The sequence below is a fragment of the Pyrus communis genome, chromosome 10, assembly GCF_963583255.1.
Source record: "Pyrus communis chromosome 10, drPyrComm1.1, whole genome shotgun sequence".
Classification (NCBI taxonomy): Eukaryota; Viridiplantae; Streptophyta; class Magnoliopsida; order Rosales; family Rosaceae; genus Pyrus; species Pyrus communis.
Window position 1 is genome coordinate 12,043,339 of NC_084812.1, and position 60,948 is coordinate 12,104,286.

The 60,948-nt window shown below is 36.7% G+C and overlaps 6 protein-coding genes across 8 annotated transcripts; 4 read left to right on the forward strand and 2 right to left on the reverse strand.

Annotated features, from left to right (window-relative positions):
• Window positions 1–5,104: 5,104 nt before the first annotated feature.
• Window positions 5,105–8,107, forward strand: LOC137748303 (uncharacterized). 3 transcript variants are annotated; one of them, XM_068488437.1, is made up of 7 exons: window positions 5,105–5,207; window positions 5,604–5,784; window positions 5,870–6,014; window positions 6,550–6,709; window positions 6,964–7,036; window positions 7,150–7,215; window positions 7,670–8,107. In XM_068488437.1, exons 4-7 carry the CDS (start codon window positions 6,678–6,680, stop codon window positions 7,742–7,744), a joined length of 246 nt encoding a protein of 81 aa, XP_068344538.1. In that variant the 5' UTR covers window positions 5,105–5,207; window positions 5,604–5,784; window positions 5,870–6,014; window positions 6,550–6,677; the 3' UTR covers window positions 7,745–8,107. The 3 variants fall into 3 exon arrangements, with proteins under 3 accessions (XP_068344538.1, XP_068344539.1, XP_068344540.1); XM_068488438.1 differs by lacking the exon at window positions 5,870–6,014; XM_068488439.1 differs by lacking the exons at window positions 5,604–5,784; window positions 5,870–6,014 and having other exon boundaries at window positions 5,134–5,207.
• Window positions 8,108–8,237: 130 nt separating this feature from the next.
• On the reverse strand, window positions 8,238–9,925 carry LOC137748302 (glucan endo-1,3-beta-glucosidase 12-like). Its single transcript, XM_068488435.1, has 3 exons — window positions 9,813–9,925; window positions 8,566–9,699; window positions 8,238–8,470 (listed from the first exon to the last, which is right to left on the reverse strand). Exons 1-3 carry the CDS (start codon window positions 9,874–9,876, stop codon window positions 8,439–8,441), a joined length of 1,230 nt encoding a protein of 409 aa, XP_068344536.1. The 5' UTR covers window positions 9,877–9,925; the 3' UTR covers window positions 8,238–8,438.
• A 12,877-nt stretch (window positions 9,926–22,802) lies between these two features.
• Window positions 22,803–27,084, forward strand: LOC137747011 (formin-like protein 6). The gene is made up of 4 exons (XM_068487008.1): window positions 22,803–24,448; window positions 24,531–24,730; window positions 25,504–25,745; window positions 25,841–27,084. Exons 1-4 carry the CDS (start codon window positions 23,037–23,039, stop codon window positions 26,630–26,632), a joined length of 2,646 nt encoding a protein of 881 aa, XP_068343109.1. The 5' UTR covers window positions 22,803–23,036; the 3' UTR covers window positions 26,633–27,084.
• Window positions 27,085–27,816: 732 nt separating this feature from the next.
• Window positions 27,817–31,742, reverse strand: LOC137747013 (BTB/POZ and TAZ domain-containing protein 4). The gene is made up of 6 exons (XM_068487009.1): window positions 31,588–31,742; window positions 30,440–30,719; window positions 29,976–30,106; window positions 29,308–29,614; window positions 28,885–29,198; window positions 27,817–28,207 (listed from the first exon to the last, which is right to left on the reverse strand). Exons 2-6 carry the CDS (start codon window positions 30,698–30,700, stop codon window positions 28,066–28,068), a joined length of 1,155 nt encoding a protein of 384 aa, XP_068343110.1. The 5' UTR covers window positions 30,701–30,719; window positions 31,588–31,742; the 3' UTR covers window positions 27,817–28,065.
• Window positions 31,743–48,083: 16,341 nt separating this feature from the next.
• On the forward strand, window positions 48,084–49,428 carry LOC137747857 (cyclin-D5-1-like). The gene is made up of 5 exons (XM_068487998.1): window positions 48,084–48,350; window positions 48,432–48,518; window positions 48,622–48,916; window positions 48,999–49,132; window positions 49,219–49,428. Exons 1-5 carry the CDS (start codon window positions 48,084–48,086, stop codon window positions 49,426–49,428), a joined length of 993 nt encoding a protein of 330 aa, XP_068344099.1.
• A 5,368-nt stretch (window positions 49,429–54,796) lies between these two features.
• On the forward strand, window positions 54,797–60,643 carry LOC137747859 (uncharacterized). Its single transcript, XM_068487999.1, has 5 exons — window positions 54,797–55,947; window positions 56,032–56,496; window positions 56,593–57,661; window positions 58,289–58,546; window positions 59,237–60,643. Exons 1-5 carry the CDS (start codon window positions 54,859–54,861, stop codon window positions 60,196–60,198), a joined length of 3,843 nt encoding a protein of 1,280 aa, XP_068344100.1. The 5' UTR covers window positions 54,797–54,858; the 3' UTR covers window positions 60,199–60,643.
• Window positions 60,644–60,948: the final 305 nt, after the last annotated feature.

The following is a 60,948-nucleotide window of genomic DNA, read 5'->3' on the forward strand; positions in this document are numbered from 1 at the left end:
AGCTAATGGTTTCATGACAATATATATAAATATATAGCTTAATTAGAAGAAAAAAATATTCTGACATTCTTCAAAAAAATATTCTGACATAATAGTCTGCGATCTGTTATCTGTAATCCTTGTATTTTGATGCTGAAATCTTTTCCAAAGTTCATATATATTCAATATTGTAAAGCCGTTCCATCCGTTAAGCCGTCCTACTTCTTTCCTTTTGATCCCTAGCTAGCTACTTAGTTTGCTAGATCGATGTTAACAAACTAAATCATATCTGCCAAGATTAGACAACATACAAATTGCATCTAGAAAATGATAAGTTAAATTCACTGCCAACTAGTCCGGTGTTGATAACCCTAAAAAAACTTTAGAATCTTTCCCAGTTGGATTTCATGCCTTTCTTAATTAATTTTAAGTTTAGGAGGTGTCCACTCTGTTTAGCACATCCTTTAGGAAGTACTACTTCTATTTCCTTAGCAAGCCAAAAGCATGAAATGATTTTTTCCATCATTTCTAGGTTGAGTATGGGCACAATATTATTCATTCCTATGGCTGCCCTGTTGGCCTAGAGGCTATTGTTTGGCTTAGTGACTTATAATCTTAAGTTTTTGGAACTTGCTTAACATGTTATCCGATCCAAGCCATGTTTCCAAGATGACATGTCCTATTACACCAACTTCTTGTTGGTTTGCACGTACGATGCGTAGTGAGGCTGCATCTATATGTTTATCTTTCGAATGTTCACTTTTTACATGCATGATGAAAGTGTAGTAGTAATTTGATATACATTGTTGACTTATTCCTAACAACTTAAAATTTAAAATTATTGTTGTCTAGCAGTAATTAAGTTGGAATAACGGTTGGCTTAATATTAATATAATATAGTGTGCATGTCAATGCCCCAAACTTCAAATTTTTTCTCTTTTGGTTGTAACCTTCAAGTTTTTGGTCTACTGAACACTCCATGAGCAGCTCCTATTGAGCCCATGAACTCAAAACTAAAACAAGCATGTCCTACAACATGATTTCTGTATTGTTAATTACTTGGTTTCTTTACATTAACCTTAATTAAGAGTTAAAGATACTTTGTTGCGTGGAACTTGGTTGTGTGGTCCAAATCCTGAAAGTTAGGCTTTCGTTTTTCAGCTTTATAGCTTTTTGCCGAGTGCCAGCTGCCGAAGTACTTACCAAAATCATGAGTTCATGACCATGGTTTTGTTCCATAAATAAAGTACACAAAACCAAGTTCAATTTTTATGTATTCCGTTTTGGTAGTATGGCAGTTTGCCCGCATTGCTTAGAGGCCAACTCAAACTTAAGTCCATAAGAGTAAACATCTAAGAAATTCGCAACATCGTTCCATCTTGGTGCTTCTTTTTTCACCCTGTTTTTCCATAACTTAACCAGTTAATTCATTTACGAATTAAATTATTTATTTGAATAAAAATTGTTTATATGAGTTGTGATAATGATATATTTACACTAAGAGGTGTGGAGAATAAATTGGTATCAAGCTCTCTATTCATAAGATTCGAATCTGAGACCCCTCACTCGCAAGTAAAACAGAATATCACTAGACTGTAAAACTAAACGGTGACTTTTGTTTTTATTTTGAAGAGATGCAACTTTTGTTTTTTCAACAAAGGACACAACCTTTCTGAAGTGTTGCATAGGAGTGAGTTCGATTCCATTCCGGTTCAGTTCAGTCTTAGTTTAGTTCGGCTTTTTTCGATTTGGTTAAGTTTTTTATAAAATTGGAAAATTATAATTATTTTTTAAAATATGAAAATTCATTCTAGAGTCGAAGGCGAAGAGGCGGGAAGGGGAGGCACAATTTCTGGGAAAATTGTAATTATTTTTTAATGGATTGTGTCGTGCCAAACCTATTGAACGGGTAATGTGACCTGATTCGAACTTGATCCATTGAAATTAACGAGTAATATGACTCAACCTGTTACCCATTAAAGAAATTATATTTTACTATAATAAATAATCAAATGAAAAACTTCATTCTAAATTAGTATCTACATACCACGTTGCACTAAATTAGTATCCACACACCCCAAACCTTAAAACCTTAATCCTAAAAACCTAAACGACGATGTAACCATTGTCAGAGCGTAGAGAATGAGATCACAAGTATCAACACAGTTTTTTCATTTTTTATTATGAATTATTATACATTTTCAACTCCACCTAAAAAATAGGGTTTGGAGGGTTTGAAAATTAAAACAACAATGTACCCATCGTCAAAGCGTAAAGGATGCGATCATGAGCGTTTGCATATTTGTTTCACATTTTTTGCACTTATAAATTAGTTATTATGAATTTTAACGTAATTTTATTTTTCCTACAGAATACAAAAGCATATTAAAAGAATAATTAATTTATAAGTGTGAAAATGTCAAAAGATATGCAAACGCTCGTGATCAATTCCTCTACGCTTTGACGATGGGTATAGAGTTGTTTGGATTTTTGAAACCTTCAAACCCTCATGAACAGGGTTTTTAAGGGAGTTCAAAACAAATGAAAATTCATTATAATTAATTTACAAGTGTGAAAAATGTGAAAAATATACAAACACTCGTGATTACATCATTTACGCTTGAAGATGGTTACACCGTCATTTCGATTTTTAATTAAAGCCCTCCAAACCTCATGAATAGTGCTTTTTGTCTGAGTGCAAATTAATAATAATTAATAAAAATTCATAATAATTAATGTACAAGTGTGAAAAATGTATAAATATATATATGTATACAAATACTCCTAATGACAAAGCTCTACAACTTTCGTCGAGGGGTCAACTCTGAAATTCGACATTATAATCTATAAATCCTAGGTTTATATTTAATCATATATTTTACGTTTATACTCCATTCTTCTCACTGAATTTTGTTTTTTCATATTTTCATTTTTTGAAAACATGATCTTTTAGTTGATTCAAAAAGAAGAATTGTTTGGATCATTGACATCGCATTCAAATTTTTACGATCAACAAAAATATTGCTCGGAGTTTATAAGATTTATAGAAATTATATAAAATTAACTCATATTTCAGCTAACCATAAATATCAGAACCTGATATTAACAATCTGAATTGTTCGTAAAGGAAGCATTAAAGCATATGGCAAGGGGCCATAAGTAGATAGTCTTCAATGGAGTCTAGAACTTCAAGACCTTAGAGGGCATTCGATTCAACAAAAAAACAATAATAACAACAATAGTATTCCAATAACTACGAGGAGCATGTGATCCAATAAGTAAAGCACGTGCAGTTTCAAGAATATGTCGAAGTGTACCCTTGACCACACCATTTTGTTGGAATGTATGAGGGCAAGTCGTCTCATATAGAATGTCATGAGCCTCAAACTAGTGTTCAAAATTGTTATTTACATACTCTCCACCATTATCAGAATGCAAGGCTTTTATTCTTAATTATCAATACATATAAACATGTCATATGTGTGCAATCAACCACGAAAACGCAATGTAAAATGTCATCCTAAATTAGTATCTACATACCACGTTGTCACTAAATTAGTATCCATATACCCCAAGCCCTGAAACCCTAATCCTAAAAATCCAAATGACGATGTAACCATCGTCAAAACGTAGAGCATGTGGTCACAAGTATTAACATAGTTTTTTCACTTTTTATTATGAATTATTATACATTTTTAACTCCACCTAAAAAATAGGGTTTGGAGGGTTTGAAAATTTAAACAACAATGTACCCATCGTGAAAGCGTAAAAGATGCGATCACGAGCATTTACATATTTATTTCACATTTTTCACACTTATAAATTAGTTATTATGAATTTTAACATAATTTTATTTTTCGTCTACAAAAGCTCATTAAAAGAATAATTAATTTACAAGTGTGAAAATGTCAAAAGATATGCAAATACTCGTGATCACATCCTCTACACTTTGACGATGGGTATATAGTTGTTTGGATTTTGAAACCTTGAAACCTTCGTGAATAGTGTTTTTAGGGGAGTTCAGAATAAATGAAAATTCATAATAATTAATTTACACGTGTGAAAAATGTGAAAAATATACAAACACTCGTGATTACATCATTTACACTTGGAGATGGTTACACCGTCGTTTCGATTTTTAATTAAAACCCTCCAAACCCTCATGAATAGTGATTTTTGACTGAGTGCAACTTAATAAAAATTCATAATAATTAATGTACAACTGTGAAAAATGTATATAACAAAAAATACAAACACAAATCCTCTTAATGACAAGCTCTACAACTTTTGTGGAGAGGTCAACTCAAAAATTCAACATTATAATCTATAAATCCTAGATTTATATTTAATCGTCAATTTTACGTTTATACTCTATTCTTCTCACTAGATTTCGTTTTTTCATATCTTCATTTTTGAAAACATGATCTTTTAGTGGATTCAAAAAGATGAATTGTTTGGATCGTTGACATCACGTTCAAATTTTTATGATTAATGAAAATATTGCTCGGAGTTTATAAAGTGTTTATAGAAATTATATAACATCGACTCATATTTCAGTTAACCATAAATATCGGAACCTGATATCAACAATCTGAACTGTTCGTAAAGAAAGCATTAAAGCATATGGCAAGGGGCCATACATAGATAGTCTTCAATGGAGTCCGAAAATTCAAGACCTTAGAGGGCAATCGATTCAACAAAAAAAAAAAAAACAATAACATCTACGAGGAGCATGTGATCCAATAAGTAAAGCACGTGCAATTTCAAGAATATGTCGAATTGTACCCTTGACCACACCATTTTATTGGAATGTCTGAGGGCAAGTCGTCTCAAGTAGAATGTCATGAGCCTCAAACTAGTATTCAAAATCATGATTTACATACTCTCCACCATTATCAGAATGCAAAACTTTTATTCTTAATTATCAATACGTATAAACACATCATACGTGTGCAATCAACCACAAACAATCAGAATCCACGTGGTATTCATGTACTAGATTATAATTTCTCGTGCTCATGCGAGGTTTGGGCCGGATTGTACACCTCAACAAAATGGGCCCTCTTTTTCGGCTAACTTGGTGAAAGAAAGACAAGGCCCTGACTTGTAAGGCCCAATACCTCCTCAAACGTCAAGCGTTCCCTCCGATAAACGCAGTCGTCAAATTCCTTCCCGCGGTTGCGTCGATACTCTTGAGCCGCCGTCGAGGCGCATTTGCCCATCTGCTGGTAAGTTTCAGATTTGATGATATTTTTTAATTCCTGTGATTATTTTAATACTTTTTTTTCGTTAAGCAAATTCTGATTTTTTTTTTTTTTTAATTTTAGATTTTCGGATCCTGATATCATACTTGTTAGGGTTTAGGGTTTACATAAAACCTTGAAAATTGTGCTAAGTTTCCATTGTTTTCTTCATCAACGCATGCAATTTTATAACTTTGATGATCTGGTGCTGTTTAGCTAATCTTGAATTGGTGTTAGCATTTGATATGAACTTATTGTGATTGAATTTGTAATGTTTTATTGGATGAAATAGTTCTGGGAATTGAGATTACATTTGGTTTCAAACAAAGCATTAGGAAATGTGTAACTGTAAAATTGAAGTAGGCGAATTTTTTTTGACAGTCCCTTCAGCTTAATCATGGTCCGAGCAACATTTCCCCGCTAAATATGGACCGAAAATATTCCGGGTCAAACTCTACATCTTCAAGTAGAGGACTTATTTACTCCTGCTTATATTCTGGCAGCTCATGAATTTCTATATCTTCTACCATCCAGGTGACCTTTACCGTCATGATTCTTCATGGTAAGTCAATAGCGAGCCAGGACGTATGGTAGCATACCATTAGCACTTAGCACTAGCAATTTTCATTTGAATTTAAAATGTGCAGGCTGATACACAGATCAAATGGCTAAAAAATTGGTATCGGATATTGAACACCCTCTGGCATTATTCTCTTCTTTTGTTTCTCCCAGCTTTGGCATTAGACACTTAAATCACAAGAGATACGGAACACACTTTCATATTGGCGAACGGTACTGTATGGTTTCTTTTCTTTGATCATTTTGTTTTGCATCTTTCTGTACCTCGTAGGCTTGCTCTGTTCCTGCTTGGTTTCTCAGATTAACTGATTCAACAGTAACAGAAACTCTTTGTTTCTCAGTGACAATTTGATCGCATGCATGGATAGCTCTTGATTTCTTGTTTCTTCTGTAATTAATTGGTGTTTACCGGACAACCTAAAAATATGTCAATTCAGTTCAATACAAAATTATGATCGAGACCTGTCTGGTGTACCTAAAGGAGCCTAATTTCACTCTTTGTCCTGTGCCCCCATTAGCAACTAGGATTTCAAAATTTGAACATGAACCCTAGTGTCAGCTCTTTTGTGGTACATTTGCTTTATTGTGTAGATTTGGGTTGTAAATTCATCATAGTTCTTTAAGTCATACCGTCAGCTTGTGAGATGGTGTTATAGTTTAGTATTTTCTGTTAGTGCTGGATTTTATGTTTGAGTTCCGTTTGAATCTGTCTCTGATTTTCCTTTCTTTGCTTAATTGGTATTTGCAGGACAGAGCCAAATTATCTTGACCCAGTCCAAAACAACACCAGACAGACCCAGCCAAAGGTCCCTAAATTCGCAATCTTTGTCCTAAGCTCACATCAACATCTAGGATTACGAATTACAGATTATTAACATGGACCCTAGATACACCGGAGAGATTTTGAAGTAAGTCTTTTCAATCATACATGAGATTTCACCTCATACGGCTCCTCGTTCAATTCTTTTGAAGTCATTGGATCCTTTTCCTACTTCAAGATACTCTTCCCTTCTTCCGCTCCGTTCGGAAGCGTAGCTAGGGTCAATTCAGTCGCGTTTTCATTCATTTGGAACCTGGGCTCTTTTCTTTACATGAAATTTAATTTTGATAGGTATAACTTTTGTTTTTTGTAAGTTTATTTTGGTTTATTTTCTGTGTATAGGCATTTGGAGAAGCAAAATGAGCTCCTCACGGAAGCTAAAATATCAATGTCTGAAGAATTGCACCAACTGAAGGTTGTTTTTCATTCTACCAATTCTAAAACAGTCTGAATTAAAATATGCCTGCTTGTTCATATGTGCTGAGTATAAAACGAACAATCTAATTTAGATTGCTGTACAATCTGCAGGTCGAAGAAGAAATGCTGATGCGTAAGTTTTATGAGATAATGTCAGCTCATGGTAAAGTTAAAAAGGTACAACTCTTTCTTAATTCTGTCTTCCTATACTTCTGCTTACACATGTTGCGTAGTTCTGGAATCTGGACCAACTATTTTAAATGATCTGAGTTGTTTGTATATTTTGTTTTATATATATGTATATATATAAACGGTGAAGCTTTGGTTGTATCCAAATTACTCTTATCCCATTAGGATGTCAAAAAGAAACAAAAAAATCACCAAAAAAAAAAATTCCACGTAGTGGGAGTGGGGGGTCTAGGCGTGTGGCAAGGGGCTAGTATTTCCTTTGGGGATTATAAGATTGCATTGAAATAAGATACCAATATAATCAGCATGTAAGGTTAACATTAATCTTTTCCGTTGATGATCTTTCCTCAAGTGAGTGGATACTTGTTGTTTTAATCCTGGCTGTTACTTCATATAGTTATTTATTATGTTTCCGTTTGTCTGATTGTGTGCGTTTTTGCAGAATGAAGGTTGTGGTAAAGTTTCAGATGATGGCTCCGCAGCACTAGCCGGTACAACTAACGATGAGGAATGTTGATGACTTCAATTTCTGTTTTCACATTGTCGAATGAATGTGTATGTAGTACTGAATATTGTACCTCCTTTTACTACTTAAGCCAAGTTTCGATCAACGTTATGTTGTCAAACGGATCAAATAGTTGCAGAGCGTGAATGCTATGAGATAAATGCCGCATTCGGTTTCAAGATCCAAAATTTTTTGCATCACACCGATGATGCTGGATTCTGCATCTGTAAATTGTAGAGTTACACTTTCTTGTTTAGATCATTTGTTTGATGCGATGATATACTCTTATCTTTCAGCAGCACCACTTTTATTCAATGTGCTTCCAGGCTGCTTATTACATTGGGAGGTTAAGTTTTGATTGAGCTCTTTCTTTTATCTGCCGTGTTCTTTGACCGCACACGACTCTAGCTTCGAGTCAGTGCTTGCGGTATTTTATGTTGCGGTTTTGCAAGTTCAAGCGACAAACATATCGTTCAGAAAACCAAAAGTTCGATGTTTGGACGGGTAAGCTGAATCTCTCTGGTTATAGCAAGAGGAGCAGGATTACATACCAAAAGAAACCAGATATTACTTGGAACTAAATAATGCTATACTAAACTAAACTAGTAACATAAACTAATGGCTGAACAACTACAAGGTCACCTCAGAATCTGATTTCCCATCGTAGAAGAAGAGCTACCAGTCTCAGTTTCCGCTCCGACTGCATTCAGGTGAGAATGAATCGACACTGAAGATAACCTGCAATCGAAAAGATAACACTCCATATCAGCAAGCTTGCAAAAGAGGAACATTTACAGACTAATCAAAATTGGGAGATGAAGAGGCTTTTTTACTTGGATCATTGTTAATCAACATTGCAGTGCCATCGAAGTTGCAAGTCCCTCCGGTCTTCTTGTTCTTCTGCCAGTAGCTGTTGAAGGCGTAGGAAGCATGTGCCACAACAGAATCGGGGCTGTAGCAGTTGCCGTCCGGCATGATCTCCGAGCAGTCAGCACCGCCGTCTCCGCAGGCGTAGTCCATTGCCACCTGCAGAGTGTCTGAAGGAACAGTCGGCTTGGCCACACACCACAGCTTGTTGTGCACTGCAGTCTGAGGGGCTGGGGTAGGAGGCGGCACGTGTGTCGGCCTGCAGGGTGGAAATGTGGCAGGGGACGGCGGAGGGGAATCATCAACAAAAGGAGGGTTTTCTGGGGCTGAGGAGAACCCCGTATCTGGTGGAGAAGCTATTTGGAGTGGTGGTGGAGAGGCTGTTTGTGCCTCTGGGGAAGGCAGTAGGAGTGGTGGCGGAGAGGCGGCGCTTCGGGGTTGTGGGGAAGGAACTTGGAGCGGCGGAGAGGCAGTTTGGGGCAGTGGAGGATGAGGATTTTTAGCCACATTGGCGGGAACAGAGAGACCAACAGTGGAGTGAAGTGGGGTTTCTAAAACTTTAGGCAATGGCGTCGGTCTTGCTGGAAAGGGGTCCGCAGAGAGCTTCCTGCCTCTGGGTTTTCTCTCTCCGGGGTTGTCAAGAAGGACAGTATAATCGTCAAAGTTAAAGCTAACGCCGATAAAGTCTTCAAGGCTTTCGGAGTGAGAAGACACCAACGTTGGAGAGACAGTTTGAGATGCTCCCTTGAGAAAATCTAGGACAGGCCTCACAAATTTCCCAAAGATATCGGAGCTTCCGTCGAAACAAGAAGGAGCGAAGGCGGGTGAGAGTTTGATGTGTTCCTGGAGGCCCCACCGTGTGAGGGAGTGGTGCAAGTTCTTGACGGCCGGGAGGATGAGAGTGAGAGTGTGTTCTTGCTCTTTCCGGCAGAGAAGAAGAGGGACGCCGCCAACGCCGCCGACGACAATGGCGGTGATGGGGGTGGAAGGGTAGTGGGCAAGGACATGGGTTTTGAGCCAAGTTTCTGCCTTTAAAATGCTACTTGCAACCTCACTGAGATCTGCAGATTGTACAGAAACAATGGAGTCTTGCCCTTCACCTGCACAGAAAATAAAGACCCAGAAAATTTTCAGAAAAATAAAAGATAAAAAACCAAGAATTTTAATAACAAAAAGTGAGATTTATTTGAACTTGGTTGAACCTTTTTCTTACCAGAAACACCAAAAGAAAGGAGAAATAGTAGATGAAAGAAGAACACCATCTTCTTCTTCAACATTGTAGCAGTTGCAGAGCCTTCAACTCTCTCTCTCTCTCTCTCTCTCTCCCTGGTTTTCCTTCCTACACTACTTGTTGGAGTTGGTAGTGTTGTAGAAATAGTACGAAAATAAAGCGAAATGGTGCTTTTGTAGTGAAAAGACCAAACTGCCCAATAAGACTACGGAAGCAGACTATTTTGGCTTAGAGTCAAAGCAGAGCCAAAAATTAACAAAGGGGTAGAATTGTCCTTCGACCTATGGGCATATTTAGACGTGTGGGCCAAGAGTCCAAGACCCAAAGTTGTCCCTCTGCCCCGTCCGCCCCCTCTGCAGATTCACTCTCCATAATTTTACATGTTTGTCTTTATTTGCTTTGAACGTGGAATGTATTATAGCATTCTCCCGAGTATTATATATTTTGAAGTTTTTAATTGTTAAATTGTTAAACTTTTGGTTAAGAATTAAATGATTAAAATTCATCGGCTAAAAACTCACTGTATATGATATCTCAAAGCAGTGGCAGGGAGTCAAAATTTCAGCCTAGGAAGGGTCCAAATATCTCAATCTGAAACGCTCTCTGAAACTTACAAAACTTACTGTCATGTAATGAATAACCGACCAACGTCGTTTGGGCTTGATATGTTGTCATCTCATCATCTTCTTCTTATACCTAAACCCCAAGCCTCTCTAACTTTCTTCTTCTCTCCTCCACTGATCCCCATACTAAAATCCTCCTCAAAACTCACAACTAACTGATTGCCTAAACTCCATAGGAGCTATCAACCTCAAATCAAACAATGATGAAATAAATTAAAGTAAAAATGTGGGAATTGGGCCTGAGCCTACAAAAGCCTTGAAAATCATAAGCATAACACTACATTTTTACGACTGAAAAAATGTCAGGATGGGCGTGGGACTATCCTGGTCCTTTCATGGCTCCGCCACTGCCTCAAAAGATTGTAAGTTTTTTGCAAACTATATAAGATATGACTACATTTTTTCTACATTATCTACATTTTTTCTACATTATTGACTTTCTTAAATACAGTATTCTTCTTAGTGTCGTTTAACATTCTAAACTATTCAGTATCTAAATTCTCTTTTAAAAATTAGCTATGTAAAAATTAGTTAGCCCTAATTGTTTAGTCATTGTATTGTACATATCATATAAACTTTATTTAATTGATTACAGATTTTTGCACGTTTTAATGATTAAACATTGTTGGAGTCGGATAATCTTTTACAAAAATGATTTTTAAATGATAATATGAAAAAAAATAGACGACTCGAATTGTTGAAATACATAACAGAATAGTGTTAGAAAATGATCTTTTTCAGTGTTAGAAAGGATATTTTTGTTAGGACTATTTTGAGCAAAGTAATTAAACTAATAAAACGAAATTATCTAATCTTGCCAAGAGATTTTTAACTCTCACTTTTATTGGAGTGGAGTGAAGATAGCCGTTATCGTTGTACGACCAGTGGGACCCTTATCATGTGGTAACAAAAGTTAAAAGGTACAGGTTTAGTGGGGCCAGAGATAACAGAGGAGAAGAAGAAGATTCCAATTTGAAATGGGCCTGCACAAAGATAATGGGTTGGGCCTGATCTTAATATTAATTCAACCCCTTTATCTTGCATGTGTTACAATCACTAATTGAGTGTACAGCCCATTGTAAGCACTTCAAAATACTCGCTATGCACTAATTTATTTTATTTTTTGGAAATTATTTTTGGTAATTCAAAATTTTACTTGTCAATTGCTCGTAAGAGACTTTTTTTTTAATATAAAATATATGGAGTACAAAATTAGATTTTTGGAGGATTAATAATAATTTCTTCTTTTTTTTTTGTCAATTAAATTGTTATTAAGTATTGGTGCCTAATCTTGGTTTTTTTCTTTTAAAAACAAACGATATTATCTTATCTACACTAAAGGAGGAGGAATAGATTTAGTCTCACAATAGGCTAGCAATAATGTGGTTCAAATTCGACTTTGGCGAGAATCGAACTAAGATCTCTCATACAAGTAAAAAGGAATATCACTATACCGTAATAATGACAACCTTCGTTTTCTTATAGTAATTAGAATACGACTATTTTTCAGTCCCAAATAATTCCTAGGCTTAAAAATATATTTTCTTGTAGTTAACACTAAATAATAAATTATTAAAATACAAAGTGAACTTTCTATCACAAATTATTATGGACCAAACTGAACTGATTCGTGGGCCTCTTACCCTTCTCCCTTCTTATGGCCAACTCTGACTATTGTACCATTTTTTTCATTCCTACACGATTTTCATCCAATTCCTTCTAGGGTGGGCATCAATATGGCCGAACTAATCAGACCGACCGATCCGCACGATAGTGACCGGTTTGGTTTGTTTTTTACGAAAGAAAAAGTCAAGTGTTAAAAGATGAATTGAATGAATTGGTTTGATTACAGATTGACCACTTACGTAATGGTATTTAAATGATTTTATTTTATACATGTATCTTTTTATGGGCAACTAGCAGGTATAATCACTTTTTGACATGCATAAATGATTATTTGTAATTAACGATCACATATTAATCATACAACGACGACACAACAATAATATAACGATCACACAACAATGACGCAATAACACATGAATCCTTTTTGCAATAAAATATCAAAAAGTGATCATTCCTGCTCATTGTCTTTTTTATTGTCTAATAACTATGCAAGAACGATGAATTTGAAGGTTAATTGAACATTAAAGATCTTTGACTTGTAATTATTTTAGTTGTTAATCTTTAAACTTTGATGATGGATTTTAGAATGATTTGATGTGCAATAATAAGAAAAGTATGTAATGATTTGTTGAATTTTTGTTATTGTTGGGTTTACCATTTTGTTTTGGTTCTCTTTTCTTAGTATTTTTGGTCAAAACTGAACCAAATCAAATCGTTATGGTTTAACTGGTTTGTTCTAGTTTTAGGGTGAAACCAATCCAATCTGGATCGTACACATATCTACTTATGTTTTCTTTTAAAATAGGAATTATGTGGTGTAAACTTCACAAACTACAAAATCTATGCTACTTGATATCATTTAAGCATAATGGTGGAAATACACATTACTTTGCAATTGCAATCTTGTGAATTAATCTATCTTTCTAATAATGTATATATGCACCTGAAAATAAACGAAAGATTATGATCTAATGCGACATACTTGACGTGTGTGTTTAGACCTTCTTTAATGATTAAACCTTGGTGCTTGTTTTATTTCTGATTGCATGGCAATGAAGCAAAGCTAGATGCTTGACGTGGCATATGAGATTAGAACCTCTATACTCCACATTAATTACATGAATAATTAGTCCTATTTGCATGCATAAGACATCTCGTTATGTGATGAGAGATGCAGATATAATCGTTGCATATAATAGTTTGTGTTAAATTTTTTTTCCGGAGTCTAATCATCTTGTCACGTAAACAGATGAAGACACGGCCAGCGCTTACAACGGTTTGTGCTAAGTTCTTCTCTAGCTAGGTGGGGTTTTATGTACCATATGGCGAGTGAACTTCATTTTCTATCTCTATGGAAATTGGACTCACATTGGCAATTATAACTACTGCTTTTGACCGTTGCAAGTGATATTCTAATTACACTAAAGTAAGGAATTAGGGAAGCATGAAGCTGAAGAAGACGGCCCTAACCACGTTTTAAATTTTTTTTAGTGTGTTTGAAACACAACCACATACGTAAAATGTCATTAGACAAGTGAAAGGACACTTGAAATAAAAATCTCCTTCCACTTGTATAATAACATTTGGCATACCGTCTCGTATTCTGAACATATTGAATAATCTCTCCAAACCACAAATCAATCCACCACCACACCCTTAATCTTGAATTAATTAGTAACATTTGCTTATTTGTTTAAACTGTAAAGGATATTCTTAATTCCTCTTGGAAACTCTGTTGCTTAATTATTTAAACCTCACTAATTAATTAATAAATCAAGTCCTTAACCATGTGCCTACAATTGCTTCCAAGCCGGTAGGCCCCCAAGTAGCAAAGAAATCACTCTGCTTCGCTTGCCTCCAGCACATTCCATGATTAATAATTTATCTCGATTATTTTTTCTTTCTTTTGTTTGATAATGCTGTCAGAGCGACACTAAACAAAAATACTAGAGTTAGCCTTTTCGATGATTTAAAGGGTACAGTTAGGGGAATCAGGATCCTCTTCGGATCCATTTTGTAAGGATCTCAAGAATTCACTAATGATGTCCGTTTATCGTATATTTTACGGTCAGAAATTATTTTAAATTTTATATTTAAAATTGAACACAAATAATATCTGATGAAAATTGACCGTACGATTTACAACGAACGAACACGATTAAAGGATCTCTTGGATACTCACAAAGAGAATCCGGAAAGAATCCTCATTCCAGTTAGGGCTTCCATGATTAAATTTTAACAATAAAATATAGCCAATCACCATTTTTAAGATAAATCAACTCAAACAGCAAGTAAAATTGTCGGTCAATAGGATCTCATGGCAACCAAAAAAGCCAATTAATTTTATGTGATCAAGGAGTGTTCCTTTGGTCTTATTCTTAGTTTGTAACCGTTACACTATGTCAGAAGCAAACTCTACCATCCAAGATTCCAAAATATATATATATATATATATATATGCTCTAAGATAGTGGCATTGTGCATTATTTTATAGGATGCATCAATGTTTGAAACGCTAGATTGTGACTGTTACAATTCAATCATTCACATACCTACAATCCATACACAGGTACATTTTAGAAAAATTTTCATTATATGTAAGGAGTCGAATATTTTTTCCCTTATTAGAACCTAAATTGCATGGTGCAAGTTATTGAACTACATCAAATGTGAGAATTGGAAAAAGTGGTGTGAGAAAAAAGATGGATTTTTGAAGCATCTTGGACGTATCGTCTACATTGTTTTGTGGAGATTACATTGATGTGAACTGTTAAATTCATGTGGAGAATGGATGGTTTGAGATTACTGCACCATGACAAGTCTTTCAGCTTTTCAAATCTAGTACATATAACCCTAAAATCTTAAATCTCAAACAATAACATGCAAATGGATGGTTTGAGATGCTTACATTAATCTCTAAGTGTTAAATTTCAATTCGTATTTTGCCAACCCAGTAAATGAAAAGTCTTTTGGTTTGAATATTACGATTTTGATATCAATTTATGTATTGCAATTCTCAGTATAAATATATCGTTCTATAAAAGAATTTTTCAAAAAATTCAAATATTAATTGTATGATTCCTTTGGAGCATTGAATAACTTGTGTGCAAGGTTGAATAATAGTATAAAAGAATAAATGAAGAGAGTGAATTGAAAAGCACAAATTTGGACAGCCTTAGGGCATTTGGAGATTGACATAATTTTTCACTTTGGTCATTGATAATTAAAATCGATAAAACTAGTCCATGAGTTTGTTCACTATCAATCATTTTGGTTATTCCGTAAAAAATCTTTGTTAAATAAGAAAAAATAACAAAATACCCTCAATTTTGGTCAAATCTTTTTGACCCAATGTTTAATATTGTTGATAATACATTGTCATTTTGATTCTTATTTAACAGAGATTTTTCAAGGAAAGGCTAATATAGTTAACAGTAAACAAACTCAGGAACCACTATTAATTTCAAATCTTAAGTATTAAAATGAGGATTTATAACAATTTTGAAGATCATTTTACAAATTTGTTTACTCGTATTATAGAACTAGAAACTATGCATACGAAGGACATGTAGCATTGTATTGATTGTCCTACAAAAATGCCATTACAAAAGAAAAAGTGACAAATAAAAGTGAGAAAGCATATGCCATTGGGCGTGTGCATGTCCCCCGTCCACACCAAAGAAAAGAGGAGAGGTATATAGAGAGGGAGTATGATTATCTTCCCTCCTATTTTCATTTCTTTTTTTTTTTCTCTTATTTCATACATTGTTTTTTGTTTTATTTTCTTTATAAAAAAATTAATATAAAATATTAACATAATTTAACGGTAACTATTTAAGTATGAAAAGAAGAAAAAAAAAAACGATTAAGAGGTGAGAGAATCCTCGTTTTATTAAGAGTCGGTGGATATATCTAATCAGCAAAAGACACTAAGAAAAGCACAAACAAACAAAACGTTTACTTAGCAAAAGAAACTAAGAAAAGCACAAACAAACAAAACGTTAACTTAGCCCATTTGGCTTTGTCCTAAAGTCACAAAAAGATTTGCGTTCAAAAAAAAAAAAAAAAATCTCAAAAAATTTTAGATTTTACAGTTACAATTATACGAGAAGTTATTAATTCACGTGTTATAAGATAAATAAAATATATAATGCATAAATTCCTTAAAAATCACATGCATGTTGCCTCACATACATAGGCTTACAGTGTCGTATTGTAAATACATATATTATTGAATCATTCATTATGTTGATTTTTCTTAGATAAGACGTGAAACCTGACCGTTTATATTTTGCATGTAGATGCAAAATAAATCGTGAGGATTTTACAAGTTGCGGAAAAATTTGTAAATAATGCCAACAGTTTATGTGTACATTTGAAAATGTTTTTACAATGATTGAAAATGTTTATTTTTTATTTTTTATGAAAGTGTTTTTAAGTAAGCACTTGAAGTGCATTTTGAGATAAACACTAGTTATGTGCTAGGGCTAATTGCAGAAAAAACCAAGGGGTGTGTTATCCACACACCATTTTTTCTCATACACCTCTTGTTAATTTATGTCATTTGATATTCTCTAATTCAGGTGATCCGATGATCGTAAATTAAGAGAAATTTATTGAAGTAAAAAGGAAAATGTAGATAATAAGCCCCTAAAACCAATTCTTATCGTGAGTTAATTGACCAATAATTATCAACTAATGATCAAAATAAAAGGGAAAAATATTTCAGACTTCGTTTGGCAATTCAGACTGTATTGACTATCTCAGTCGGATATGATAATTTGTTGTCAGATAGTACTGACTAAATTAATCCGGTGTTTGGTACAGTATTGAACTAAAGATTGACCTATTTAATATTGTGCTTGTAAAAGGTTTTCCATATTGTTATTTTTTGTTTGTCCATTGCACCGACAATAATTAAAAAAAAAGGAATGAAAATGGAAAACCCTGGTTGTCCTCTTCCTTTATTCATATCTTTTCCACCGGTAAACCCATTGATGGACCTTCCAATCCAGAGAACCCAACCTCCTAGTTTCTCATACCACACTCTACAAGAAATGGATTAAAGGCTTCAAAATGGCAAAAAAGAAAATAAATAAATAAAGAGATGGTTCGCTTTTAGACCAACTCCAATGGTAGGCTAAAAGTCAAATTACCCTCCAAACCCACTCTAATCCAGGGGAAAATTTAGGCTAAATGCTAAATGCTAAACCAAGGTCAAATTCCTCCCAAAATTTAGCCCAGAGATCGGAGTGGACTCCACCCAATATTTATCGGAATATAAATTTTTTTATATTAAAATGTTCATAAAATTAATTTACGATAGTCTACATATTTATTTTTTTTTAAATTTAATTTAACAAAAAAAATAGCCTAAATTCATTATTTAATAATCCCGGACTAAAATTTTAGACTAGAACAGTTGAAGCAGAAAAATTATTTCTGGACTAAAAGCTAAATTTTCCAAACTAAAATATTTATCTTTTAACTCAACCATTGGAGATGGTGTTAATTAGAACCTTTTCCTCTGTAAAATCCAGAAAAGCAGATAACATCTACTGCATTTTCAGATCTGCAATCATCCATTGATTGCTGAAGAACACTACACTACAAGCTCCAAATCCCAAAAATTTTCAATTTCCAGGAAACATATTTCCCGATTCAATGAAATCCACTCCAAATTCTAGCATTCAAAAATGTAATGGCCACAACGGCCCGTAATTACCAAAAAGAAAATCAATATCGAATTATTGAAGTTTTATACTTTAATTAAAACCCTCAACCCTGAAGAGTACAAAGCTCAGATGCACATGAAAAAACCAAAAGCAAAATCTTTGTATTGAAATTGGTGCTGCAATAAAAATAAGGAAAACTAATAAAAAAAAAATTAAAAACTTTGAGTTTAAATGATAAAAGTAAAATGAATAGTATTAGGATTAACTTTTTAGTGTAAAAATGTAGTTTTTCGTTAAAATGAACAGTACTACGAGCTTTTCGTTAAAACTCCTATAAAAATACCCAAGTTCTTGGTGATGGAGAAAACCCAGAAAACTCAAACAGAAAACAAATTAGAATTAATCCACCAAGAAGAAGAAGAAGAAGACGACGAAGAAAAACTTGGTTAGAGAAGAAGACGACGAAGAAAAGCTTCGGCTGGAGAAGAAGAAGATTGAACATAGCAGGCGTTTTATATATGGAGCCGACTAATTATACAGACACTTTGGAGTGGACTATTTAGCAGGTGTGAAGCGTATAATTTAGGTGGGGCCAGATTATTAGTCAGGTGACTATTTATCCAATTGGGGCACCAATTAATTGGCTCTGTATAACTAGGCTTATCGAGTGCTTTATATGGTGTGTCAAACCAGGCCTAATGTAGTGTCACATCCTGGCCAGGGGGGACCACTTCCCGAGCCCACTCCACCACCGTAGCACGATATTGTCCGCTTTGGGCCCCAACCACGCCCTCAATGTTTTGTTTCTGGAAACTCACACGAGAACTTCCCGATGGGAATGCTCTCGCGCGCTTCTCGTCTAACTTTGGAGTTCCTATGGAACCCGAAGCCAGTGAGCTCCCAAAAGGCCTCGTGCTAGGTAGGGATGTGAATATACATTTAAGGATCACTCCCCTAGGCGATGTGGGATGTCACAATCCACCCCCCTTAGGGGCCTGACGTCCTCGTTGGCACACACACGACCAGGGTTAGGCTCTGATACCAAATTGTCACATCCCGGCCCGGGGGGGACCACTTCCCGGGCCCGTTCCACCACCGTAGCACGATATTGTCTGCTTTGGGCCCCAACCACACCCTCATGGTTTTGTTTCTGGGAACTCACACGAGAACTTCCCAATGGGTCACCTATCCTGGGAATGCTCTTTCGCGCTTCTTGCTTAACTTCGGAGTTCCTACGGAATCAGAAGCCAGTGATCTCCCAAAAGGCCTCGTGCTAGGTAGGGATGAGAATATACATTTAAGGATCATTCCCCTGGGCGATATGGGATGTCACAATCCTTCGGCTTCCGTAGGAACTCCGAAGTTAAGCGAGAAGTGCGCGAAAGCATTCCCAGGATGGGTGACCTATCGGGAAGTTCTCGTGTGAGTTCCCAGAAACAAAATCGTGAGGGTGTGGTCGGGGCCCAAAGTGGATAATATCGTGCTACGGTAGTGGAGCGGGTCCGGGAAGTGGTCCCCCTCGGGCCGGGATGTGACATGTAGCCTCTTGAACCAAATTTGTAAATTATGTGAAAATTCTGAAACACTTGACATCGTGTTAGCACACTGAAAATCTAGCTTATTTTTTTGATAAGCCATTTGAAACTTGATTTTAATCTCACTTTGATCCCTGTAACTCAAAAGTCCTCACTTTACTTCCTGAAACTCAAAGTTTGCATCACTTTGCCTCCTGTAAATCAGTTTTGATCCCATTTTGCTCCCTAAAACTTGGAAGTCGTCTCTATAAAACTCAAAATTCTCTCCATGTTGCCTACATCTATTAATTTCTTATGTGGGTTTGATTTGAGTGCGGTAGGCTAATCATTTTTTTTTTTTTTTTTTTTCATCTCTTCAATTTTTTATTTTTTTACTTAATATTCTCTATTGTTGAATGTTAACGTATAATGGAGATTTATAATCAAATTTATTGCACATATGACATAGTCTTATTGGGTGTTGGGTCCCACATAGGTTTAGGAGGCGACTTATAAATTTTAGGGAGAAGAGAGAGTCTAAAAGTCAAAGTGAAACGAATTTTGAGTTTCAGAGACTGAAATGATGACTTTTGAGCTATATGGGCAAAGTGAGATCAAAATGAAGTTCGAGAAAGCATAGCTAAAAATAAGTCTAAAAATATAGCTTAGTTTTTCTCTATTTGTGATGGTAGCCTCCTGAGCATTGGGGTTTTTTTTTTTTTTTTTTTTATAAGCGATAATAAAAAAATGGGAGAATTGTGTATTGATTCTGAGAGTTCAAAGCACAAATATTATTTACTAATTGAGTATTCAAGATATTTGAGAAAAAAAAAAAAAGACTTGAAAAAAGTTACAATAAAATAAGGGTAAATTACATTTTATTCTCTTAACTTTTCATCTAATTTCAACTTCATACAAAAAAATTTAATTTCATACAACGACTCTCTATTTCTTATTAATTTCATAAAACCGTTTTAAAAAATATATTAAGTTGGTTGGCGGTGTGCAAATTTGGTTCTAACAGATACCCTATTCTATTTTATATGATTCACACCGGTCCTCCTCCAATATTTGAGATTACTCTGGCAGGATTCGGCAACAGCGAATGTGTTTTTCTTGAATCGATACTTCTGAATGATATTTAATTGAAGTTACTTCCTAAATATGATGACAACATCGTCCCGCAAGGACTTATTTCATTTTTCAAAAGCTTCAATTCAATGCTTTTCTGTTGAATGTTGCAATTCGGTTCATCTGTTTAAAAGAATGCATTTAAAGAAAAAGAAGGCCTACGCTAATATTGTTGGTTCTGTTTTTCCTACAATATTTACAATAGGGTGATGCCCATGTGACATTTATAGAAAGAGAAAGAGGGGATGATAGAAGAGTCAAGTTCTAATTATTTATAATGATTTAAAACTCATGTTATTCGTTGTATAAAAAAATAAAAAATAAAAAATAAAAAACTTGTGAAAAAAAAATTGGGTAAAAAGAAAAGTCATTTTGGAGTTTTATCAACAATTTGTTTGTGTAGGCAAAGATCTGGTAATTTCTGAATCATTATGTAAGGAATAACAAGAAAAGAACCCTGAATTTTATTATTATTATTATTATATAAAATTCTTTTTATTTATATAATACAATTATTTATATACAATAAGGTCCAGATATTGATACAATTCCTCTAATTATTCTTTGTAATACAATACTTTAGTAAATTTTGATTAAATTATTTACCCCCTATTCTGACCGGAGAGAACAGGGCGTTCAACGAGGAGATTCCAGAGGCTTGGTTCGATCAAGCCACCAAGTATTGGAAACAAGGAATAGTGCTTACTCCTAGTAATTATATTGAAGCACATAATTGGTTGTTGTTTTCTAGATTAGAATTTTTAAAAGAGGTTTATGGAATTCTCTGGGTTCTTGTTCGTATTTTGACTCTTGTAGTGGAAATCACAATAGGCGTACTGGTACATTAGCCTATGCCTAATTAACACAAATGTTTTATTGATTAAGTGAAAGAAAAAATACAATTAGTATATTGCTAAACAATAAAGTTTTTATTAACTTTTAAAATACTTTATAAAATATCATTAAATCATAATTCAGATATAAAAAGACGGTAAAAGTAGTCGGGATGGTCGGGATCCAACGGCAGCAAGTGGAAACATGAAAAGAATATGTGCCTTGCCTTGTTGGGCGTCGGCCTCGATGAAAGGTAAAATACGAGTTAAAAATAAAAAGGAACAACTAAAGACACGAAGGTGGCTCTTTATTAACATGGAAAAGGATCCGGACCACTACGTCGTCATCATCGTCCATTCATTTGTTTGATAACAACAGCCACCAAACTAGATTCTCCTCACTACAACAACAACACTCTCATTCTTTCCTTTTCACCACTATAAAATAAACACTAACAAAGTAACACAAAAAATCGTTCCATTTGCTTAGTTTATACACGTTATCTGTTAATTTATGTTTTTTAATTTATTTGATTCGATTGTCAAAAATTAAAGTGTTAGAAAGTAAAAAATGTGTGCATAACACCACCATTTGTCTAATATAATGATAATTAAAATGAAAGTATTATTGTTAGTAATGCTGTTCACATTCTTTTATTCTCCCCTGTATTTTTATGTATTTTTAAGCTTAAATTTTTATTTTTGTCGTTTGTATTAAAAGTAATTCAAGTAAGACTGTCTATATAATTTATAACGCAATGAAGGAATGTATATTACAGGTTTGAGAAAGTCACAGTTAAGTTTATTTTTAAAGAATTTAAATATCATTCCTCAATTAGATTAAAATGCTAAACCTTTTGGTGACTGTATTGTATAGTTGTTTAGGACTACTATGAAGTTAAGCTCTACAAATTTCAATAAGAAAATCCTATGTGGTATACCACATCATATAATAACTGCAAATTAATAACAAAAATAAAACTTCGTAACCTAAAGTAGAAGGTATAAACAAACCATTTTTTCTCGATTTAAAAGACGAATTTGTCTTTATAGAGGTAGAAAGTCTTTGAGTTAGCTCAAATGATGAATGCGAGTGAAAAAAATGAGTCAGAGATAGGTCACGTTCACGTAATAAGAATTTTGCATCCCTTTCACTAAAACCTAAAAAAAAAAAAACAAATTATCTAGAGTATTATAAATTGAGATGTGACTCAAAATCTTCATATCTTCCATATCAACCACGATGTTTACCCTACAAGCTCAATTTTATTTGAATCATATGACATGACCTTAACATAGTTCACAAGAGATTAAATTTTCTAGTGTTCTTGGTAGAAATTAGTTTTCTATTAGGGGGTTATTTAAAAGACACCCCACTAATAAAATACTTAGGTATAATTTGATTAATTCATATGTTAACTTTTTTAAAAACTAATGAACAAATCCACATGACAAATAGGTGTAAAGAAAATTAAAAATAAAAAAAAGGAAAAAATAAAAAAAAGAGGGAATGCGGCTTACTGCTGAGATCAGAAGCTACTCTTCGGCATACGCATCCCAGATCTTGCAGCCAAAAAAGCTTCCCTTCCCCTCCAACTCACTCTCTCTCCCCTCTCTCTCTTCTCTCTCTCTCTCTGCCAATTTCTGGCTTTCAATCCAACCAAAACAAACAGAAAAAATCAAAATCCCAAAAACAAAATCACTGAAAGGAAGAAGGAAGAAGACGACGACGACGATGCATTGGGTTTATTTTGCGAAACAAAAACAAAACCAGAACCCAACACTCCGCCATTGAAACTCCACCATGAAATTGCGAGCTCCTCGTCACCAGCTCATCTTCTCCATTGTTCTCTCCCTCTCCCTCACTTCCCTCCACGCTCTTCGATTCCAATCACTAACTGCAATCCACAGAAGAATTCTCCACCAGCCCCTGTTTCCAGACAGCTCCTCCCCTCCGCCGGACGCCCCGTCGCCGCCGATTCCACCGCCGCCTCCGCCCGACACTTCAAGCGACCAGCCCTTTTTCCATGAGTTGCCATCTGGGTCGACCCCAGATCAGACTCAACCCCCTCCGCCGCCGTCTAATGCCACCCCTGTGCAGAACCCACAAGCGCCGCAACCGACCAAGGGGACGAAGAAAGTCGCCATTGCCGCCTCGGTCGGAATCGTGACTCTCGGGATGCTCTCCGGCCTCGCCTTCTTCCTTTACCGCCACAGAGTCAAACACCCGTCCGAGTCTCAGAAACTCGTCAATGGCGGAGGACCCGATTCCCAGAGATACGCTGACGACCCAAGAATCCCACCCTCGAGCTTCCTCTACATTGGCACAGTCGAGCCCAGCCGCACGTCGACGACGAGCAGCGAAGCCGTGAGCGGGCCGACAACGGCGGAATTGAACCGGTCTCCTTATCACAGGCTCAACTCGGTCAAAATATCGGATCGGTACCGGCCGAGTCCCGAGTTGCAGCCGCTTCCTCCTTTGACCAACCCTCCTCAGAACCTCAACTCGCCGTCAGCCATGTCGTCCTCCGATGAAGAGAGCAACGAAACGGCGTTTCATTCGCCGAACTGCTCCTCCATCAGCTACGACGGCAGCTACTACACACCGAAGCAGAGCAGCAACAATGGAGTCGCCAATTGTGCTCCGATTCACGTCGCCAGTTCAATTCACAACTCGAAACGAACTTCTCCAAAATCCCGGCTTTCGGTTTCTTCCACCACAAGGAACCAGGCTGCGCCGCCGCCTCCTCCGCCTCCTCCCCCGCCGCCAATGCCAATTCAGACTCAAACCCACGACGCCCAACAGAGAGCTCCATCGTTTTCTCATAAGAGGCCGAAATTCTCCTCCCCACCTCCACCAAATTTGGCGCGTGTATCTAAAGCCCCTGTTCCGCCTCCTCCGCCACCGCCGCCGTCGCGACCGACGATATTAAGGCAAGTTGGGGATTCAGAAAGAGTGGTTTCTGCAAGGCCAGTTCAAGTTCCGGTGAAGCCACAGCCACAATCCTCCTTTGCAGCAATCCCGAAAGGGCCTTTCGAAAATGGGACAAGAAAACCTACTGAGCAAGTTGTTGAAAGCTTGGCGTCTTCAGAGAGTTTTGAGAATGAAGATTCAGGAGGGGCAAAGCCCAAGCTGAAGCCTCTGCACTGGGACAAGGTCCGGGCAACCTCTGACCGCGCTACCGTGTGGGATCAGCTGAAATCGAGCTCATTCCAGTAAGTAAAGTTCAGCTGAAATCAAGCTAATTGAATAATGTGTGCACATTCTGATTTTTGGTAATGTCTAATTTGTTTGCAGGTTAAATGAGGACATGATGGAGACTCTTTTCGGGTGTAATCCGGGGAATTCAGTCCCAAAAGAGACTACTAGACGGTCAGTTCTTCCTCCTGTTGAGCAGGAAAACAGGGTTTTGGATCCAAAGAAGTCACAAAACATAGCTATACTGTTGAGAGCACTGAATGTTGCACGAGATGAGGTCACCGAGGCGCTTTTAGACGGTGAGTGATTACTCCTTTCTCATTTCTGATGATTACTTAACTCCTTAATTCTGCTTAGTGATATAGAAACTTTGTCATCAAATTGTTTGCCCAATTTACTGAAAGCATAGCAAGGTTAGGGATCCATTAGACTAAACATGGATATCATGAATTCTTAACTCGTTTCGGAGTAATAAAATTAAATGAGTTTCTAGTAACACAAATTTTTCGGAGGCACGAATTCTATATCGAGCCACTGTTTGGGAAAGGAAAGAAGACAAGGAGATAATGGAGGATGTCAATACAAAAGTGACAGTTAAAAGCTTAAGCTGGAAGTCATTATTGTTACTTGGAAAATAAGAGTAAAAGCAACAGTATGTTCCACCCACAGACATGATCATGTCAGTAATGAATATGAGGAAGAAGAGAGAACGAAAGCACTGTAGCGCTATAAGAGCAAATTACTAACATGAGGACTCGAGCTGCTAATACTTTTTTTGTTTTTTTTAATATTCAAACTTTACTTTCTAATAATCCTGCAATTTTTCCAACAGAATTTTTTTGATTCCCTACAACCTCCCTTGTGAAATGACATACCGTCTTTAAAGTTTTCTGTTAAAAGAAGCAATAGGTTCAGGTGAAATCTTTGTCAACAGAAATGGATTGCCCCTTGAAAGTTCGATCACTTGGTGTCAATGTATCAAGGCCACTAGTTAACCTTCTCTCGTTCCCTCCGTGTTTTGGTGGTATTTATATTTGCTACATCATGTGCATTATTTGTTTGTACATAACAGGTAACCCTGAAGGCTTGGGCGTTGAGCTGTTGGAAACTCTGGTGAAGATGGCTCCAACAAAGGAAGAAGAAATTAAGCTTCGAGACTACCAGGGTGATGTCTCAAAATTAGGGACTGCTGAACGCTTTCTGAAGGCTGTGCTCGATATCCCGTTTGCCTTTAAGAGAGTTGAGGCAATGCTATACAGAGCTAATTTTGATACAGAAGTGAAGTACCTGAGGAAGTCCTTTCAAACGCTGGAGGTACTTTGGCTGAAATTAAATATTTTGTTTTAAGATCTCTTAATTCCATAAATATTGACATAAAAATTGATACATAATATCTTGTCATTCTTCAGGACGCAAGTGAAGAACTAAAGAGCAGTCGATTATTCCTCAAACTCCTTGAAGCTGTTCTCAAGACAGGGAACCGAATGAATGTTGGGACCAATCGTGGCGACGCTAAATCTTTCAAACTTGATACACTATTAAAACTAGTAGACGTAAAGGCAACTGATGGAAAGACCACATTGCTCCATTTTGTGGTCCAAGAGATCATAAAATCCGAAGGTGAAGTTGTTGATTCTACAAATGATAATGCTAAAAACATGCCTGCCAAGACCAAGGAAGATGGATTCAGAAAGCAAGGATTGCAAATGGTTGCAGGGCTGGGCAGAGACCTCAGCAACGTCAAGAAAGTAGCAGGAATGGACTCAGATGTTCTAAGTAGCTACCTGTCGAAGCTTGAAATGGGGCTTGAGAAGGTAAAACTGGTTTTGCAATATGAGAAACCCGATATGGAAGGGAAATTCTTCAACTCGATGAAGGTATTTCTAAATGAGGCCAAGGATGAAATTCTTAGGGTCAAGGCTGATGAAAGGAAGGCTTTATTTCTGGTGAAAGAGGTCACTGAATATTTTCACGGGGATACAGCAAAGGAGGAAGCCCACCCTTTCAGAATCTTCATGATCGTGAGAGATTTTCTGAACATATTGGACCAAGTTTGCAAGGAAGTGGGGAGTATGCAGGATAGAACACTGGTGGGCTCTGCTAGATCATTCCGCATAGCATCAACTGCTCCTCTACCAGTTCTCAACAGGTATAACGTGAGACAAGACAACAGTTCAGATGATGAAAGCTTGTCACCGTAAAAATATGTACATGAAGCACGCGAAGACACATAAGTTAGAGGATAGTACCAGGGTCGACGACATGTCCAAACTGAAGAAGCGGCAGCACCAGTATATTTGTTTTGTTCTGTTACAAGCATGTAAAAGGAGTAGAAGAAACGCAGGAGGGAAGGCAGTTTTGAAAGTCTTCCAATATAAAGAACATCCCGATTCAGATCAGAGATTCCCCAGTCAGTTCATCAGGTAAGGCTCTCGGAGAAGCGAAGCAACAGATTTTGTATGAGAATTTCGGGTGCATTGTCGAAAAAGCTAAGCATCGAACGATACTTGGAAGAGCTGTACACTCATGCTAAAAGAGAAGAAAAGGGGGGGGGGGGAAATTGAAAGTATAAACATTTATAATTAGGATAGGATTCTTCATCCAGATCCAGAGAGTCCCACACATTTTGAAGGAAAAAGAAGAATGTTTTGGTGTTGTGGTCTGCATTAATTTCACAAATTAAATATAAATCAATAATAATTAGCAGCTATATATATTTCTTAATCATTGGCTTGTTTAATTTCTCCCCCTTACCCCACTTGAATAATGGAGTTAATTTATTATTTGGTGAAATAATTGAGGGGGAGGAGGAGACATATTGTCAATGTCTTCATATTTATGTTCTACTTTAAGGAAAGCAAACAAAGACTACATCGTTCTAAAGATCTAATCACCTTTATGAAAAGGCAAAATAATTCCAGAAGTAATGGATTCAATCTAACAATATTTTTTTGTTGCTACATTGGAGGGAATCGAGCTTTGTACGTATCTTGAGTTAGAGACGTATCTTAATTTCTAATTCATTACTTTACTCACGCTCAACGATGTAATGACATGTTACTTGGTAAGGTGCGACGAGAAGGAATGTGAATGAGAAGTACTGGGTATGATTTTTTGGTATGCCACCAAGATCAATATGGGACTCACTTATCTATTCATTCCTTAGGTTTTATTAGGTTTTAGTAAATGCATGAATGAAAATGATCTTATTCTTTGTAAGTAAACATGACCTAAGAAGAAGTTCCCATTTCGAACCACACATTTCCAATCAAACACAAGTGCTGTGTAAATGTATTATTAAGGAATGACCCCACTAATTTTTTTCTCAAAAATTTCCCGATTAGTTAGGCATTCCTTTTTATTTGTACGTGAGAGGTCTCAAATATATGAACAAGGAGTTCAATGCATTCACATATATACTTGAGCTAAACATTATCTTACATATTTTGTAGAACCAAAATACATATTTGAAATTTTGGTATTTGTGAGTTTACCGGAATTCCGGAATTTCATCTCCGCGTCTTATTAAATTACAGATTAAAGATTACAACGGAACACTCGTTACATTGATAGCACAACAAATTTGTAAAACTAAAATCTGGTGTTCCATTGCGTGGGAACAAAGACGACGACTTCACTGCCACAAAGTGCTGACAAATGCCGATGAAACGAATGGCGCTCCGGCGATTCTCTTTGTTGTCAAAATCTTCTTCACTAACATTTTCCACCTAATCTCGTCCTTCTTGCTCTGCTTCTTTATTCTCTCCTTAAAATTCCTGAATTTAAAACAGTTTCCAGAATTAGACACAGGATGCGTAAACAAAACAAAACAATCCATAACGTGAAATATGAAGCTTTCGTGCTCAAAACAAAGCAAATGTTTTTGCTCACCGACCCATTGATTACCGTTGGATGAATTTGATTTTATCTATCTACTAAGCATCGCCATCACTTACCTAAACTTGTTGCGTATAAAATCTCACATCGGGAACTCTCGAGCCTTGTGTCACAAGTCTCAAAATATACATGGTCTGGGACCTCTCTATCCCATTGACAATTGGTTTTGGTTCGATTCTCCTATTTCTAAAATAGACAGACCATGTAGACCCGATATTGGGCTACATGACCTAATGTAAGTTGTCTACGTGTTTGGCTTAAGTCCTACATGTGAGGAGGCATGTTGAGAGCATTGACACTCACTTCAGGAATTCTAAAACTTGTGTCATTACAAGATTCTAAGCCTTTCCACCCATTGTCGGTTTATGTAAGATGGTCTAAAACTCAAATCTGCAATGCTTATACGAAACTACGTGGGGGAAAGATCGGGGCATATAGGTCTAGTGGTTGGAGCACTTACTACCACCACGCCCACACCAAGAGTTTGACCCTCGCGTCCCCCACCCTAGAATCAAAGGAAAAAGGGCAAAAAACAAAGAAAGATTAGTAGGTACACCTGCACAAAGGAACCCTGCAGTTATGGGAACCAGAACAAAGGCGGGAGTGTAACTCCAGCAGCTGCCACATTCTCCTGCAATGGATGCAACCGCCTGGGACTCTCAACTTGCAGCCAGCAAAATGGCGAACGAGCAATTCCAGTCCCTTACAGGCTACATACTTACAAGGTGCCTGGTTCTCTTTAAAGTCCTTATCAGATGGTCCAATTGTTCGACAACCATCTTCATATATATGCACAAGAGCCTCCATTGCCTCGTATAAGAGCATATAAATTTTTCTTTCATTTATCTTTTTGATCCTCTCCTTTTGCCTCTGAAAATAAATTCAAGCATGAATGAGTTTTAGCATGACTTTCCATGGCCCTGCACACAGATACAAGGAAACGAAAGAAGAAGAAACCAAACGCATACAGATCCCTTACAGTATCTTCTTCAATCATTGACTCCACGAGTTCTTTTTCTAGTGTCGGGTGACTCTTCTTCATTGTTTTCCATCCTCGAGTTGTACAAACAGTTTTAAAGTTCTTCAGGATCATACGGTGACAAATGAGGCTAAGTCGAGGGGCATCACACAGTAGTGCCAGTTGAAAGATGTCGACAACATTATCTATAGTAAGCAAACCATGCTCCAGCTTCTTCTCACATTCTTGCTTCAAATGGGGAACCACATAAACATGAGCGAGCACCAACAAGTGCACAACAAAAGCCTCCATTTCCTTCATCTCGTAACTAAACACAAAAAACCAGTTACAATCAGTATACTATCACATTGTGCCATCTTACTATTACAACAAAAAACTTGTCGTAATAAAATTGGCATATGGATAAATGTTTTATTATTGCACTATGTTTGTGCAGGTTAATGAAGACTTCAAGCAGAAAACAACCACAAAGTTGATCATTCAACATTCATTACAAATGCCAGCTAGGTACGGTAAAAGCTTTCACCATTTCATAATTCAAAATGGGTTCTCCATGTAAACCTCCTAGGTTCAGGTATGAAATCTCACCCAGAGGCCACTTTTAAGGCATCAAATGCACTCCAAGAAATTCAGTAAAAGAGAAGCAACGCTAGGGGAAGAATTGTTACCAGGAAGAATACAAGAATCGAATAAAAACCCGAACTGCATCCACTGGAACTCCACGAATTGAGATTGATCGTTGACGACGAAACCGGTGTGATTGCTTCAACTGGGCTTTGATTACAGGAGAAGCCATTCCCTGTCACAATAGCATCAAGTTATAGCGTTAGCATAAACAGTAACTCCATTGTCACATCTTACTGACAGGTTACAATTTCAAACTGAAAAATCAATGTTTCCTTCTACAACCGGCACAACTATACATGTTTTAGAGTACTATATCATTTTGTGGTAAAACAATGTACAAATAGGTAAGCATATCAAATACAATTTTCCCACATTCAGATAAGGGATGTCCAATTGGATATAATAAGGGAGATAAAACCCCGACTCCTTAAATCTCAAGGAGAGATGAAACAGAACATAGAGAGGCTTAACATATTGTAAACGAAGTTGAATAAAATAAACTTACAAGAATGTTAGCATGGGCATAAATAATTCCACCGTCATCAGTATTAACAGAAACATCTGCTTTATAACCTTCATCAAAGAGGCGATCCCACAAATCTCTTGTTGCTGTAGAAACACAGCTGTACCCCTTTTGTGGTGATCCATCATTTGATGACCCCTTATGAAGACTGTTTGTCACTGGACCAGGCCATGGAGGAACCGTTGGGGAAACATCCTTGTTAACTGGGGCTGGTCTCTCGCAGATGTTTTTCACCTTACACATTGGCGCCTAAGTTCCGGTTCTGCAGAATTATGATAGCTAGCTTAAGAGTTATATCAGATCAAAAGGATTCACTGATTCACAGTATACGTTAATTGCATTTCTAAAATATTATGGCAGGAGAGGGCTTATCAAAATTTTTTATTTTTTTTTAAAAAAAAAATTTAAGAATCAACTCAACAGTCATCAGAAAATTGTCTGTTTCTAAGATTTGGCTGCAGATTAAGGCATTGTTGCTAAAGGATAAGGGTCATCAAAAAACATCGATCCTACTTGTAATAATTCACAGTTGCCCTCATATATTATATTCTGTAGAAACCGATAATTGAATGGTTTTGTTCATCCCAGTTAGAGTTCTACGTAATGCTTACAATAGCTATTGCAGAAATAAAGCTAATTAGAATCAATTATAGTGCAAATGACGAGCCTTACCGGTGGATCACAGGGTTTGAGGCTCTAACACCCTTCGGAACCAATGAAACTAAGCATACAGAAGTCAAGCAACGCAAATGAAAATATATCCAACACCAGAACAAGATCTCTCCCAGATACAATGCAGACTTTTTATGTCTCTACAGAAACGAAATGCCAGCCCCAAAGCATAATCAAACATTCAACACAACTCAAATGCCTAACGAACAGACATTTCAGCTCCCATAATGCTTGTCAATTCATGGATCTGATTGTTCCAACAAAAACTAAATTATACAAATCTAGATTTTAAACACACCCTCTATGTCGCTTTCATGCAATTTGCATCACTTGAAGTATAAATTAAAAAACCCACCTGTAATAACCCATGAACCCATTTTTTCCCCAGTAATTTAATTGAATCTTCAGAATGTAAAATTATTAAAAAAAAAGAAGAAAAAGGAACAATTTTCACATACCCTTTTGAAAAGATGTAATTTTGGGAGCGTAGCAGAGCAGTGGAAGAATCAGTTCCCCAAAGACGATGTCTGCGTTTCTCTCCCTCTGTGTTGAGAGGGAGGGTCGGGGCTTCGGGAACGACACGTGAGATTTCTGCAGCATTCAACTACCTTTATACAGAAATGGACGGCCGAGGGGAGGCGGTGAAAGAGAGGCAAAACGTGACCGTTTCGAGGGGGTCCATTCCGGCCCTAATGTACGCGCTTCCCGCGTTTTGCACCTCAGCGTTCCTAACGACTTTGACCGTCGTTATCAAAAGAGGAAACAGTTTTGCATGGGATTTTTGTGTCGAACTCAAATCCAGCTCATTATTTTTGGGTAGTGATCGAAACGAATGCATCAATTTAGGACTCCATTAGAAATGTTTTAAAAATGATCAAAGTTTTTGTGAGAAAATATTTTTGGGTTTCAAAAGCATTTGAAATACTTTATGTAAAAAATATCAGTCATGTGCTTTTTTTTATGCAAAAAAACATCAGTTATGTGATTTTTCTAGGAAATACCAGTTGCATGTTTCTTTTAGTAAGCATTTAAGTGTTTTTCCATGATTCACTTGAATTTTTACAAAGTATTGATTCTAAAAATATTTTCATTGAAAACACTTTTAACCATTTTAAAAGTACTTCCAAACAAGCTCGTAATTAGTTTGATGATCAAATTGTTGGTTGGTGTAAGATCTGTCTCATGTGCATGCATGCATTGCATGTCATGACAAATTGGCAAATATAATAAAAGTCGACGAGGGAAACATGTGACGTGCCTTATTATCAACCACATGACAAGGACATGTCACATTGGCAACAATATAAAATGACACAAGAGTCTCATGATATCCTGATTTCTAATATTGGGATGAGAAATTATCTTTGGATTCTCTTTGTGAGGATTTCGATGATCAATTGTATCCGTTTATTGTACATCATGCAATCAATTTTCATTAGGTACTTTTTTTGTTTAATTTTAAATAAAAGAAATTCAAAATGATTTTTGGCTGCACGATGTACGATAAGTGGACACGATTGATTGATCCTTCAAATCTCTACAAAAGAGGATCCGTATAGAATCCTAATCCCTAATATTGTAACTCTATCGAAAATTTTCAATTTCATATGAATTATTTTGAAATTCAAAGAACAGAATAATAAAATTGACGTTTTTTTTAGCCTCGTGAATTACTCTACAAAAGTTTATAAAAGATTTAGTTTAAACTGCAGATGGTTAAAAAAAAAACTGAAAATATGACTTTAACCCCTCAAATTCAAAATTGTCACATCCCGGCCCGGGCGGGACCACTTCCTGGGCCCGACTCCACTACCGTAGCACGATATTGTCCGCTTTGGGCTTACCATTCCCTCACGGTTTTGTTTTTGGGAACTCACGAGCAACTTCCCAGTGGGTCACCCATCATAGGATTGCTCAAGCCTCCTTCTCGCTTAACTTCGAAGTTCCTACGGAACCCGAAGCCAGTGAGCTCCCAAAAGGCCTCGTGCTAGGTAGAGATGTGAATATACATTTAAGGATCACTCCCCTGGGCGATGTGGAATGTCACAATCCACCCCCCTTAGGGGCCCGACGTCCTCGTCGGCACACACGCGACCAGGGTTAGGCTCTAATACCAAATTGTCACATCCCGACCCAGGCGGGACCACTTCCCGGGCCCAACTCCACAACCGTAGCACGATATTGTCCGCTTTGGGCTTACCATTCCCTCACGGTTTTGTTTTTGGGAACTCACGAGCAACTTCCCAGTGGGTCACCCATCATGGGATTGCTCAAGCCTCCTTCTCGCTTAACTTCGGAGTTCCTACGAAACCCGAAGCCAGTGAGCTCCCAAAAGGCCTCGTGCTAGGTAAGGATGGGAATATACATTTAAGGATCACTCCCCTGGGCGATGTGGGATGTTACAATCCACCCCCCTTAGGGGCCCGACTTCCTCGTCGGCACACACGCGACCAGGGTTAGGCTCTGATACCAAATTGTCACATCCCGGCCCGGGGCGGATCACTTCCCGGGCCTGCTCCACTACCGTAGCACGATATTGTCCGCTTTGGGCTTACCATTCCCTCACGGTTTTGTTTTTGGGAACTCACGAGCAACTTCCTAGTGGGTCACCCATCATGGGATTGCTCAAGCCTCCTTCTCGCTTAACTTCTGAGTTCCTACGAAACCCGAAACCAGTGAGCTCCCAAAAGGCCTCGTGCTAGGTAAGGATGAGAATATACATTTAAGGATCACTCCCCTAGGCGATGTGGGATGTCTCCCGGGAAGTGGTCCCGCCCGGGCCGGGATGTGACAATTTGGTATTAGAGCCTAACCCTGGTCGCGTGTGTGCCGACAAGGACGTCGGGCCCCTAAGGGGGGTGGATTGTGACATCCCACATCGCCCAGGGGAGTGATCCTTAAATGTATATTCACATCTCTACCTAGCACGAGGCCTTTTGGGAGCTCACTGGCTTCGGGTTCCGTAGAAACTCCGAAGTTAAAGCGAGAAGGAGGCTTGAGCAATCCCATGATGGGTGACCCACTGGGAAGTTGCTCAAGCCTCCTTCTCGCTTAACTTCGGAGTTCCTACGGAACCCGAAGCCAGTGAGCTCCCAAAAGGCCTCGTGCTAGGTAAAGATGTGAATATCCATTTAAGGATCACTCCCCTGGACGATGTGGGATGTCACAAAAATTTTCCATATAAAACCTGACATAATTTTTTTTACTAAAAAAAACCCAGTGACTAGGATCCACCTAAGTGAATTCATTAATTACATATTACTTTACACATTTTACATTTTTAGATGTCTAAAAGGCCCCTATTGCATATTTGATGTGCACAATTAATTCTATGTATATTTGATGTCGGATTTTATATGAAAAAATTTGAATTTAAGAGGTTAAAGTCGTATTTTCAGTTATTTTATTCATTAATTTGATTATTACTAAAACATGAATAAGAATAATACATATTCCTTTCAACTGCGAATTTTTTTTAAGAAAAATGTCCTTAAACTCATCCTCCAATTCGCTGTTGGTTGTCCAACTTTGCCGGTTTGGGGCTCAATCCACAAAACTAACCCATGGGCTCAACCCAATACCAACCAATTTTATAATTTCTTGCCAAAGTATTCTACAAGTATTCTTTTGATTCATGCCAAAATTAAACAAATTACTAAATTCGCTCAATCTTTAAAAGTTGCAACCAAGGCTTGTTGCAGAATTGCAAACTAAACAACAACATTAGTGGTAAAGTTTCAAGATTCAACTAAACAAAAGCACAAAAATTTATAAGCTTGTTACAAGAGGCTTGTCGCACATGTAATTATATTTAATAATGCAATCAAGGTTTTGTGTTCGAAAATCCTCTTTCCGAATAATATTGAAGTTTAAATAAAAATAGAAATCCACCAGGATTCATTATCCATTTATTTATTAGAATTCGAGCAAGGAGTTGAACTAGGATTAGGTTAGTTCGAGCGGGCAAGGCATGAACCCAAGCCAACTCGAAAATTGATTAGCTTGGGTTCATACTAGTTCTTACCTAATTATAATTCGTCCGATGGTGCTCCGCCTGATGGTGGAAATTGAGTCGGGTTTGGACGTATTCAAGTTGATTGCAACAAACCCATATGGGCCGAGCACCTATGTTCTTTGTAGACCTAAGTCTCCATTTACTAGGCCCAAGTTTGATATTACACCGCCCACCCCAGTAGATTGATGATGTGCAAGAAATAAAAGACTCCAAATTCGAGGTGAACTTTCTTTTTCATATTTCTCATTTTCCCGGCAAAATAACAGGACACTTGCTATTGGTTCTTCTTAGTGTAACTGGTGAATATATATCAAATTTCTATTGTTTTATGATTTGATTGAGAATTTTGGTGTTCTTAGGGTATCAGGACACTTATTGTTAGGGGGAGGTGTGCATGGATATGATTGATTCTACCACTTTAGTAAACGTAATTTGCTTGAGAGAATCAAGTTAACATTACGTCACATGTTAATAAAATTTAGCTTAAGTGATAAGACACGTGCCATGTCTTTGACTAACAAAGGTCCCTAACCAATGACCACAAATTTTCATAACTGTCAACTTACAGTAGCATTCTAACCAATCTATTTTGCAACTGCATTTAATCAAAACGCAATATAATTAAATTTCACATAATCTGCGGGATTCAAGAAAATCTGAAATAAACCAGGATGAATTGAAGATTTGTCTCACTTACAACTTGAGTTATCTATAATCCGATCTTGGTTTATTTCGATACTTTATGGTAGATTAGATAGTTACCAGTTTAAATTCTCACCAAAAAAAAAAAAAAAACAACAACTAGGTTATGTTTAGATGAGGAATTTGCAAGTACCAAGATATTTAGGCTAAATAACTTAGAAATGCACTAAAAGAGATTAATTGAAGGGATTTGATCGATGCATTAACGGGAATTTGCAAATTAGTACTTGTCACTTGTAAATTCCTTGTTTATGTCTTTATAATGATCATGTAGAGTGCATTTGAAATCCCTCATTATAAAGTTTCGTAGCTCATTTATTTCTAAGTAATTTTCCTTGCATATTTTACTATACTGGACGGAAGAAATCATTTAAATTTGGATCAAAGTTGGAAAATTTAATTAACAAGTACTATTTTTTTTTTGTTTGGGTTTACAAACATAGAAATCGAGAAATTCTACGTAGAAAAAAAATATAGAAATTGGAGGTTGTAATTGATTAAATTCCAATAGAATGAGGTTTCATAGAGAAAATTAAGTCATGGAGGTGTGGGGTGAATTTGTCTCAGTTTATGGTAGGCCTTTGTACAATGTGGATTCCTAAAATTTGTTTCACGAAAAACTATTGGACCGTCTTAGGAACCAACAAATCTCAGGCAAGAATCACTACCAAAATTTTGAATTTTAACCATTTAAGTTGTGCTTGGTTATGGGACGAGTTCATTGGGGGTAGGAATGCATATGGGTTTTTAAATCTCACTTACTATTATAAACTTTAAGATTTATATACTTAGGCTTAGAAAAAAAGTGTATAGTTTGGAGTTGAGTTTGATCTTCCTTTTCAATTAGAAATTAAGGTCGTTTGATAACCATTTTGTATTTAGTTTTTAGTTTTTGTTTCACTTTCTTGAAAATTAAAACTCGTTCGGTAACTACTTTCAATTTTCAGTTAAAAGAAAAAAAATGAAAACTACTTTCTTCAGTTAAAAAAAAAAAGAAAAAAAAAAGAAGTAGTTATCAAACCGATTTTCAGTTTTAAAAAATGAAAATTGAAAACCAAAAACTAAATTGTTATTGAATGGCTCCTAAATTTTTCATTATACTGCTTGAAATTGGAAATGCTACAGAATGATAACTAAGTAGTACACTTTTTTTCATTCTCATGTTTGGTTTGCACAGTTGTAAGAGTCAACATTTGTTCAATATCTTATTAGACCATCTCCAACATTTGGATTAAAACCTGAAATTTTTTAACACAAAAAATTTAGGTTCTAACCCATAAATAATTTTTCTACTCTAACCCTCCTAGGTTAAATTTTTAGCTCGAGATTACCAAAGAATGAATTTAGGCTAATTTTTTTAAAAGTAATTCATAATTTAATTTTATGAACATTTTAACTTAAAAATATTTAGATTAATCTTTTGGGTGAATTTTGATTTAAATGATTTTTTTTAATTGTTTAAGCCGTGGGATTTAATTTTGGGTCGTTAGGGTTTTTATTTTTTTTTATTTTTTTTTTTACTATTAGATTTGATCATATTGGATCTCAACTATGTGTTTTAAATTAGATGTAAAAAAAAAATTGAATATGGAACGTTGGATCAACCAACGATCCATTAATCTTGCCCATTTAATCTCGAAAAGAGCTGTTGGGAGGCTGCACGTGGCCAACATATGCCCTGACAATAGGCCAATAGGCCCCCCACTGTCATGCGCTGCAGGTAGGCTGCGGCTTTCTTCTTTTTTTGGGGAGTCCATGCGCAAGAGTAGGCCAAGCCATTTACCCTGACTGGTTTCTTGGGTTAAATTTGCTCCAAAAATCAGTTTTAACCCAAAATTAAGGCTAAGGGTTAGAGTAAGTTGGGGTGGGTTTAGAAGCTAAAATTTGAGTTTTACTCTAAAGGTTAGAGTAGATCTTAATTAGGGTGTACACAAAAGGAAATATCAAAAAAAAAAAAAAAAAAAAAAAACCAAGGTCAAAAAGTAACATTCATTAAACAGAAATGAGGTTATAGGCCAACTCAAAGGAAGGCAAAATAACCCAAAACACATTGGGGAAATGGATACACAAAGCCTAGCCCAATGAAATAAACAAAAACTCTAATCCTTAATCTCCAACCAAAGAAAGCAGTGCCCGCTTCCGTCGCTGCCATGAAAGTCTTGCCAACAACCACCGAGGGAGCGACACTAAAGAAAACGATCGAGTGGTCAATTCGACCAAGACATCGCAGCTCAAAAGTAACAAACTTGTAACAAAAAATATACCCCAACCCAGAATGTCCACCTAGACTCCGAATCGAATTGTGTTGGCCGACACTAGGAAGGTGAGCCATAAAGTGTAGTGATGTGGAAAAATGTGAATAAATGTAAACTTAAAAGTGCCTAAACATAAGAGTGCGCATGTGAACGGTATTGAACCCAAGTCACACGTGATGTAGAGCATAAGTAAAGTACAGTAGATGTACGATAAGAATTATGTCATCGAAGGTAATCAACTATACCAAGATTTGCCAAGAATCCTCGTCGACATGAAAACTCAGCTACTAAAACCTAGAAAGGTGAAAAACAAGGGTGGGTGGACCTAAAAATAAAGCCTTGTAAAAACCTTTTCAAAAATATAATATCCCCTCGCTGTAAAACAAGTATAGTTTCCATAATATACATACTACGTATAGTATGAAAATACTTACCGTAGCCTGCAATATCTCAAGAATTCAATACGTTACACTATTTTGTAAATAAACATCTAATGTTCGGTAATCACATAATCTCACATACACAAACATATCATATCGGGTGCTTATCGACATATGCTCACACACGAGTTCATGCATAGATATTCTGACATGAACATGACTGAGTGTAATAATGATATACGCTCTAGAACTACAATCATGTGAAGACTGATGTTATGTGCATCACATATGAGTCCTATTTGCCTACAACAATCTTTGACAGGACTGGCACCTACAATGGATCCAAAGTGAGCGTACGGTGTGATGCGAACATACACATGAAAGACTGGTCCTGGCCCGGGTGAGTACTAACACAGGTGCAGCAACTTTGAGTAGATAGCGTAAAACAAAATCATATAGTGGTAAATCAATAATTTACGTCGACATAATACTATTCACTGCCGTAAATATAAATAAGGCATCCCGTAAAAATATGCATACTTATGCATCCCATAGGATTCATAATAATCTCAAAATTTCAATCATCGCGACAATTTTTATAACATCAATTTAATTATGGCATCACTTAGAAAATGCATTATTAATCTATGTATGGAAACTCAAATAATATATATACACACACACACACTATACAAAAGAAGAGACCCACTCACAAATACTTGTGAGGTCGTAGCCCTTCGTACTACGAAAATTGGACTCTCTGATGGTAATCGCACCTAAGCATAATATTGGGATCCATTAGTAAAACCCAACTAAAACGATTAAATTTGGGAAAATGGAGTGCGGTTTTGGGATCAAGGCATCGAACTATGCTAAGAAGGGTTCCGGGGATTTTTGTAAAAAGTCAACAAAAAGTCAATGGTCAACACCAAAAAGTCAACCTAGGCGCTGAGCCGGTCAACTACGTTAAATCTTTAGAATTTCACTAAACGAATATCAAAAACGAACTCGGGGCGTCGAAATTAGCCTATAAGGGTTTCTGAGAAAATTTCGAACATGTCAACACAAGGAATATTCTAAGAATATTCCAAATCCATTTAGGAAATGGACCAGGTGGGATCCCAGGTTTAGATCTGAATCCGGTTGCGGATCTAGGCTTTTTCTTCTATTGGGTCGGGTTGACCTGGTCCTAGTTGCGGTGATAAATTCCGGCTCCGATCAAGGTAAAAAACTCAACCATTTTCAGCGTATAAATAGTCAAATTGAAGCTAGGGAGATAAGGAGTAAGATTATACCATTGTGGTCTCTCGCCATGGCCGGACTTGGCCGAAAAAAAGTTGAAACTTGCGAACTTTGCCGAAATTTGGGAAATAGTTTCCCCGAGCTATTTTCTGTCATAAAACCAGTCTAAAACACACAAGCATGCTCAAAATTGAACCATGAAACAAAAGTATAAGATTTAGAGTATTCCCGAGGCTTACCAAGGCCGTGAATGATGGAGGTTCATCGGGAAAATCATGGTCTCGACGAGAAAATATGGAAATCGAGTTTTGGGGTTCGAGTTCGTAAACCTTGGTTCTAGTTCTGGGCTGGAACGTTGATAACCTTCATCAACGTGGCTAGATTTGTTGGTGGCTTGAAGGTTTGACTCGCCGAACATGGCGAGTAGTGGTGATTCGAGGCGGTTGCACCCTCTTGGTGCTTGCTGAGGAAGAAGAGAGAGAGAGAGAGAGAGAGAGAGAGAGAGAGAGAGAGAGAGAGAGTTGAGAGTTTGAGAGAGTTAAGGTGGCAGAAAATGAGAGGTCCAAGAGAATGGGGGGACACGGGATAGGTGGAGTAGGGATCCCACGAGGGTGAGTTCCCACCAGACAGAGAAGAAGAAAAAAAATCTCCCCTGAAAATATTAAAATAATCATGGCATATCTAGAATAGTGAATTTACCAAAATGTCCTCGATAACTGTTGTTTTGTATAATCTTCATCGAAGCTCCGAATTAGGTTTCGCTTGCGCCAACGTGTTTTTATAATTGAGTATTACAAGGATGCACTAAAAGAATAGGTCATACATCTCTCTACACGACGGTTAACGAAAGTCAACATTCTCGCCTTTAGGGGTATTTTCGTCAATTCACTCTTTTAAAATTTATAAAATCGTAAAATTTGGGATTGGGTTGTTACACCACATCCAAATTTCTTCATGAAAGATGCAGAACCAAGAGATAGTCCCCCACAAATATATACAAGCATAATAACACATGGATAGAAGGAAATATCAAATGAGGGTCACTATTAACAATGTTTTTCGGGTCATCAAGTGACCATAAAATCATGGTTATTTACCATTAAATTTGATATCAAGGATGAAGAATAAAATAATGTATTTTTAAAGTTCTACCCTCAACCTTTAAAATGGACCAAAATATTTTAATTTTTAATATTTAATTTAAAAATAAGTAACTGTGAATCATTAGTCACTAAATGAAATCCAGACTCCTAAACGCATTCCCAATGCATGAGAATTGCATACAAGGTCAAATCCCGTCTTCATTCTCATGTTACCTTGATAAAAATGAATACCAAATTATGGTCATATGATAATAAGAAGCATGAGAATTGAATAACCATTCCAGCTCAAGGATTTCGAGTTCTTCTCTCATAATTATTGGATTACTAAACATAAGAATGTATTCTTTACATAGACTCTTGCCACTTGAGCAAAATAGGGGAATCCACAGTTGCCACTCCATCATTTAACGGTCAAATTGATGATTTAACTAACAAATTTATGAAATTGTAACTAAATTATAAGTGTGTGTATAACATTGTAATATTTTAAAAATGATATATAAAATTACAACTGCACTCAAATTTGAGCATGTAAAATATAACTTTACACCCAAAATTAAAGAAATGAGTATAAGATGAAATCGATAGAAAAGTGACAGAGGATGCCACAGTCGGTTGCAAAAACAAATTAGGGTCCGTTCAGACCATCTCCAATGGTTGGGCTAAAAGTCAAATTTTTTAGCCCGAAAAATTTAGCTTTTAGCCCAAAAACAGTTTTTCTACTCCAACCATTCTACCCTAAAATTTTAGCTCGGGATTATTAAAGAATGAATTTAGGTTTTTTTTTTGTTAAATTAATTTTTTTTTAAAAAAATAAATATGTAGACTATCGTAAATTAATTTTATGAACATTTTAATCTAAAAAAAATTAAATTCCAATAAATATTGGGTAGAGTCCACCCCGATTTCTGGGCTAAATTTCGGGGGGAATTTGGCATTGGTTTAGCATTTAGCATTTAGCTCAAAATTTCTCCTTGGGTTGGAGTGCATTTGGGGGGAAATTTTAGGGGGTAATTTGGTTTTTAGCCCACCATTGAAGTTGGTCTCAAAGGATAGTGAAAGAACAAGTAATAAAGAAAAAAACAACTCGCAATTTGATTGTATAAAAACCTTTATCTTGGAGCTATGATTTTTCCCACCTCTCTCTCTCTCTCTCTCTCTCTCTCTCTGTGCATGTAAGCAATACAACATCATATTAACGGTCAAAGCTAGTTGCTGACCGTTGCTGACCATCTTGGGCTTCGCAGCCATTGCACGCACAGTCAAGGGAATTCCTTCCCTACTTCTGTCTTAGCATCAGGACCCAAGTTTTGCTCCCACCCATCTTCCAAACTTTCAATATTATTATCGTAAATAATAATATTGATCATTATATATTAATATCAACTAATTAAACAACGTATTATATATTTAACTAATTAATTAATAATATTCAATAATATCCATTGATATGAGTGGGAAGCAATTGGATCCTCCTGAGAGGAGCGTCTTCTTGTTCCTTCTCCGCAGGTCCAACCTTTTTTACACGTGAAGACGCTCCTCCCCCCTCCCCCCCCATCTGCAATTATAATTTTTATTCACGCGTGTTATGATCATATCTTCATCAATTTTTTTTTATTGTCTTGTTTTCTTCATAATTCCCTGGCTAGCTCCTTTTTTAATTGTGGCCCAAACAATTCCAAAGCTTTGGTTTTTTCGGTCTCTTCCAATACAACTTACTGCTTTACAAGTGTGGTGGGACTATACGACTGTGTCTTGAACTTTCAAAGTCACAAGAGTTTGTATATCATTAGAGCGTGAAAACTTGGTCTTAATACGTAGTGTTTATATTTTAGTTTTTTTTTTTCTTTTTGGAAACTTAAGGAGAAGTTTTTAAGGATATCTTTACAAAGAGCCAACACACTTGCAGCACTATTATGCAACACTACAAAGATACTTTGTTCCCAAATCTATATATGTGGTGATATTGAGACCTTCATCAATTAAGTGAAGATTGTGGTAGTAAATATCTACCGTCTTTAGTCTTGACGAATTTATACCTATAATTAAACACATTTGGTTAAGGCCAAGAACCATGCACCTTGAGAAAAAGGTGGTGGGAGATGAAAACAACGCGATAAATCATTTCCAAAAAATATGTTATATTATGGTTTTGTCTATTTTTTTTCCTCATTTGGTGGTGATACAATTGGAAGCCAAATAACGGAAATATAAAAAGTGCCTTTATTGCGATATGTTAGACGTACGTATGTTACGATAACAAAATTGGTTTAAGTAGTAAGAGGTTTGCAAAAAAAAAAGGACGCAATCAATCATCAAATCCTAGACGTCCATGGAGAATCAAGAGGGAAACGTATCCTTAACCGAAAAGAGCAAAAGGTACGGAAAAGATGACAAGGTTAATAAAAATTATGTTTGGACCATATTCTTTCAAAGCTCGTCTGCTTATACGAATACAATTATATACGTATACCAAATTGGGTATGCAAATTTGCCTTATCTCAAGGTTAAAAAAGTTTGTGGAAGCTTCTTGCTTCGAGTTTTAAGAAGAAGTTTTTGTTAGCAAAACCGAACGTTTGACCTAATTTGATTTTAACACATACATTTATGCATTTACTACCACTCTAAATGATGGAGTTGAGAATACATGACTAAGAGAATTGAGGAGTCTAGAAACACACATAATATGTCGTTTTGAAGAGAACAATTAAACAATCTATTTTTTATATATATTTTTAATTTTCATATCGTTTGTTAGTTCATGAATAGGAAATGTGTTTTGTACCATGACAATAATTTTGCATGACAATATGACATTACAAAAAAAAGGCAGACAATAATTCCATCTGGTACAAAACAAGCAAGGTACAAGGTGTTTTTCCCTCTTCTTTTTTATTTTAAATAAAATTAAAAATAGAAATTAACAATTTAAATTAAAAGAAGCAATATTGCATTTGGAATCTATATTCTTAACTTGATTTTTATATATTTTGGGTTCTACAAGCTCAACTTCTTACGCAAACACCAACGACACACTCTGTCATCCTCCACACTCCCTCGGACCCTCTCCCTCGTCCCTTAAAGAAATATAGAAAGAGAAGGTACATAGAGAGAACTATCGAGGACGATGAACATCATGAACCCTAGGACCGAAGTGCCAAATGAGACTCTTTAAATCATGTAGGGAAAAAATTCCCATCCTAAAGCTCTCCAGAATTTAAGGGTACCCGAGAAGAAGTATACCATGTAAGAATAGCATAAATGTTCAAAGGTGACCAAACAAATCATGATCACTCACTCTTAGGCCATCTCCAACTGAGGGCTGGCCAGAGGGCTCGTTTTAGCCCTCTGGCCCTACAAGAAATTAATATTTTAATGAACAATATATGGCCATATTTGCCTTCGTCTCCAACCGAGGGACAAAGGGTCATAGGACTCGTTTTAGCCCTGTCACAAAAAACCGTCTCCAACCGAGGGCCAAAGGGCCATAGGGAAAAACATAATTTATTATTTAAAAACTACAACTTAAATTCAAATCCAACAGCTAAGTGATGTCAGCTAGCTGTTGGATTTGAATTTGTCTTTTGATATAAATAGGATGAATATTGGGCTATAATTCACACAACTTTGAATTCAATCTATTTCAATTCAATCTCTTTCAATTCAATCTTTTTCAAGTCAAGTTTGCAATGAATTCCAACTTTAGATCCTTTTCGGATTCCAACTGGGGGTCTTCATCCAATTCCAAATTGGAAGCAAAATGGGCGCAAATGAGATGAGAAGATAAGCAGTCTAATGAAGAAGTTCAAGTAAGGTGCAACAAACAAAACAGAGCAGCAGCCATGGTGTGTCAACCAACTGAGGAACAACCTCAATGGGGTGGCTCTATTATTGGTCGCTCAATGGAGAGTCAGATGACGACCAAGAAGATCCAAATAGGTCAAGAAGGGATCGTGCAAAAATATATGATGGGCCTAATTTGCCTTTCAATCCAAGAACTGGTAGTATCTCTATAAATGAGTACATGAGGCGCTATAGAATGATACGTTCTCGTGCCACAAACAAGTACCTACAACAGAATCTTGTTGCACATCTTTGGGCCAAAAAAAACATGGAGTAGGCGTTTTATGTTGTTAAATGTTTTTTAAAATGTTGTTTAAGTTTCATGTTGTTAAATATTTTTTTTATGTTGTATAATTTGTATGTTGGTTAATGTTATTTAATGTTGTTTCATATTGTTTAATGTTGTTTCATGTTACTTAATTTAATTTAATGTTATATAATGGCTTAGGAAGTTATAGGAAAAAAATATGAAACAAATTTTGTAAAATAGAAGTTATAGGAAAAAAAAAAATATGAAACAAATTTTGTGAAATAGAAGTTATAGGAAAAAAATGGAATTTAAAAAAAATATGAAACAAATTTTGTAAAATAAAAGTTATAGGAAAAAAATAGAATTTTAAAAAAATATGAAAAATAGAAATTATAGGAAAAAATTTGTAAAAAATAATAATAATAAAACTGTAAAAAAAAAAAAAAAAAAAAATCAAATGCAACGGCTAGCAACGTCAGCTAGCCGTTGCATTTGAATTTTTTTTCTTAAGTATTCCTGCCGGTTATAACTAACAAGAAAGATGATTTTTCTAGCCAGCCCTCCAGCCTTCTCTGATTCCGTGGGGCCCTCTCAAATTCCACAGCCCTTTGGCCTAACCCTCGGTTAGAGACTGTTTTCGGGCTATTTTCAGTCCTCTAACCCTCTGGACCCTTCGGTTGGAGATGGCCTTAGGTTTGATGTCGATGTATGCATAGTTATTCACCCTTCAATTTAATATTAAAACAAAGAATAAGCAGATGTGAGTGACCATGAATTTTAGTGACCAATAAAACAAGACTCGTAAGAATAGTACCTCTTTTTATATTTTGGGTTTCTTTATAAAATAACTAGTTTAATGTTATTTATCTTCACTTAGTACCTCTTTTCATATTTGCTTCAACCCTTGAGGTAAATATGAGTTTTAACACAAAACTGATTTCTGAGGCAAATTTAGGCCATGATTTTCCCTTAAGTTAGTGAGGGCGGCCCACTATGTATTTTTTTTAGTTTTATATTTATAAATTCATTGAATCCAACGACTAAGATATAATATGATCAAATCCAACGGTAGAAAAAAAAGAAGATCTAACTGTTCAAATTTAAATCCAACGACCAAAGTAATTAAAAAAAAAAAATCTTTTATGTGTTTAATTTTTTTTCATAGCGTTACACAAAGTTTCATGATTTTTCAATATTTATCATAATCTAAATATTTTTAGATTAAAATATTCATAAAATTAAATTAGGATAGTCTACATAATTAATCTAGGGCTAAAAATTTAATCTAAAAGGGTTGGAGGAGAAAAACTGTTTATGGGTTAAAAATTTTAGGTTTTAACCGAAGGGTTGGTGTCACATCCCGGCCCGGGGCAGATCACTTCCCGAGCCCGCTCCACCACCGTAGCATGATATTGTCCGCTTTGGGCTTACCATTCCCTCACGGTTTTGTTTTTGGGAACTCATGAGCAACTTCCCAGTGGGTCACCCATCATGGGATTGCTCTAGCCCTCTTCTTGCTTAACTTCGGAGTTCCTACGGAACCCGAAGCCAGTGAACTCCCAAAAGGCCTCGTGCTAGGTAGGGATTGAAATATACATTTAAGGATCACTCCCCTGGGCAATGTGGGATGTCACAATCCACCCCCCCTTAGGGGCCCGACGTCCTCGTCGGCACACACGCGGCCAGGGTTAGGCTTTGATACCAAATTGTCACATCCTGGCCTGGGCCCCCACCACATCCCGGGCCCGCTCCACCACTGTAGCACGATATTGTCCGTTTTGGGCTTACCATTCCCTCACGGTTTTGTTTTTGGGAACTCACGAGCAACTTTCCAGTGGGTCACCCATCATGAGATTGCTCTAGCCCCCTTCTCGCTTAACTTCGGAGTTCCTACGGAACCCAAAGCCAGTGAGCTCCCAAAAGGCCTCGTGCTAGGTAAGAATGGGAATATACACTTAAGGATCACTCCCCTGGGCGATGTGGGATGTCACAGTTGGAGATGGTCTTATAAGTGCAAGATTTTGGGTTTCATTTTCGTAAATATTGAGTTTGATATCAAATTTTTATGATCGACTCATTGTGTGACATAGCTGAAATCCTCCACTTTTTAGTGTAAATATAGTAAGAGAAATTAGGGAGTGAGAGCATGAGTGTGAAGTTTGAAATTGAATTACTATAATACTTTTAAAATAAAATAAAAAAGTCGTCTGACTATAAGCACTATGATGAGCATTTAACCTCGTTGATGAAAAAGATGATTCTCTTAATATATGGTGCATAGCATAATCCATTTGGAAACTACTTCTACTTTTTTTTTTTTTTTTTTTTGTTAAATACCAATTGAGAATTCAAAATCAGGATTTCAAACTTGATGAATGTAGATCCTTCCCTAATGGATTCGGGCTATTCGTAATTAGGGTTTCAAAATTGCAGGGTTATCCTCAGTGGTGACTAGACGTCGTTAGAGCAGATAATCATGTACAACTTGAAATTTTTTTCAAACATTAAAAAGAAAAAGTTACTTAATAAAAATTTACTTGAATGTTGGTAAAGATGTTGAAAAAGGTTTCGCAGAGTTTCCTTCGGGATCCTTTCATTCTCGCAGAGACATGTCGTGCTGATAACGTGTTGCAAAACTAACGATAAAAGTGGGGGAGAGAGATGGGACGACATAGAGAGAACAGGGCTTGGCCTTGTACATTTATTTATACTAATCATGATGAGTTTTATTGCCTTGCAAGGGATACAAACCTAAAAAAATTTGATCTCCAAATACGATTCTATTTAAGTTTGCATAATCACATTCCTAATTAATAATTCTATTAACAACTGATTTTGACTTTTTACCAAAATCTCCAAACATTTGGAAAGGATGAGCGAAATCTTAGGATTAGTATCATTATATAAAACAGTATAGTCTAGTAGTACTCTACGCACACTATACTTTCTTACCACTAATTTAACTTCCCCTCCCTCTCCCTATATCACATCCGGTTATTTTGGCGGCACCATAACCGCCACTTTTCCTTCACTCCTCGCATTCCTCTCTCTCTCACTCTCTCTCAATTTTTTTTTTTGCACAATATAAACACTGTGGATTTAGCATTTCTTTTAAATAAATCCGTTGATTGTTCATCATAGACATTCGAAGAGATTGAGGAGGTATGAGGGACTTTGCAGAAACTTCATTCTCTCTCTCCACCCTCCTCTACCAAGAAGATGAAAATTGTCTGAACCAATTGGAAGACGAATCTAAAACTTCTGAAGAATCAAACCCATGTTTTCTTTTTGATAACGACGATGAATATGTCGAAAACTTGATTCAGAAAGAAGCTCATTGCTTTGGATCCAAAGGGTTCAAGGATTGCTCGGCCTCTGGCACGAGCTGGTTGAAAACAACTCGATTGGATGCCATTGATTGGATTTTCAATGCATGTCACTCTCCCTAAAGCTCTTAAATTTCCCAGATTGTTGTTTCTTGTTCAGTCCCTGAAAGTTTGTGGATTTTGCAGACAGGGGCAGTTTTTGGGTTCCAGTTGCAAACAGCTTACTTATCAGTGACTTACTTTGATGGGTTTCTTTCAAAACGATCCATTGATGTAAGTAAACCAACACTTTCAATGTTTTGCAAATTGGGTTTCTGTACTTTTGTTGTTTTGCTAAAATATTTGGATTTTTTATGGTTTTTTTTTAAATATATAGGATAAGAAATTGTGGGCTATTAGATTGTTATCAGTGGCATGTTTATCCTTGGCTGCTAAGATGGAAGAATGCAAAATACCAGCTTTATCAGATTATTCGGTTTCGGATTACGATTTTGAAAGCAAAGTGATTCAAAGAATGGAGCTTTTGGTGCTGAATACATTGGAATGGAAGTTGGGTGCAATCACTCCTTTTGATTATCTGCACTACTTCATCAAAAAGTTTTGTGCTGATCAATTAAGACCAAAAGAACTAGCTTCTAATGCTATCGGACTAATTGTGGCAATGGCAAAAGGTAATATGATCCCGTACTCCCAATCTAATTAAATTTACATAATTCGTTTCATTTCCTAATCGATCTGATTTCTATAACGCAGAAAATGATTTGATGGATACTCGGCCGTCAATTATTGCAGCTGCTGCAGTTTTAGCAGCATCAGATGGTCAATTAAGCAGAAAGATTATGGAGCTTAAGATGAATGTGAACTCATTCTTGCAGTCCCAAGATTATGTGAGCCAACTAATGCACTACTAATTACACATTGTTCTTTTATTGACTTAAGTTAATTAATCTTAATCAAATTTCCATTGGAACAGGAATACATATATTCCTGCTATGATTTTATGCAGGAAATGGTGGAAAGAAAAGATAAGACACCAGCTCCCAAGTTTTCAAACTCCCCTCTATCAATTCATTCAAACTCAATGGAAGTGCTTGAAACTTCACCAGTTGGCACTAAGAGAAGGCTTACATTCAGTGACTCTTCTGGTCAAAGTTACCCAACCAAGAAAATTCACCAGCCATAGTTACTCTTGAGGTTTTTTGAATATTTGTGGTTTTTTGATTGAATTATAGAGAGAAAAAAAGAATTTCTAGGAGATGGGGGGTTTAAATTATAGGTATAATGAGTGTCATATTTAATTTCTACCAATTTATGGTATATTTGATTTGGGATTTTGTTGATTGGGGTTCCAACTTCCAATACCAAACAAAAGATTTCAGCTGGTGACAACCAGGAGAAAAGTGAAAAAAGTAAATTAATAGAGTAACGAGTAAGAAGTAATTGACTGAAGTTTGTGGATGGTAATTTTCAGTAGTAGTATTTGCTTTCGTAGTGCCACTGTTGCTCACCAACATTTTTTTTGCTTTTGTATCCGTGGTCCGTGGCTACGACATTTTGGGGTAAATTGTTGTATTTTCGTTCGTTAATGTTATATATTTATTTGTGTTTCATGATCGAGAACATTAAGAAGGGAGAGGGGGGTCTTGGGGTGCTTGGGATGCTTCCCACCTGTCTTTCAAAAGGCTGAAAGCCATCAGGAATGAAGAATTGTTTTTGTTTGATTTGATATATGTGTGTTGCATTTGGGCCATTGCCAAAATGTACATGCGTGTGTGTGTATTAGGGTTGCACTCTCGCCTGTAAATGATCGAAAGTCAAACTCTTGCCGTTAATTTGAGAATAAGTGCGTGTTTTACCATCGTTAGGTAGAACGCATGATCTATTGTGGCAGATTTGCACCGTGCAGTCTTCTGTGTTTGTTTATTGAGCTTTCTATATAGGGGTTTATTATGTTTGCTTCTAGTACTCAGTTGGCACACTCCTTGTAATCTTGGTGCATTCATGTTTCTATTATTAATGAATTATCGCTATCGCTTTGGTTAAAAAAAAGGTACCGCGCCCTATACGGCAAAAGAAAATGGATAAAGGGTAAGGGTAGGGGTCTGATTTACTTGCAAGCATTTGAGAGAAGTTGTGGGACCCAAATGAACCATCTTCGTGAACAGCGAGAACCAAAATTTTGGGGATGGGCGGTGGAATTTGGGGGGCATGAGATTCACAGCAAAAGTGGTGTCGGAAGGCTCTCACCCGTCCATATGCCTTCTTAGGGTTCATAGGCCAGTCTGGCATAGTACACCATTGTATTTTAGCCTCAAACAGAAGATTACACTTCCTGCTTCAGAAATCTGTTTTCATGTTACATTTGTGTAAAATTAAATTCAAAAGATAAATATTAAAAATGGAAATGATTTTCACACTCACTTTTTTCCCTTGCTCTGTCCTGACCATCTATGGCCACCGGATTGAGAGAATCAAAAGAGGATAAATGGACGGAAATAAACGGGAGTGTGCAGAAGGAGAAAAGACGTGTATGATTTAGGGCTGAGAGTTTGTGATGCAAAATTTGGGGCAGACCGATCTTCTGGTCAAGAGGTATGAGTGGGGAGAAAACCAACCTCATCAATGAAAGTACATATAAATTTTGGTAGCTTTTAAAATGTATGCTGCAGAAATTGCTGCTGTGGTTTTGGGTTGTAAGTTTTTATTTGCAATTTTAGCAACTTTTTTTAATCCTCTAGGTTGAAGACAGTTCAGCAGATTCACCCTAAAAAAGCCTTGTATTTAATCTTGTGCAGAATTGGGGGTCAAATGCATTTGGTCACAATGTCCACCTAAAATCTGAACACTTATTTTCTTGGATTTTTATTAGCCCAAGGAGTATATAGCCGCTAAACCAGAGTAACATTTTGTGATTTTTAATAATTTAATTAGAAAAGTCAAAACCAATAAATATAGGGAAGAGATAGATAACCGTGGGTTGTTATTGGTTGTCTCATTTAAATTTTTTTTTTAATTAATTAGAAATTTTTAGGGTCTCAAAAGTCAAAACCAATAAATGTAGGGAAAAGAAACTTGGTTTCATTATGTTATTATTTTTTTTTTTTACCATACGAAGATGGTTATTGTGATTAAGTAATAAGGTAAGAGAAGTGCTAAAAGGATTTTCTTAAAAGTAGAATTCTACATGAATTCTCTGCTACCTTATATTTTTTGGTACAATATTTTGTAATGTTGGTACGAAAATTAATGTTAAACTATTTGGTGATATAGAGCTTACAAAGTGTCTTCATTTAAAAGAGTATGTAATTTGCAACCCATGTTTGCTCAGAATGGTAGTCTAGGATGCTCAAAGGTGAATATGGACCGCGATTTTCATATACATCAAACAGATAGATGTTGGTGGTTTATGGCATGAAATAACATTTCACTTCTTTTAAGAAGAAGACAACCTAAAGGGGAATGAAAGAAAATTGAAAAACAGAAAAATGTTGGACGTTACCCTCTTGAGAGCATGGTAGTTAGAGAGAAACTAAATCGACTTTCACCTGCAAGTGATTCTTTATTATAATGATAGAAAAGTGTTGATCTCTTATGTGATAGTATGAGGTTAAATTTCGTTGATGACTAATTTAACATTTAATTTGAAGAAATCTATCGTTTGACAAAAAATAATAATAATCTACTTTCACCTAACTAGGAGCCTTAGGACTAGCATGGCATTCCATTGTCACAAAATTACGATGATTCCATAACGCATAAATGATTTCCAGTCACTTATATTATGCATGCGTGAACTAGTGTTATTAACAAAATTCCAAACTATCTTAAGTTTTGGCGCTTTTAAAAATCAAATGAACCCAGTCGATAGTGACAACAAACAAGAACCATTTTTTTTTTTGGGTAAATTACATAAAATTATCTCAATTATTTGTCGAAACACAATCGTATATTTCATGTTTTAAAAATTATAATGTCATATCTCATTTTACAAATTTGTTGCAATATTAGACATCCGTTAATTTTTCTGTTAAATACTGACGTGACTCAAGTTGGAATTCACTTCCTAACTGGATTAATTTTTTTATTAAATATTAAAAAAAATCATTTAAATATTTTTTTTAAAGTGTGTGTCTACCCATACAACCCCATCACGCTCACCCTTCTTCCCCAGTTCGCCTGACGACATCGACCTCACCTAATCCCCGAGCACCCTGACCTCACCACCTGCCTCTACCACACCCACCTCGACCTCGTCCTCTTCTCCCTCACCTGGTCCCGCTCCTTCCTCGAAGAAAACCCACCTTAGGATTCCAATTGAATTTTCAAAAGGAAGCAGCTTTTGGTACCAAAAGTAGAATTAGACAAAGAAAGGAAGTAAAGCCAAAAGCCGCTGTTGAAAAAAGTCGGTGGCTCAGTGAAGCATTCAAACAATTTTCCAGGTTAAAATCTAAAAAAAAAGAAAAAAAAAAGAAACCTAATTTTCACAAAACGTCAACAAAGAGAATTATTCTTGGAAAAAAGCAGAAAATTAAACGACCCCAAGAAATAGTGAAAATTAAAGGAAAAAAGGGTCAAACCCTAAAAACCCAGATCTCCAAAATTCCAAAGGAACCAACTTTTTGCAAAATAAAAGAAATTCCCAAATGCACAAATGTTGGAAATTTCTATCAAGAATCAAAGCCTTTCACCGTACCATAGTTAATTGCCATACCGAATGCTTGAGCTCTCTTATCTCTTCACTCTCTCTCTTTCTCTCTCTAACTTTAGTCAATCTACAAACTTCCACACCAATAATCAGGTAGGCTGGATTTTTAGCTGTGTTGAATTCAAATTGAATGTTGGGGTAGAGCTTCTTGGAGCCATGCTTATTCCAGAAGAGAAAGGGCTTGCCGTGGAGGTGGAAGGAGGGGGAGGAGAGCAGGTAAGGGAGGGGGGTCGAAGGAGTGGCGGAGGAGGTTGAAGTCGAGGGAGCGGCTGAGTAAGGAGCCCGGAGATGGGCGAGATAGTTGGATGGACTGGGGAAGAAGGGTGGGGGTGATGGGTCTGTATGGGTGGGTTCCACATTTTTTTAATAAAAATATTTAAATGATTTTAGCTAATTTTTTATTTAAATATTTAATTAATTTTTTAATCCAGTTAGACTAAGAAATGAATCTGCTTCAAGTCACGTCAGCATTTAACAGAAAAATTAACAAAAAAACTAACGGAGGTTTGACATTGCAACAAGTTCGTAAGATGATGTATGCCATTGTAATTTAAAAAACATGAGGTATAAGATTATGGTTAGACACATAATTAAGATAGTTTTATGTAATTTACCTTTTTTTTTTCCTCCTTGTACATATGTATCTATATTTTTTGTTCATCGAGTTTAATAAATGAAAAGAAAACAATATATATGATTAAACAATGATGTGTACGAAAAGAAAAGGTGTGTTTACCATTTTTAAAATTAAAAAAGTATACACAGTCCAACATACCGAACCGAATACGACGATTCAAGTCTGAACTGGGATCAAGAAAAGAAATGACTTCTTCAAAAGCTTAAAAGTTCATCCACCACTTTTGAGTACTCATTTAAAGATTTAAAGGAAATCTTTGTATCGCTAAATGAATATTGTCTCTAATGACAAAGTCCTTATAGTAGAATCTAAATTTGATGTTTTTATAATTTTATGTGATAATTTGATTAGGTGCGATATTTTTTTTTGTGTTAATTTTTTTTAATTAATCTGGACCCGGGTGAAACGATAAAAAAAATGTCGATTAGAAATGCAAGGCCGACGCTCAAACGGTTGAAAAGAAAAGAAAAGAAAAAAAAAATGGATGACAAAGCCCATGTGATTGGGACCCACACTTGCAGCTGGCGTCAGCAACTGTCAGCGAGTTCAACTCAACCGGCGTGTCAGCATCAAGTGGGAATCGTGCTGCATGTCAACACTCATTTTGGTGGGCTACCTTTTCAGTTCCTATACAGTCCTTATATGTGGGTATATACACTAAGTATCCGGTGAGTTCATATATTTTAAGAACTCACTTTCCAATTTATTAGAAATTTATTTTATCCCTATATTTATTTTATACGGTGATTGTCCTTATTGAAGGACTCTATGTTCTGAATAAGATCAATATCAAACAAAGAGCTTGCTCCTGCACATCAAGGAACAAAAGTAACGGTTGACATTTAAATAGTTCTCATTTAATTAAATCTCAACCGTTCACTTAGAAAATAAAATCTCAACGGTTAGGAAAACAAATGTGCGGGAAAGAATTTCCGATCAAACAAAGACATTTTCTTTAAATGGTGAGCCCGGTTATTTGCATTCGAAAATGTTGAGCCCGGTTCGTCTTCTTCCCAATCGGCGCCAAAAACTTATTTGAAAATTGAAAACATTTAAAGTGGCACACACCGTTGCTTCGCATAAATAACAGACCAGTCATTGCTCTTTGATCATACTATACATTCTGTCTGATTTGTCTGTCAAATTGTTTACTATCACAGACGGTAGCCCCTCTCCCTTAGTTCCTCCAGAAATCGAAACGCGTAGGCATTTATAACTTCTGCAACAACAAGAATCCACTTCGAATTTCATCACCGGAAAAACTAATCTCCATGGATAAGCGGCTCCGCTCATCCCTTCAGTCCTCCGCCGACGAATTCCTGAGCTCCGCCGCAAAGCAAACCCTAAAATCCTCAAAGCCCTCTCTCAAAACCCTAATCCACGGCATCAAGCCTTCCTCCTACCTCTCCTCCTCTCTCCCTCTCGCTCTGTCCCACTCCATTTCCCAAGCTATACAATCCTTCCGGAACCTTCTGGAGCCCAACCAAAACCCTAACCCTAAACCTAACTCCCCGCGCTCTCCTCCCACCAAGCGGCCCCGGAGGTCTTCTAGGCGCTCCAAGACTCGACCAGAACCTGATTCAGACGACCCAGACGCTAACCCGGAGCGAGAGAGGAAACGCCTTCTTTCGGAACTTCAAGTTTTAGCATTTATCGCACAATTGTGCATTTCGCATCCCCAGAACGCATTCTCGCCGTTGGATTTGTTGACCGGAGTTCAGTCGCTGCACGACAGTCTGATTATTTTGGAGTCGGACTCGGTGCTGGTTTCGGAGATCGCGGGTTTGTGCGAGCAATGGTGGAAGGAGGAGCTGCCGAGTCGAGAATCACTGATTTCTCAGTCGCTCCCTTTCTTGCTCTCGAGATCTTTGACTCTGCAAAAGAAGGCAGATGTTCACAGAGTCTACGCGCTCCGGGAGGCCTTTACTTGCTTTGATTTCGAAGACGAGAGCATTGAGGACTTGAAGCTCTTGTTAATTCGGTGTGTGATTTCGCCACTGTATCTGAAAGCAGAGGAGGGGAAGAAGTTCCTTGCATTTCTATTTGGGTTGAGTTTGCAGCTGTTGAAGGAAGTTTTGGCAATGATTCGATCTCAGGTTCCGTTTGGTCGAAAGTCAATGCTGGAGGCCTATGGGGACGTCCTGTTTCGGGCTTGGAAAGTGGCGGATGGCGACTCGAGAAGTGAGATCGAGAATGGGTTTTTGCAGGGTTTGATTGAGGGTGCAATACATGCCAGTTCTGGAGCTCTTGCTGCTTCGATTAGAAGGGTTTTGGGAGGGTTTATAAACCAGAGGACCACTGCTGGTGTTGAGAAGCTTCTTTTCCAGCTGTCTGAACCTGTGATATTTCGCTCGCTGCAGGTAAATTTTTGTTAATAAGTTTGTTAATACAATTGTCAAATTCTGTGTTTATGTTGTATCTGAATGACTGGTTTGTGATCACAGGTTGCGAATTCTAATGTTCGTCAAAATGCGCTGCATTTGCTGCTGGACTTGTTTCCTCTTGAAGATCCTGATTCCACAAAAGAAGTGAAAGATTCCTTGCTTGATAAGCAGTTCTTTTTATTGGAGAGATTACTCACCGATGATTGTCCAGACGTGAGAGTGGTTGCGGTGGAAGGGTCTTGTCGAGTGCTTCATCTATTTTGGGAAATCATCCCTTTGAGTACAATCACAAAGCTAATTACCAAAATTTTTGACGATATGTCACACGATGTATGTCATGAGGTTAGACTTTCCACACTGAATGGCATAATCTATTTGTTTGGAAATCCACAATGCCATCAAATTCTCAACGTTCTTCTGCCCAGATTGGGTCATTTGATGCTGCACAATGTCCTATCAGTAAGAGCTGCAATGGCAGATCTCCTCCTTGTTATAAGGGATATTCCAAATTTCCAGTTCCATAAGGTAAATGTTGCTCTTATAATTATGATAAGCTCTTGTTATTTCTGATGCCTTTTTTGATGGTAGTTGGTTTGTGTGCTTCATTTCATCTTTCACTAGGTGGTGAAATTAGATGTATTATTGTCGGACCTAGCAAATGATCAACCTCAAGTTGCTCAGAAAATTACAAAACTGCTTTTGCCATCATACTTTCCTTCAAAAGTGTCTGTTGAAGCAGCATGTAATCGTTGTGCTACGCTCATTAAAAGGTCTCCAATGGCTGGAGCCAGGTTTTGTGAATTTGCTGTGTCCCAAGGGGCATCTCTCAAGTCTCTGATGGAACTTGTTCGAGTATTGATTACTTTGGTCTTGCTGCCTAGTAATCTAGATGAAGATCAAATTGAAGGTCTACTTCTTGCTGCTGCCAACCTTTGCAATACCCTAGCAAGCGAGTCAGTTTTCAAGAATGCTCTTAAAGAGTTCTTCGATGGTGAAAAGTTGAAGTGCTTGTTTGCTGCTGCTTCTACTCGGTCTGCTCAGTCTTCTGTATTCAACATTGTCTCAACTGTCTCTCCAGATGATCTAGCTGGACTTCTTGACGAATGCATGAACCTGGTCACTAATTGTAGTGGTTTATCCAAAGATGCCGAGAGGCAAGCTGAAGTGAGGTCTGCTCACAAATTGTTGCTGTCTTGTGATGGGGTTGATGGTATTCTTGAAGCTCTAACAGCATTCCTGCAGAAAGCTGCCTATCGTTGCCATGTTAAATTTGGCAATGAATTACCAAATCTGAGTGTTTTCTCTGCAAAAAGAAAGAAATCAAAGTCCTATAGCAAAATTTCAGCTCGATGGAGAAATGTTGGCGGGAAAAAACCAACCAATTTTGAGAACGATTATTCAGTGGCAGTAGGAATGGCCTGGCAAATTAGAGATTTACTTGCATCTGACAACACTCGGAAATCTATATTGGGGTCTCAAGTTCTAGAGTCGTTATTTCAATCCTTAAATGTCATTTCGGAGGTCAGCATTGTGCAGTGCATGCATTGTGAATATATGGACACATCTCCTGTCTTGGCATATACAGCTCTTGCTCTGCATATGTCTCTTCAAAATGCCAGTTCGACTACAAAAGATTGCGGTACAAAAAGTAAAGATAGGACTGATTCCACAAGATCTAGTTCTGAGGCAAGTCATATAACTTTTTTTCGCATTCATTCTTATTTGAAGTTTTTAAGCTGATTTATTGTCTTAATAGGTTTTTATCTTACATATTCTTTAGCTCCATAACCATGCTTTGACTTTTTTAGTAGATATTGTTTAGCTCCATAACCATGATTTAACTTTTTAGTAGATCAATTTCTAAATCACTAAATGAAATTACGTAATGGAAAATAATTATTTTTATGTCCTTTTGTTTTCTGTGTAATTCAAGTTGTTTTTACCTTAAAAAACTCTCAAAACATGGTAAGCTTTGGAACAAAAAGAAATTGGCAGAATGCACATGCCGACATGACTCGTAAAATCTGGTTCAACATTCAGGAAATTACGTGGAGTTCACATTGGTTCTGTACCAGTTACATTGCATGCAAGATACTATTTGACGCATGGAATTCTGATCTTCCTTTCCTTTTAGTTATGTTTCATGAAAAGAGTTCATTTATTAACCAGTAATTATTTTTGTTTTCATTGACCGTTAACCAACTCTGATATATTAAGTTCATTGTTAATCAGAAGCCTTGTTTTGATTTGGACAGATTCTTCTGTACCGTGTACTCTTCACACAACATGTGTCCTCAAAATTGTTGAACTTTGCGAGGACTTGACACTGGTGTAATTCATCTGCCACAATATCACTGTTTAAAGTCTTGCTTTTCTTTTCTTTTTCAGCAGACTGAGTTGGAACATACATTGGATCACCTGGTTAACTGTGCAGAGAAGCTATTTCGGGCAGATGATGCTGGAGGGTCTGGAAAAATTTCTCCACGACCTAAGCATTCTAGCAAGAAGTCTTCCAACCGTCGTGAGAAAAGACAGAGAGAATCGCATACTGATGCCTCAAGTCCAAGTGATAGTGGTAAGTACTTATGGTTTATGGACCGCACACAAAGGCATATATCACATATATTGAATAGATAACTAACAGTAACGATTGAGTAGGAAGCATAACTATTTCATTAAAAAAGATTTTGTTTCCTTTTACCCTTTGGGATTGTCAGAAAACAATAATAATGGGGATGAAAAAGATGTAAATTATAATCTTCAGCCGTACCCATTATAACTATAATTCACCGCATCACACATGTACTGTTAATTATATGTACTTCTGCCCCTTTCATGAGGGTCAAACCGGGTAACAGGGCCTACATTCTGACAGAACATTAAGGGCTGGTTTGGTATTGATGTGCTTTGAAAAAAAGCTGCTTCTGTTGTGCTGTGAAAATAAGCAGCTGTGAAATAAAGCAGCAAAGTGTTTGGTAAACTTTTTTGTAAAAGTGCTTTTGAAAAAAAAATAAATAAATAAAAAGCAGTATTATAGTGTTTGATAAACTTTTATGTAAAACAGATGTGAAAAAAAGTCGGTTTTTCAAAGCTGGGTTTTGCAGCTTCTTGTTTTTGGCTTTTTTATCACCCAAAACTGTGAAAAAAAGCTGAAGCTGAATGTTTACCAAACACAAAAACAGCTCCCAGCTTTCTGTGATACCAGCTTTTTTCAGAATCACCTCAGTACCAAACCAGGCCTAACATTTATGATATATGCATGCAGGATGCTATACAGAACCAAAGAAGTTATCAAACAAGGTGAAGATGCTTACTGCAGTCTTAAGGTTTGTGGTTGATGCCGCTACAATAGGTTCTGTTCCTCAAATTCAGGAAAGGTGCTTAAAGTTCACATCAGGTTACATAAGATGTGTCGTATCTAAGTTGGAGCAACTATCTCGTGAGCCTTTTCAATTTGAGGAGGAGGATTTGAAGGATATGGTTCTCTGTTTGAAGAGCTCCTTCACATATGCAGCCAAGTTACTGAATCTAGCTCTTAAAGATGTTACTGAAGCTTCACCAGCACTCACTGAAGCTTCTGATCTTGCCAACGATCTGCTTGATTTAATCATCTCGATTGAGTTGTACTTGGGTTCTAACTACGTTGCTCATTTGGTGACAGGGGTAAAGTCTTGGCTTCCTGACTTGATTCTAGCATTAGGATCTGGGCACATTGTAGAACAGATTAAGGGAGAAGTGATGGAAATAACTACAGCTGACCGCATCAGACTCCGCTTTCCATCATGGCTTCTGATTTTAGCTAAAACTGAGCTCTCTGAAATAAGTGAAGCTAGGCCAGAAGATGGAGATTCCAAACCAGATGAGTTTCCTGCTTTTAAGAATCTTCTTAACATGATTGTTACATTGTTGAAAGGAAATATCAGCATAAGGAACGTGTTTGGGGTAATTTTCTTGATTAGCGCGGTCATTGGGATGCAAAAGAAGAACTTCGGGTTGGTTTTGGGACTCGTACGCTTTGCATGCCTGAAGGTATTCAGGGAAGACGAGAGAGAGTGGGGCAATATGATGTTGGCTTCTCTTCAAGAGCTTTACCCTCAGATTGAGAGAGAAATAGAAGAAGACATTGAAGAAGACAGAAGGGAAAATCTGCGAAATGCTAAGGAATTGCTTGAACCAATTTGGATGTATCATATGTATGAAACTGGGAAGGTTTCTATGGAGGACTAATTCGAGAACATGAGCACACTCGGATTGCATTGCCTCTGGTGTTTCAACAAAATGAAGGGCTGTTTGTCGTTGACTAGCTCTTCGGGTACTTGACAGTTCCATTAAGGAATGAGAAGAGTCCCAGGGGTAATCTGGTTTTGTTCTGTTTCATGTTCACTTGGTGAAAACAAGACGGCACTCTGCAATTGCTCCATGCCAAAGAAAAACAATATATAGTTCATGTCCATTCAAGCAAAGGCTAAAAAATAAACATATAAACTCCGGTCATGTAATCCTGCACCCTTTCTCTTTTAGTAGCAAGTTAGAAACTAAGAAAGTTGTATATGTACCATGAAAGCGTTGAACAGTAACAACTTGCTGTGAACAGTAACTGTCCAAGTGCATTTGCACTCCCAAACTGAACAACTCAGGCAATTCATATTAAAATATTAATATTGTTGTAAAATCAGTGTGGTATATGTGGTGTGGAATATAAAGTAAATGAGACACAATATTTATAAGGTTCGGCAAGTGTGCCTATGTTTTCGGGGCAGTTCTCTTATTATGTGAAATAATAAGAGTACAAAGATAACTTACTATTTTCTCTCCTCTCTAGCTTAACTCATTGGTATTTTCTTATGTATCTCTTTTCTTTCTCTTCTTCCTCTCCTTTCTCTTATTTTCTTTCCTACTTCCTTTCCTTCGTATGTCTATATCTCTTCTTTCTTCATTTGTTTCTTTCCAAGACTTGCCACCTCAACCATTAATGAT

What these genes read in the sequence shown, in the direction of transcription:
- LOC137748303 (XM_068488437.1), top strand. Translation starts at nt 6,678, where the DNA reads ATGGACCCTAGATACACCGGAGAGATTTTGAA. An exon ending in AAGAATTGCACCAACTGAAG is followed by an intron (nt 7,037 to 7,149) that starts GTTGTTTTTCAT and finishes TACAATCTGCAG; the next exon opens with GTCGAAGAAGAAATGCTGAT. An exon ending in CTCATGGTAAAGTTAAAAAG is followed by an intron (nt 7,216 to 7,669) that starts GTACAACTCTTT and finishes GCGTTTTTGCAG; the next exon opens with AATGAAGGTTGTGGTAAAGT.
- LOC137748302 (XM_068488435.1), bottom strand. Translation starts at nt 9,876, where the DNA reads ATGTTGAAGAAGAAGATGGTGTTCTTCTTTCATCTACTATTTCTCCTT. An exon ending in CCTTTCTTTTGGTGTTTCTG is followed by an intron (nt 9,700 to 9,812) that starts GTAAGAAAAAGG and finishes TTTTCTGTGCAG; the next exon opens with GTGAAGGGCAAGACTCCATT. An exon ending in GTTGATTAACAATGATCCAA is followed by an intron (nt 8,471 to 8,565) that starts GTAAAAAAGCCT and finishes TTTCGATTGCAG; the next exon opens with GTTATCTTCAGTGTCGATTC.
- LOC137747011 (XM_068487008.1), top strand. Translation starts at nt 23,037, where the DNA reads ATGAAATTGCGAGCTCCTCGTCACCAGCTCATCTTCTCCATTGTTCTC. An exon ending in CTGAAATCGAGCTCATTCCA is followed by an intron (nt 24,449 to 24,530) that starts GTAAGTAAAGTT and finishes ATTTGTTTGCAG; the next exon opens with GTTAAATGAGGACATGATGG. An exon ending in CACCGAGGCGCTTTTAGACG is followed by an intron (nt 24,731 to 25,503) that starts GTGAGTGATTAC and finishes TGTACATAACAG; the next exon opens with GTAACCCTGAAGGCTTGGGC.
- LOC137747013 (XM_068487009.1), bottom strand. Translation starts at nt 30,700, where the DNA reads ATGTGTAAGGTGAAAAACATCTGCGAGAGACCAGCCCCAGTTAACAAG. An exon ending in CGATTCTTGTATTCTTCCTG is followed by an intron (nt 29,615 to 29,975) that starts GTAACAATTCTT and finishes TTTTGTGTTTAG; the next exon opens with TTACGAGATGAAGGAAATGG. An exon ending in CAATGATTGAAGAAGATACT is followed by an intron (nt 29,199 to 29,307) that starts GTAAGGGATCTG and finishes ATTTATTTTCAG; the next exon opens with AGGCAAAAGGAGAGGATCAA.
- LOC137747857 (XM_068487998.1), top strand. Translation starts at nt 48,084, where the DNA reads ATGAGGGACTTTGCAGAAACTTCATTCTCTCTCTCCACCCTCCTCTAC. An exon ending in TTTCAAAACGATCCATTGAT is followed by an intron (nt 48,519 to 48,621) that starts GTAAGTAAACCA and finishes TTAAATATATAG; the next exon opens with GATAAGAAATTGTGGGCTAT. An exon ending in AATTGTGGCAATGGCAAAAG is followed by an intron (nt 48,917 to 48,998) that starts GTAATATGATCC and finishes TCTATAACGCAG; the next exon opens with AAAATGATTTGATGGATACT.
- LOC137747859 (XM_068487999.1), top strand. Translation starts at nt 54,859, where the DNA reads ATGGATAAGCGGCTCCGCTCATCCCTTCAGTCCTCCGCCGACGAATTC. An exon ending in TGATATTTCGCTCGCTGCAG is followed by an intron (nt 55,948 to 56,031) that starts GTAAATTTTTGT and finishes TTGTGATCACAG; the next exon opens with GTTGCGAATTCTAATGTTCG. An exon ending in AAGATCTAGTTCTGAGGCAA is followed by an intron (nt 57,662 to 58,288) that starts GTCATATAACTT and finishes GAACTTTGCGAG; the next exon opens with GACTTGACACTGGTGTAATT.